This window comes from Magnolia sinica, chromosome 7 (genome assembly GCF_029962835.1).
Source record: "Magnolia sinica isolate HGM2019 chromosome 7, MsV1, whole genome shotgun sequence".
Taxonomy (NCBI): Eukaryota; Viridiplantae; Streptophyta; class Magnoliopsida; order Magnoliales; family Magnoliaceae; genus Magnolia; species Magnolia sinica.
The window spans coordinates 46,042,339-46,103,286 of NC_080579.1; the positions used below are offsets into that span (position 1 = coordinate 46,042,339).

Below are 60,948 nucleotides of genomic sequence, written 5' to 3' on the forward strand. Positions count from 1 at the left end.
ATGTGAGTAGGAGTCGTTGGCACTGCGGGAGGTTGTCATGCGTACTGTAAGATGAAGACGCTGAGGGAGTGCAGGCGAGGGCATGCATCATTTCTTCATACATCCTTCCATTAACAAGAGTAATTAGGATGTGTTTGATTGTATTGCCTTATCATTACTGCTTGATTGATTTTATATCATGTTAACTCTTACTGTATAGTTCCACTAAGTTGATCACTCACTCCCACATTTTGGGACGGTGTTTCAACACCAACCAGACCTTGTCTTACATGCAGATGATGACGCGACCCCTGAGGCAGAGCAGGAGTACGAGGATGATGAGGACGCGTATTCTTTTATGCAGTTCTCGGGCGGGTTCATGTGAGCCGTGTCCTGATCTACGAGGATTCTAGGTTTTCTTTTGTAATGGATAATGTTATTTTGATATATATATTTCTTTTTTTAATTTTATTTTTGTTTAGACATCCAGCGTCCAGAGAGTCTGGACGTTGGGTAGGGGGCCGTTGGGAGGTGGTTGCACTAATGTGGGCCCATCTCCACACGTGCAACACGTGTGGAGTGGTCCCACTCCCTGCTGCCACATAAAATAGACGTACATCATGGTGGGGTCCACACGTGTGGCCCACATCAACTCCAAATCAAGCTATTACTTGTGCTTTCCCTTCATTCGGGCCCGTCCAAACGGACTATCATGTGGGCCACTCGGTGGACGGCATGGATAAAATACATACTCCGTGGTGGGCCACACACACACACACCGACATCCATAAGAGAGAGGGAGAAACGAGTAGGTTAGGGACCCCACCACTATTGGGCCCTCCCTAATACAATGCACACATCAAGTGGGTTCCACAATAAGTGGGCCCTAGAAAATCAAAATCAACGGTGGATCACCCACCTATTGCACTCCTCCTTGATCCCTTAACCTCCTTAACTCCTTGTCTTCACTTTTGATGGAGGTTTATGGGTATTGGAAGGTCGAGATGGGAGATGAGAAGGTGGGCCACACTTACTATTTGGGAGAGAGCTTGGATGTTGGAGCTCTCATGAGATTTTGAGAAATTGCTAGAGAATGAGAGGGAGAGATAGAAATAATGGATGAAGGGATGGGTGGAGTGGTAGTTGTAAGAAAAGGAGATGGGGAAGCATGGGTGTGTTTGAAATTTTGTAAAAGAGGGATGGGTAGGGGAGAGAGAGAGTTGACTTGTGGAAAAAGGAGGGATGGAGCTTGTTCTTGAGGTATGGGGTGTATTGATTGATTGATTGCTAGGACATGTTGTAAAAATTCCATTGAAATTCGCAACGCATGGCATTTTCCTCAAAATGAACGCGGGCCCACATCTTCTAGCCTAGGATCGGATCGGTGCGAGAGTCACGGAGTTAGAACCGCGACGACTGCGCGGTCGCTAAGGTACAAGTTTCAGGTCGAGCCAACTTCGGCATGTAGGCCTCGACTTAGGATCGCGCGCAAACGTCGGATACAGGTCGAGGGTTGTCAAAATTCGACCGAGAGGACCGCGGAAGCCTACAGAATAGCACGGACTAGGATATGGGCCTTATAAAATAAGTTAGTTATTTCACCGCTTCCTCTATTCAAACTCCTAAAACAGATTAGGGTTAGGATTTGGATTCGATGGTGTAGCGACATGGGATTTCTTACCTAAAAATTCGTATACAATGAGAGAGGGGTGGGTTAAGGCCATTATATAAGCCCAGAACTGATGTCAATGGCCCCAGGGCCATGGTGTACTTAAGTTATAGCTAAAAGTTGTCTGTTTCGGGCCAACGGAGCCCATCTGGAGTTCCATACCTCGCATACGGTCTGGAGAAAGTTCTCTGACCATGGATCTATGCTAGGTTAAGGTTTCGATCCGATCGAATTTGAGGATCGACCGTGGAGGACCAGTTTCAGTTCAACAGCCATCGTCACTCAATCCGGGCCACAAGTACACTGACATGTGTTAGAAATTTCTCTAATCCAAGGGTGTAGTTGGGTCAGAATCTGACAGTTTAAAACCTTAGATTTGGCCTGCAAGCGAAAGGCCCAAATCACTTAGGTTTAAGTTTATTTTCTAAAGATATTCGTGTTCCTCACACACTTCACTCTGGGCTCAAGTTGTGCATTTCTGGATACTATTTGGACTTGATTCCTGAGATGGTTGTCAAACCCAGCAAGGCAGTCATAATCATATGGTTTCACAGTAATCAGACTATTGACGCGCGGTCTAGGTCTGATACGAAGTTTCAGTGTGCTCTCGAGAGCAACTGGGTTTTGAGATTTCTCCTAAGTTTTTAGGTAATGTAGATTTAGCGATTCTACTAGATTTGGGTCTTGCAGTTCGCATAGAAAGTGGTTCAAGCTAATCTACTAATTAATTTAGTTTAGTACTTAGCTAATTTTCATTTAATTTCTACATAATTTGATCCTTAGTGATTTCTGCCTGAGGTGATACTCGGTCCTTTGTATGGATTTTTCTGAGACATTACATCTGGTCCATCCAGCTCGGAGTTGAGATGATGAGAAGCACTTCCCCCGGTTCAAGTTGATCGATGCTGGGTCCGAGCAAGAACTCAATCGGAATCGATTTGGCGATGTTATCGTCGGCCGCAATTGCCAGCTTTGTCTGGGCATTTGCTCGAGCGTTTTGGGTCTGGGGGACCAAAGTGATTTCGCATTCGCTAAATTGGCTGATAAGTTCTTTTGCCTTCTGGAGATAGGCGATCATCTTCTCTCCCTTTGCTTGGTATTCATCAGCAACTTGGTTGACGATGAGCTGCGAATTGCTGTAAATTTTTAAAGTTTGAGCTCTTATGGCTTTCGCCAACCTAAGCCTGGTGAGGAGGGCCTCGTATTCTGCCACATTATTGGAAGTAGGGAATCTAAATCTTAAGGCATATTGGGTGCAGGTCTGGTCGAATGCCACAAGGATTATCCCTGCCCCATTGCCTTTGGAGTTTGAAGAGCCATCGACGTAAAGTGTTCATACGTGGGGGTCGGTCTCTTCCTTGGTTTCCTCGGGTTCTTGCGGGAGCTCAGTGTTGGTGACTTAGCAATGAAGTCAGCTACTACTTGGCCCTTGATAGTAGTTTGGGGGTCGATACTCAATGTTGAATTCGTTAAGATCAATCACCCACTTCGTCAGTCTCCCTGACACCTCTAGTTTCTAGAGTACTTGACAAAGGGGTTGATTGGTCGGGACCACGATGGTGTCAGCCTAGAAGTATGGGTGGAGGCGGCGTGAGGACACTATCAGAGCTAGCATGAGCTTTTCAATGTCGAGGTATCTAGTCTCCTCTTGGACTAGTGCCTTGCAATGTAGTAGACGGGAAGCTGCTTGCCTCATACCTCTTGTATCAATGTTGAGATGACTACTACGGCTGAGACGGCTAGGTAGAGCAACAGTGGCTCTCCTTGCTCAGGTTTGGAAAGTAGAGGGGACGACCCCAGGTACTACTTGAGCTGTTGGAAAGCTTGATCACAATCATCTATCCATGTCGACTTTTCTTTACCTTTCAGTTGTTAAAAGAACTAAAGATACTTGTCGTTAGCTTTGGAGACGAACCTATTGAGGGCAATAACTCTGCCTGTGAGACGCTGGATTTCCTTTGTAGTTTTGGTCGAGCTCATGTTAGCAATGCTTGTATCTTATCGAGATTTGCCTCGATCCCTCTCTAGTTGACCAGAAAATTGAGGAACTTTCCCGAGCTTACTCCGAAGGCACATTTGCTTAGGTTAAGCTTCATCTGGTACTTCCATAAGGTGGTAAATATTTTCTTGAGATCGGTTACATGGTCCGCATCCTTGATGCTCTTGACCAGCATGTTGTTGACATATACCTTCATGAAGTGTCTGATTTGCTAGGCGAACATTTTGTTGACAAGCCTCTGATGGTGAGGTTAATGTGATGCTCTGAGTTGTTACCGCTTATGCTCCTAAAATGCGCTCTACGAGCTCTATTTTAGTCCCCACCTCGAGCAAGTCCTCCGAATATAGTGTGGATCTCGATCCACTTCATTGTTCATATTGCTCTGTTTCTCATTTCTCTAGTTTGGTCGTTCTTCCCTTCTCTTGTAAACATACTCCCGCAAGTGTCTGTTGCAGATAAGGGACTGGATCTCTTCCTTGAGATCAAAGCAGTCGACAGTAGTATAGTCGTGGTCGCGGTGGAAGTGACAGTACTTCCATTTGTCGGCGTTGACCTTCATCCTGTTTGGCCATTTCAAGATCTTCTTATCGCGCAGTTCCATAAGGACTTGCTCGAGAGTGGCGTTCAGAGGAGTATAAGAATGAAATCTTCTTTCTAGTCACCTATTCGGGTGCTAACCTCTGTCTGAGTTATCTTCACTCCACTTTTGTTGTTAATAGAGGGAGGTTGTTCCTCTTTACATTTTCAGTCCTTAGCCAAACTCCCCGCACTCTGAGTGGCCTTCCGTGAGCTGAAGAGCTCTTCCACGTTGGAGTACTTTTGTGCTCTGCTAAGTAGGTTGGCCAACATGGTTGGAGGGTTCGACCCTCCTTGAGAGCGAATATCATGGCAGCCAAGGCTATTTGTTCTAAGTAGCCTTCCACCTGCACTATTTGAAGCAGACGATGTAATCTTTTAGAAGCTTATCTTCCTTCTGGGTAATGGTGAGGAGATGAGTTACTAGTTTTCTTTTATCTTTTCTGCCAATGAACTGGATGATAAAGGCTTTACTGAGTTGTGTGAAAGAACTGATAGATCTCGATTTCAGCTGTCTGTACCACTTTCATGCCACTCCTAACAGAGTAAAGGAGAATGCTCGGCACATCACCGAGCTATTCATAGCGTGCAACTCCATCCATGCTTTGAACGACTCTAGGTGCTCGGCTGGATCTCTAGTCCTAGAATAAGGAGTGATTTGTGGCATCCAAAATCTCGGCGAAAGTGGGGATGTCATGATATCATCAGTGAATGGCGGCTTTGCTCCTTCCAACATTGTTTCTACCGAGGTCGGGACTCGAGCTTCGCGCGCTTGTTGAATATCGCCGATCTAACCTTGTATCTCCCTGACCTTGACTTTCCAAGGAACCTCATCTTCAACCATCGCCTTAAGAGCTTTCCCGTGCCTTTTATTCTCCAATGTGTGGCATAGGTCGAAGTCAGCGAGCATGGTAGTTCCCGTGGTGTTGTCCAGGCTGTTGCCTGGCTCCGTGTAAATCATGAGGAACTTCTGAGGGTTGAGATTGTTTGATGGTTGCGGCTGCTTCTGCTCCATGGTTGGGCGGCAGATTCTACCTCTCCAATATCTACAAAATGCGCTTGATGTTGCCGGCTATAACCTCAACTTGGTTTTCTAGGGAGACGAGTCGTCCCCCCAATTGCGGGATCTATGCACAGGGCTTACAAGGGTAGAGTCAGTCTGGTCCTAGGAAGACAGAACTCCTTGGTCTACGGATTATTCTGCCAATGCAAGAACAATTGCAGGAATGGTGGCCAAAGCTCTCTTTCTTCCTTTTGCCATCTTAGAACTTTGGTAAGATGGAAACAACTTTGATGTCGTTCCTAAAGATGACGTTAATTGTTGATGCTAGTATCCCGACATCCTCCTCAAACCACTTACGAACCTACAGAAAGAAACAATAATGGAGACCCTAGTTAGAGCAAGAGACCCTCCGATGTCAAAGCCAGTGCAATCAAACTCGGTCTAGTAGAACGTAGGGTTTCTTAGTTATTTGTGTGTACCTTTCATCATAGGTGGGGTTCTTATTTATAGTTGCTTAGTACTAGTTGCGTAGATGATAATCTTCCTACTTGGTAGTTGCGTATTGTAAATGGGATCCACTCTAAGACTCAAGGTGTTATCCTCAGAGAAGATCTTGGGGAGTTGGTCCTTGTATATGAAGGGGATCTTTCAGTGGTCAGCTCCTGAGGAGACCATGGTCAATAGTCGATGCCGACCTCCAAGTCAAGGTGGTCGGCTTCCGATGAGCAAGTTGACCCCATAATCTAACTGGTGGAGGTCTTATGGACCGAGTAGAATATAAATCATGGTCGAGGCCTGGCTTTGAGGTCAGGTCGATACTCAAGACTTGCTCGCTGGCTATAGTAGTGAGACATCTGCGATCGAAGCCATCATCAGTGGTCGGGACTCAGGTCATTTGTGGAGGTTGAGCTCAATAGTGAAGTCTGAGCTCTCCTCCGCGTTCCATGTTCTTTCTCATGGAAGGAGTGAGCTGACGTTCTTACATTGGTCATCTAGGTGGAAAAGTCTAAACTCTCTACATCCTCTATACTCAGCATTCCTCCCATATTGGCTGTTGCACTTGGTCCATTTTTTTCCCATAACAATATCCTTGATGATGTCATCAAGAAGTTTGAGCAATTCTGATTAGGCTTCAAAGATAATCCCTTAAAAGGTGCATATTTTTATCACCCCGGCATTGTCTTAGAATAAAAACACACCTGTCAATAGCTAGTGTTGTTGCAAGAATCTGGACCCCCCTTCGGCGAGCCCTGCGTACTCGGGACGAACCCTAGTCTTACAAAGGAGACCCTGGCTCAAGCAGGGGACCCTCTGATGCCAAAGTCAGGCTAGGGAAACTGGGTCTAAGTTACGTAGAGTAGAGTGGGGGTGTAAGATCTTGTGTACCTGTTACAATGGGTTTCCCTGGTATTTATACCTGTGGATCGAGAGGGTCGATGCCGTTAAATTCGACATGATCTTCTCCATCAAGTGGGCATCGCGCATGCTGAGATATCGACTATTATCCTTTAGATCGTGTTCCGGATTATTCTCTCATATGCCTTATTGGGCTAAGCTCTGTACGTGATCTCTGGCCACGTTCTCATCCAAGTTGGTCCTGTAACTCGATCCCGAGCTCGTGGTGGGACCAACCTTGTTCGGACCTCCGACTCACCACATCCAAACCTATGGTTAGATATCATGGATCCCATGGTTGGAGTCTATGATCAGGGCCTGTGGTCGAAGTGTTCATCTTGGACTCGATCTCCAGCTTAAAGGTTGAAGATAGGGCTTGGGCTGGCTGATCCAAGGCCGTAGTTCTTCGGATGAGAGTTCCAGTCGGTCGATCTAGGGTCGTAGTTCTTTGGATGAGGGCTCCAGTCCTTCGAATGAGGGCTTAGGCCGCCTAGGGAGCCCAATCTGCCCCTCTTCTAGAACCCTAGTTGTGGAACCATAGTCTGAAAGCATAGTAAGCCCTGATGTAGCACTATCCTTCTGTGGTTTTACTCATTAGTTCAGTTTGCCCGAGTCAGCTTTCATCGGTTTGGCTCAAATTTCCCATAATAGAAGCCCCCTACTCTCTTGGTCCAAGCTCGGACCTAGAGAGTAAATGCCTTGGGAAATGAAGCACCACTTTTACTCATGATGACAGGTCAGGGTAATCAAAGCGCAATCGTCGTGATGATGACACTTCGGGATACGTACACGGTACGGCACCCGCAGCTTTTTATCTTCTGACCTCTAGATGGTGGGCACATGGCGGCGGTTACAGATATTAATTGACAGGGCAAGCGGGACGATGCCACGTGTCCATAAGGAGGCGAGAGACCAACTATGCCATAAATGTCATTCAATGCCAATGATACTCAACTCTGGGCACAAGGGCCTGATCGTATAGTCTCCTTCCACATGTCCCAATAGGCTCAGCACCGAGCTGCTCCAGCTTCGGAGACAGTTGTCTGCAATGATGGCGTTGAGCTAGTGAAGGTTATATAAACCTTTCCCCATCCCCATTTGGACTCTCCAGCATTTGCGCTCTTGCTTCTTCGCTCTCCATTTTCTCTTCTTTTCTCAAATCGCCTTCTACCGAAAAAAGGGTTTTTCTTGCCGAGAAGGGGGATTTTGCCAGTCAGAAAGGGCATCTTGCTCAGGGAAAGTAGTCAAAGAGGAGAGAATTTCTGCCGGAGTAAATTGCCCAAAATACTGTGAGTCCTCCACTATTTTAGCTTTTTCTTCAATTATGTCGAGTAATTCGGACGAAGTCCAAGAGGTCCGAGGAACGTATGTGGATCTGAGCCAAAGGCTATAGACTTGGAGCTTGGGGACTCCGAAGGTCCCTTGGAAGCTGTACCATTACGCCCACCGGTCAAGAAAACTCCAGGTCCAAGGGCTAAGAGTCGAGACGCGAGACCGAAGAAGGTGCCTCAAGACCCAGCGGGAAAGTCTAAGGCTAACCCTTCAGGAGCTAGATCTGAAGCTGTAGTTCCAGGGGGATCGATTCTAATCGAGTCTCAGATGGCCCAACTCCATGCTGACTACCAAATTTCGGACTCGGTGTATATCCAAGCTCCCTCTCCTCTGGATCAACTTGGTGCGCCCGCTAACCAGGACGTTGTGATATTTGTCTGCTTCCTTCAGTGCGGACTCCAGTTCCCCATCCGTCCGTCTGTGCACCTGGTGACTGCACACCTATAGTTGGCTCTGGGTCAGTTGGTTCTGAACGCCTGGCGATTCTTGGTTTCTACCTTCATCCTTTAGCACCGGGCACAGAACCAGCACCTGACGCCAGATGAGTTTTTGTATCTATACCTGGCCAATCATGATAAGCCCGATCTGGCCTAGTATTACTTCTCGACCAGACCCCCAGTGTACCCCTGGTTTGATTATCTGACTTCCCACCTCCAATAAGGACTAGAAGGGAAATTGGTTTTAGGCCTCAGGGGAATGGGAAGCACTCGCCGTTGAGCTCGATAACTTGTGGGTCCGAGTTCCCATAAGATTTTCTAATCCAAGTTGAGTGCCTTTTATTCTGTGTTATATCTCTTACATCTGATTTGTCAATCGTACTCTGACCCATTTTTTGTCTATATTTACATCCCAACTAAAAGGGCTTCTAGAGCTCTCTCCCTTCCACCGAACCTAAGTTACTAGAGCTCGAGTATTCCGAGAGGACCAACGAATCTGGCACGACCTCATCGGCATGGATAGCCTCCTGTCATTAGGTTTCTATAGGTTCAAACCTCACCCCTTTTGCTCTGGGTAAGTGTCATGCTACATTATTCAATGATTTCTTTGTGTTTATGCTCGAGCTTACTCTCTTTTAGGAAGGAATGGCTAAGGCAGCTAGCTCGAAGAAAAGGAGGCTAGCCATAGTGCGCCCTCCTATGAGTGTAGTCCTGGTCGTCAAGCTAAAGGTGAAGATAATGGCGAAGAAGAGGAAGACTCCCGCCACGGAGTCCACCCCAGTCAGAGTTGAGCCTCCGACCACTCCGACCTCCGCCCTTGAGACACAGCCCCCCGAGTCCATGGTTAGAGCTGAGCCTCCGACCGCTCCAACCTCTGCCCCCGAGACACATCCCCCTGATGCTCCACTCGCAACTCCTTCCTACCCTCCTGGGATTGGGAGGGAGGTCGTCGGAGAGACTGCTGACGTCAAACTCTTCCAGCATGGGGAAACTTCCGTGGTCCCTGCCCATGTCATCATCCACCTTACTGCCGCCGAGGTTGATTTCTTGGTTAGTAGGACAGATACTTTGGTCAGGGATGCTGCTGCGCCCGAGGTTGAGCACCAGGCTTCTAAAGCCAGTGGTGTGAGGAGAGCAGCTGACCCAACTCCCTTAGAGACTTTTCCCCCTGGCTATCACATGTCGCTTCTGAACGATTGGGCGGCTAAGCATGCGCCTGAGATGTCCATTGGCAACACCCTCTCCTGAGCCTACGATTCATTCATGAACGATTATGCCTCAGTTTGTTATACGATAAGTTTTTTAGGCTGACTTGTTAACTTCATTTATCACTTGTAGTTTCTAACTCTCTTCGTTATTCTAGTCGTTGCTGATGTTTGTTGCAGTCTGAGACAGGCTGAGGGAGATAGGTCGGTTGAGGCCGAAAAGGCTAAGCGTGAAAGGCTCTTAAAGGCCTTGACTAGTGAGTAGGAAGAATTGAAAGGGCTCATAGAGGAAGGCTGGTCGAGGGAGTTAGCTCTTCAAGGTGAGGTTAACCAGCTTCAAGCCCACTTAGACGCAACAGAGCCCAAGCTCGTACGCTTAAAGGCTGTTGTTGAGCGCACGAAGGCTGACGTCGAGCGCGTGGAAGCAGACAATGCGGGTCTTTCACTTGAAGTCAGAATGGTGAGGCGTGAGGCTGCCAAAGAGATGTTTAAGCAGCGGGCTGAGCTGGAGGCCTTGGCAGCTGAGGGGCTGGCCAATCAACAGGTTGAGCTTGAAGCCTCGGCTGCGTCGCAGGCTGTTACGGCAATTGAGGAATATAAAGCGTCCTCAGAGAGATCTATGGAGCTGGATAGGCTATATTACTATGCCTATAACACTGCTTACAACACCTGCCTCACCGATGTTCGGGATCTCCATCCTAACATTGACTCAATTCCCTGGCCACAGACGATGCTGAGGAAGCTCTTATCAAGGAAGCCTGTCAGGCCCGTATCCTAGACCGTTCTATTCCATAGACTTTCACGATCCTCCCTGTCAAATTTTGACAACCCATGACCTATAATAGGCATTTACGTGCGACCCTAAGTTGCATCCCGTATATCTGAGTTAACTCGACTCGAGACTTGTACCCTTGTGACCGTGCCGTCGCTGCGGTTCCAATGTCGCGTCTCGCGTGCCGATGCGATACCCAGGCCAGGAGTTATGGGCCCGCATATATTTCGAGGAAACATCATGCATTACAAATTTTAAGAGAATCTCTACCCAAACATAACATCAATTAATCAAGTACAAGTAAGTACAACACCCATCTCTCTCTTACCAACAAGGCATGGCAACCCATACCTCTCTCATCCAAAGTCAACTCTCTCTCTCTCCACCCATCCCTTCCTTACACCCATCACCATCCCTCTCTCCCATCCATCACACTCTCTCTCTCTCTCATTTCTCTCTTCACTCCCAAGCAACTTAAATGTGTGGACGTCCAAGCTAAGGAGGGAAAAGAGAGGAGCCCAGTGTGGCCCACTTCCTACCACTCAATCTCCTATCCTAGCCATCCAACCTTCATCAACTTCCATCAAAGGGAAAGCTAAGGAGTTTAGGAGTCCAAGGAGCTAAGAATGAGCGAAATCGGTGGGTGTTCATAGCGTTAGATCTTAATTTTGATGTAAGGCCCACTTATGATGGGACCCATTTTGATGTATGTGTTGTAGATCCTAGAGGGACCCAAGTGGCAGGGTCCCCTCACTACGCCAACTCTCTCTCTCTCTCTCTCTCTCTCTCTCTCTCTCTCTCTCTCTCTCTCTCTCTCTCTCTCCCTCTCCCTCTCTTTCATTTTTTTATGGTGATGATGTGTGTGGTCCACCTAATGTTTCTTGTATAGGAAATCCATACCGTCTAGGCCATGGGGTCGCGTGGTTTATGTGTTTTATCCATGCTGGTCATCAGTTGTGGGGCCCGCCTTGATGGCATGTGGTATATATGCATGTGGACCCACCTAATTTGCACTGTCCATCTGTGCTGCCCAGCAGCATTTAGCTACTGCTATTGTCGTCAGCAAGCTCTGAAGGGTTGTTTGATGTATGTACTTTACCCATGCCGGTTAGCGGCAGTGGGGCCCACATGCCATCTGCATGAAATCTAGACCATCCATCTGTTGTGGATCCCACGCAGCTTGCGACTGTTGCTACATTCACGTTAGCAACTATGGACCCCACACATGGGACCACTAAGATGCATGTGTTAAATGCCCTCACCGTCCAGCACCTGGACGATGAAACCCACCCTAATATATGGGTCCTATCCTCACCGTCCAGCTATATGGACGGTGGGATGCACCATGATATATGTGTCTTATATCCACTCTCCAGTGGTATGGACGGTGGAAAGCATCGTGATGTAAGTGTTTTATCTGCACCGCCTGTCTATGGACCCCACCTGACTTGTGTTGTGTCCAGCACATGCACGTGGACCCCACCAAATGTATGTGTTATATCTGCACACCATCCATCCACGGTGGGACCCACCTTAGATGCATGTATTGTTGCCACACCATCCATCTATTTCATCCATGCCGTCCATTAGTAGGGCCCACCCTACATGTGTGTTGTATCCAGCACGTGGCCCCCATCCTAACGCATGTGTTGTATCCATATTGTCCAGATCATGTGGGACCCACCAGATGATGGACGTAGATTAGCTACTGGCAGGGTGACTGCAGTGACGTCACAAAGTTCAGTGGGGCCTGCCATGATTTATAATCCACACCGTCCACTGGTTGGAAGGTGGAAATCCACCAAATGAATGCATTTTATTCTCACCATCTGTCCATCTTCTGGGATGTGGACCCCATATAATGTACACGTCCACACCGTCCAGGCATTGGGACGATGTTGCTGCATCGTGATGCATGTGTTGTATCAATGCCGTCCAGCAGATGGGACCCACATCATGATGTATTGAGGCCTTTGATGAGGCCCAATGTGATATATTTACAGCCCATTTGGTGAGGCCCATTGCGATGTTCTTGTGGCCCATTTGTTGAGGCCCATTGTGATATGTTTGTGGCCTTTGATGAGGCCCAATGTGATGTATATATATGGCCCTTATGATGAGGCCCATTATGATGTATGAAAGGCCCATTTGGTGAGGCACATTATGATGTATTTGAGGCTTATGGATGTAACCCATTGTGATGTATTTGTAGCCCAGGTGGTGTGGCCCATCGTGATGTATTTGAGGCCCATGGATGTGGCCCATCGAGATGTATTCGAGGCCTATTGATGTGGCCCATTGTGATGCATTTGAGGCCCATGGATGTAGCCCATTGTAATGTATATGAGGCCCTCATATTAAGGCCCAATGTGATGTATATATGGCCCATACGTTGAGGCCCATTATGATGTATGAGAGGCCATTGTGTGAGGCCCATTATGTTGTATGTGAGGCCTTGTGTGAGGCCATGGGCCCCACTACATGTTAGGCTCTATGTGAGCCACTCCTTGGGAGGAATGTTGGTTAAATGTCCATATTGATGGGCAATAATGGTTAAATGTCCACATTGTGACCTTCCCTTAGGCCTTATTAGGCCCATTCTCATCATTCTCTAAGTGGGTTAACCTAAATCATTAGGCCCCATTGATGTTGCATGGTCCATCATCGCCGTAGATGGATGGCTCCGTGCTATTGGATTTGGTATATCCACGGCCGAGGGTCAATCTTTATATTATGGTTTAGATCGGTTGTTCATCTATGGACCCAGCCTTGCCTATAGGCTAATTATCGATGCTGGTTATCAATACTGATTTTGAGTATGTGATAGCATAACATCATGATACATGCCCATACTCATCATCTGCATGCTTGATATGAGACGTGGTTAACCATCGCATATACCAAAACGGCAAGTAGACTCGAGTCGTACACAGTTGATCCGAGTCACACATAGTAGATCCAAGTACATAACTTTCCCCCTCAGGGGTAATAGATCTTCAAGTGCTCGGTATTCTAGGGGTGGGGTAGCGGACGTCCCTGCAAGTGTTCCAACCGATACAACCCCGGTTTTGCTGAACCGACTACCCAGTAAGGTCCTTCCCAGTTCGGGCCCAGGGACCCCACCTTAAGTTCCATGATATTCTAAAAGACACGGCAAAGGATGAGATCTCCTTGTCTGAATCACCTTGTTCGGACTCTGGAATTGTAGAATTGGGCGACTCGCAGATGCCGAGTTGCGACTCGGAGTTTGGCGACATCTCTCACTTCTTCAAGCAGGTTGAGGTTTGCCAAGAGCTGCTCGCCATTTTGGTCTTCCTGATAACTCCTTACTCACGTGGTGGGGAGGCCGATCTCGACTAGGACGATCACTCCGAGCCATAAGATAGGAAAAAAGGGATTTCCCCTATGGAAGTGTAACGCCCTGAAAATCGGGGGTTGAGCAAAGCTCAACTCTCGAGATCCAACGCATCACTTATACAACATAGATAATGATGTTTAAATGTTGTTCATATTAGTACATTAAACATGAGTGGGATTACACCAAAATGGCATATCATACTCCAGGGGTACTTTAATTAAGCAAGCGGAAGACTGTAACATACATATTTGAACAAGTAAGCGATTTACAACCTCCAGAGTATAAGTATGTAACTGGGTTGAATGTTTACATGTATTGTTTCCAAAATTTATGAAATGGCAACACATAAAGTGTCCAACTATTCCATAACCCTGTAATCCCGATGACGTAGCTCTAGGTCTACACAGACCTGCCTGAGAGCTGCACGTAGGAGAACTCCTCGTCTATGAAATCTGGCTCCGTCGCATAAGCCTCATCGTCATCTGTAACTAAAACAGAGTCTGGTTAGTATTTTAAAACACTGTCCCAGAGTGGGAGTGAGTGATCAACTTAATGGTACTATAAGGCAAAGGTTAACATGTTATCAATTCAATCAAGCAGTAATAATAAAGCAATATGCAATCACTTCCTAATTACTCTTGTTAATGTAGTAATAATGCATGCCCTCACCTGCACTCCCTCAGCAACTTCATCTAACGATCACGCATGGCAAACTCCCTAAATGTACACTTCCTCGCCAAAGCACATGTAATGTGGTGCATAGTCATGTTAACCAAGTACTTAATTAGGCTTATTCATACAGTAGGTTTGGGAAGCTAAGGTACCTCCCTTTATATCATTAACCCAAGCGGGGATCCATCTAGGGTCGTCAATCCTAGTTAATCACATACGATAGGCAAGTTGTAGGGCATCACCCCTAATGAGAACAGTGAATATGTAAATTCAAGTGTTTATACTCGAGGTCACTTCGGGAGGCTCGTCACCTGAACGTAGGCCGACAGCTCGAATATGGTGTCCCATACACCACCATATTCGGCTCATAAATTTAGGTTGCTCACTGGTCACTATAGGAAGGCTCATCACCCCAGCATAGGCCGACAGCTCGACTACGGTGTCCCATACCACCATGCCCGGCTCATGAGTCTTAGCGAATCGTGGTACCATAGTTGAAACGGGTTTTACACTGGTAAGTGGTACCTTAGATTCAAGCAGTAGTATTCATACATGGTAAACACACAATAGGCCAATCAGGTTATTTGACAAGTTCAATTGGTATGAGCACATGCTGAATTAATCGACATGGAGTGCATAAGCACTCCACATGGCCTAACCACTATCGACAATCACCGTATAGCTCAGATTCATTGAACGTATCCAATGTGGCGAAACTAGTTCAGCCACTCAATTAGGAACCGTTACCAATTGCCTAGACTACGTAGTAGTCCCAATCATACTCAAATGCAATAGGTATTCACATATATTAATCATAATAGCATTTTACAAACAATTCAAACATAATTCTCATTTAAGCATTTTATCAAACACATTGAACATGTTGTTATACATATGCATTTCATCCATAAATCACATAGTAGCAATTTACATTACATAAAGAAAACTATAGATATGGATAAGGTAGTTGAGAATCCTATCTCAACACCCCTATTAAAAGCGATTCATCAAACAATTTCTCATTCAGACATTTTATCAAGCACTTAGGCTACACATTACTACATACATAAGTTAAATTGGTTATAACATATATTATGGCAAATCCTTCCATAAAGGAGTTGTCATACATATAACAAACATGTATTTCTAGATTAATAGTCATGGCAAGCACAAATCATAATTACAATTTCATTCAAATATTTTAACAAACACATGGAATGCATTATATATTCACATAATTCACACACATGTATAATTTACTGAATATATTATAACTAAGATCATATGGCAGCAATTAAGTCAAACATAAATCATTGCTGACATTGAAAGCCTTGAAAACCATAACCTAAACGTTTATAATCCGCACCTTTCATCAGAATACTTGATTCGGACGCGGTTTGAATCCTACGTTACCGTAAACTGAACATCAAGTACCTAAATCATGAAATAGGTTAGGTATTTCACTGATTACTCTATCTGGATTTCTAAAATAAGATTAGGGTTAGGATTCCTTACCCAAATCGTAGTTAAAAAGGTTCGTGTAGTGATGGTGGGGAGGTAAAACGGTGTGTAGAGTCGTGGGAAAAGATCCCAACAACGATCCCCAAGAATCTCCCTTCTCTCCTTACTCTTTGTTCTCTTCTCTCTCCTAGGGTTAGAGAAATTCATATGGAATGAGAGGGAGGTGGTTTAAGGTCCTTATATAGGTCCAGAAGCGATGTCAATGGCCCCAGGGCCACGGTATACTTAGGTTATAGCCAAAGGGTGCCTGTTTTTGACAAACAGGACCCTCAAGAAGGTCCATTTCTTACCCACGTCATGGAACAAGTTCCCTGACAATTGATCTATATCAAGACTGTGTTTATGGTGCGATCTGACAAACTAATCGGTCGTGAAGGACCTGTATCAGATCAACGGTCATCGTCCCTCGATCAGGGCCACAAGTATACCTATAGGTGTAGGGAAATTTTCTTGATCCATGGGTGTAGTTGGGTCAGAAACTGATGATCTGAAGTCTTCAATTTTGCCCAAAAGTGAATGGTCCAATTCACTTAAGTTTTAGTTCATTTTCTAAAGATATTCGTGTTTCTCACACACTTCACTCAAGGCTCAAGTTGTGCGTTTCTGGATGCTATTTGGGCTCGATTCCCATGATGGTTGTCAAGCCCAATAAGACTATCGTAACCTTATAGTTTCGCGGTCATCGAACTTTCGACGCGTGGTCCAAGTCTGATACGGGTTTCAATGTGCTCCCAAGAGCAACTAGGTTTTGGGATTTTTCAGAGGTTTTCAAGTATTGTTGAGTTAGAGATTTTAATGATTTTAGTCTTACAGTTTGTATAGATAGTGGTTCAAGCTAATCCACCGATTAATTTACTTTAGTACTTAATTAATTTTCATCTAATTTCCATAGTATACGGTCGTTAGGGATTTGTGCCTGAGGTGGTACTCGGGTCTTTGTACGGATTTTTCCGAGATGTTACAGGAAGACTGAGTCGTAGTCTTGTAGGCTTAGAGAACGAACGAGAGCTCGTCAGCCCAGTTGCCTTTGGCTTTTTGTAGCTTCGTCTTGAGGTGGTGTTTGATGACCTTATTCACGGCTTCCACTTGCCCATTGGACTGAGGGTGTCGAGGCAAGGAGTAAGCGTTGGCAATGCCGAGCCCCCAGTACATGCCTCGGAATCTGTCATTATCAAACTACATACCATTATTAGTCATAATAGTGTGCAGGATTCTAAACCGACAGTGATGTTCTTCTACATGAAATATGTCACCTTCTGCTCAGTAATTTTCGCCACTGGCTCTGCCTCGGCCCACTTAGTGAAGTAGTCGACTGCCACAATTGCGAACTTGGTCTACCCCTTCCCGGGAGGCAGAGGCTTAATAATGTCAATCCCCCATTGGGTGAACGACCATGGTCGGCTCATGGGGGTCAGCTCCTCTGCAGGCTGCCTCAACATGGCAACGAACCTTTGGCACTTGTCGCAGCTCTAGACGAAGCTTTTGAAATCTTCTCTGATTTTTTGCCAGAAGTACCCTTGACAAAGAATCTTCTGGGCCAAGGCACGGCTCTCAGAATGGTTTCCACAGATCCCTTCATGGACCTCTCGGATCACATAATCTGCTTCGTCAGGTTGGAGACACCTGAGGTATGGCTCAGAATAGCCCTTCTTATACAGCGTGTCATCCAGAATCATGTACCGTGCCGCTCTAACCTTCAGACGTCAAGCCTCCAACCTGTCTTGAGGAACTTCACCAGCGGTGAGATACTTTATGATTGGATCCATCCAGCTCGGAGTCACTTGCACTGGATTGACCATCTCCTGGTCAGCTCGGTCGATGCTCGGGCCATCCAAGAATTCCACAGGGACAATCCTTGGGATCTTCCCCTGAGTAGCTGAGGCCAACTTTACGAGGCCGTCGGCTCAAGAGTTTTCGGCTCTTGGGATCTGGTTGATGACACAATCTCTGAACTTCCCAGTCAGCTTTCTGGCCTCAGCCAAGTAAGCTATCATCATTGCCTCCTTGGCCTCATACTCTGTCAATATGTGGTTCACGACGAGCTAAGAGTCACAACATACGTCGAAGGGCTGGGCTCCAAGACTAGCAGCTAGTCTGAGTCCTACCAATAGAGCTTCATACTCAACTTTGCTATTGGAGGCTTTGAAACCGAGCCTAATCACATACTGGATGGTGGTCAATTCGGGTGTGACTAGGACGATCCCCACCCCGGCTCATTTCGAGTTAGACAATCCATCCACGAAAAGGTCCATCTACAATCTCCCCCTCCTGACTTTGTACTCTTGAGAAGAGGGAGAGCTAGAGGAACTTCAGGGGCAGTCTCCAAGCTTGTATTCCTGATCTCGTCACTCAGAATGGTGAATTTGGCTATAAAGTCGACCATGGCTTGACCCTTAATCGCAGTCCTCAGTCGATATTGGATATCAAACTCTCTGAGTTTTATCGCCCATTTAGTGAGTTGCACGGACACCTCGGGCTGCTGGAGGACCTGTCAAAGGGGAGAATCTGTGAGGATGATGATGGAATGCCCCTGAAAGTATGAAGTAGCCTCCGAGCAGAGACGACTAAGTTAAGGGCTAACTTCTCCATGTTCGGGTACCTGGTCTCGGCTGGGACCATTACTTTTCTTGTGTAGTAGACAGGGCACTGCTTGCCTTCTACTTCTCGGATGAGCGTTGAGCTAATGGCCGAGCTTGAGACCGCTAAGTACAAAAATAAGGGCTCGCCCTCTTCGGGCTTGGACAGCAGAGGTGGTGACCCCAGGTACTGCTTCAGCTGTTGAAAAGCCTTCTCATAGTCCGAGGTCTATTCCGCTTTCTTGTGACCCTTCAACTACTGGAAAAAGGGGAGACACTTATCAAGGCTTTGGATATGAACTGTCCGTGTGTGGCTACTCATTTCATGAGGCATTGAATTTCTTTCATCGTTCGCGAGAAGCTCATATCGAGCAACGCCTTGATCTTGTTGGGATTCGCCTCGATACCTCTCTAACTGACTTGAAACCCGAGGAACTTGCCCAAGCCTACACTGAAGGCACACTTGGCAAGGTTCAATTTCATATGATACTCTTAGAGGACAGAGAAGGTTTCTCCGAAGTCCGTGATGTGGTCGAATGCCCTTATACTTTTGACAAGCATGTCGTCAACATAGACCTCCATGGTCCGACCAATCTGTCGAGCAAACATCTGGTTCACTAGCCTTTGATATGTCACCCTAGCATTCTTTAGGCTGAATGGCATGACCTGGTAATAGTAGAGTCCTTTGTCCGTGAAGAAGGTCGTCTTCTACCTATCTGGAGGGTACATCGCGATTTGATTATGCTCGGAGTAAGTGTCCAGAAGGAGATCCGCTCGTGGCTAGTTGTACTATCAACCAGCTGATCGATCCGAGGTAATGGGAAGTTGTCCTTAGGGCATGCTTTATTCAGATCAGAGTAATCTACACAAACATGCCACTTTCCATTAGCCTTCTTAACGAGGACCACATTCGCGATCTAGTCCGGGTAGTGGATTTCTTTAATGAAGTCGACGCTGAGGAGTTTTGATAGTTCGTCAGCTATAGCTGCATATCTCTCAGGCTTGAACGCTCTCCTCTTCTACTTCACTGGTTTGTGCTCGGGATCCACGTTCAACCTGTGAACCATTAATTCCGGAGGGATGCCCGGCATGTCTTCATATGACCATGCGAAGACATCCTTATGTTCTCGTAGGAAGACTAGCATTTGAGCTCGTTGCTCGGCATTCAGCGATGACCCGAGCTGAACAGTTTTGCTTGGATCGGCCTCCTCGAGCTGGATGGGCACTAGATCCTCTGTGAAGGAGTCTTCCGCAGGGTCTCTAAAGTCGAGTACATTTTATGGTGAGAGGTTGCTTTGTTCAACCCTTCCTTACTGTCATCGAGTAACACCTCCATGCCTCTCGCTAGTCTCCTCGGACGTACCCGACCCCTCCTTCCGTGAGGAATTTCATTATCAGATGATAAGTAGGTACAACCACCCTCATTGCATTAAGGGATGACCGACCCAATATGATGTTGTGGACTGATGGCACATTCACTATCAGGAAGTCCACTAGCAGAGTCACCTGGTTCTACCCTTCTCGCGCAGTGGCTGGGATGGAAATACCACCCTCGGAGATAACCTTATCTCCAGCAAATTCGTGCAGTGAGATCTTCATGGGTCGGAGGCACCACCTATCGATCCCCATCTTGTCGAATACTTCAGAGTGGATTATATCGACCGAGCTTCCTGTGTCGACTAGGATACGGTGGACTTTGTGGTTGGCTATTGTCATAGTCACCACTAGGGCGTCATCATGAGGATGTTGGATTCCGCGTGCGTCGTCCTCTATGAATGTAAGGCTGCAAGGGCTTACTTGGAGCTCTTTCCTCAGCCTTTCTGCCAAGTGGACGTAATGCTCAGGGTCAGAACTCTGGGAATAGGCTTTACGGGCCCTATTCGAGTCGCCACCTCCAGAGGGACCGCCATAGATCGTCCAAATTTTTACAGCCTCTTCTGCGACCCTACTCGGCTGATCATCCTTCTGTGCTGATTTCTCTTCCTTTAGGTATTGACGCAAGTGACCCTTGTGGATGAGGGTCTCTATTTCTTCTTTCAGATCAACACAGTCGCTGGTGTTGTTCCCATGATCGCGATGAAAGCGACAGTACTTGCACTTATCTCGCAGGCCAACGTCTGTCTTCATGCAACTCGGCTAATGCAATAGCCTCTGATCTCAAATGTTCAATAAGATCTGTTCAGGAGATGTGTTGAGAGGAGTATATGAGCTGAACTTGCTCTCGGGCTTCCTGCTCGGCCTTCGGTCTCGAGAGGTTCTGTCATCTGATCTCTTGTTAGTCGACTATGGCTCATCATCCCTCGGCCTCTTCCCTTTAGTCGAATGCTCTGTGGCTTGGACATTTTTACGTGAGCTGAAGAATTCTTCAGCGTTTGTGTACTTCTGAGCTCAGTTGATGAGCTTGGTCAGGGTAATTGGTGGATTCTTCCCTATGGAAAAGAGGAACTTTCCTTCCTTAAGTCCGCTAATCATGGCGGACAATGCCATTTTATCGTCATAGTCGTCCACCTGGAGAGCTTCCTTGTTGAAGTGAGAGATAAAGTCCTTCAGCGACTCTTTGCTCCCCTGCTTTAGTGTCAGTAGGTGAGTCGACGACTTCCGACTCTTCTTACCCACGATGAACTGGGTTAGGAATAGTCCGCTGAGCTCGGCGAAGGTGCTGATCGACCTCAGCTTCAGCTATCGATACCAATTCCTTACAGCCCTGATTAGAGTTATCGAGAAGGCTCGACACATCATTGCTTCCGAGGCTAACTAGATCTGCATCCATGATCGGTAGGACTTAACATGCTCTTTAGGGTCCCCAGATCCTAAGTACTGAATGGTGGGAGGCATCACCTCGTTCATAATGTCCGAGATGAACGAAGGCTCGGTCTCTTCCATCATTGCTTGCACCACAACCGTGGTCGGGGTCAGCTGGTTCCGCTACAGAGTCTTAATCTGACTCCTAAGTTCCTCGAGTTGGGTTTCCCAAGGGTTCTGGTTCTCAGCAACAGTCTCTCAAGGGGCTTCGACCTCGGGCGTCTTGCCCCTTCTTCTCCTCTCTATCTCGTGGTGAAGGACGATCGGAGCCAGTGCCGAGGTCACCGATATGTAGGTTAGGGCCCGAGTCGTCGCATTTTGTGCGGGGTTAGCTCTATCAGACAAGTTCCGAGATGCTCCAGCTTGCGACCTGATCTACACTGGTTCTTCTGAAGCTGCCGAGGTAACTTCTTCTCAGATCGTGGGCAGTCGTTGTGCCTGTTGTTGCCTCAAAGTGTTAATTTCATCCCTCAATGCTTAAATCTCGTTCTGCATGGCCTTCTACTTGCCTCCTCGGCTCCGAGACCTCTGAGATGGCCCTGTTGGAGCTGACTCAGCATGTTGTAGGGACGACAAATGTGGTTGCATGTTCGGCTCGGGCTTCATACTCGCCATAGGCAGTGCTTTCTTCTTTCCTTTCACCATTGCTGGTAAGCTTTCTAGTCTTTTTATTTTGATTCCCACAGACGGCCCCAAAATGTTGTTGTAAGAATCTGGACCCTCCTCCGGCGAGCCCTGCGTGCTCGGGACAAACCCTGGTCTTACACAGAATAATAAACAAAGGAGACCCTGGCTCAAGCAGGGGACCCTCTAATGGCTAAGTCAAGCTAGGGAAACTGAGTCTAAGTTGCGTAGAGTAGAGTGGGGGTGTAAGGTCTTGCATACCTGTTGCAATGGGTTTCCCTGGTATTCATACCTGTGGATTGAGAGGGTTGATGTCGTTTAATTCGACACGATCTTCTCCATCAAGCGGGCATCACGCGCGCTGAGATATCGGCCATTATCCTTTAGATCGTGTTCTAGATTATTCTCTCATATGCCTTATTAGGCTGAGCTCTATACGTGATCTCCGACCACGTTCTCATCCAAGTTGGTCCTATAACTCAATCCCAAGCTCGTGGTGGGACTAACCTTGTTCGGACCTCCGACTCACCACATCCGAACCTATGGTTGGATCTCATGGATCCCGTGGTCGGAGTCTGTGATCAGGGCCTGTGGTTGGAGTGTTCATCTTGGACTCGATCACTAGCATAAAGGTCAAAGATAGGGCTCGGGCCGGCCGATCCAGGGCTGTAGTTCTTCGGATGAGAGTTCTAGTCGGCCGATTCAAGGCCGTAGTTCTTCGGATGAGGGCTCGGGCCACCTGCGGAGCCCAATCTACCCCTCTTCCAAAACTGTAGTTGTGGAACCGTAGTATGGAAGCATAGCCGGCCCTGATGTAGCACTGTCCTTCCATGGTTTTACTCATCGGTTCGGTTTGCTGGAGTCGGCTTTCATCGGTTCAGCTCATATTTCCCATAACAGCTAGTATATAGGGAGAACCATCATGGCTGGCCCACTTGGCAAGATTACACTGATGGAATGTTAATGGCTTCCAGTCAATGCACTTTACCCATTGAACGTGGGCCTGGTTTGACACAATTTACCTCATGGATCACGCATTTGGCTTTGTAGGGTCCATAGTAATTAAAAAGAATTTTTTAAAAAAAAAAAAAAAAAAAAAGGAAAAAAAGAAAATGCGAACCATGTTTTTAGTTTTTTACTGTCCACGGTGACAGCTAATTGATCATATGTATGATGTACCATCAATAGGGTTTGGTTTTTCCAACACCCGAAATTTTCATTCTATGCCTGTTTATGGTGCTGCCTCAAGGGGTCGGGATCTTAAGAGGATCCGTACGCAGAAGGTTTTGCTAGTTCTCGGTCCGTTTAAGCTTGGGTCTTGATTTTAAGGACCCGACCCCAGATCCCATTGGGTTCAGGTTTGTTCGGGTCGTTTGGGTCAAAACAGTATACACATGGTTGAGCTCAAACTGTTGGATGGATTAGATTGCATGAACGTGCACCACACCATTTTAATACATTCATAGTGTGTAAATAAAGGTGGCAATGGGTCAGGTTCGGGTCAGGTCTGGTTGGGGTCAGTGCAGGGCTGACCCATTTACTAAAACGTGCTAAGAATCCCAACCTGAACCTGACCCACAACCCCATTACCTTGGCTTCATGCTCTTAAAATTCATCAAGCCCAAGCCTCTCAACCTGATCCAAGCCGTTTAATCCTAATCGAGTCAGGGTCTACTGACCTGACTCAAAACCAACATGACCACACTTGGTCTTAAGACAGGAATATGGGGCTAAATGTGTGCCTAACCCAGTTCAAAACCATTGCCACCTCAAAACCTTCTGTCCCATCTCAGAGAACCTCTGTTAAAAAGATGCAGAATCACATACCTGAGCTGAATCAAAAGATTCACTTCAAGAGGTTGCAATTCAAATATGTGTTTTCTGACATGTCGATTGCTGGTGGAGCTTGTATTTTCAGATATGGACGAGTTTTTATCAAATTTAAGGTTTTGGATGAATCCATTGTCATTTGGATTTGGATACTGTGGTGGGTTTTGCTTTCATTTGGATGAATATCTTTGGTTGAACTCCAATGTTTTTGGATACAACTATGGTTTTGATCAAATTGTAAGAACATTGCTCATGCATTTTATGAAGCCTTATATTACATCTTTTCAGGTAAAAACTGGATTAAGTCATTAGTCCTCACGACAACCCTTTTTCCCATTGATGTGCTTTGGAATTGGGTTCATACTAAACACAATTCCCATTGTGAAGCTCAAGGTTTGTGTTTCTCTATTCCCTTTGGAATGTTTAAAGTTCATTTTGTTTTTTTTACATGCAATGGTTCATTGCAATTGCATTATGGAGATCCTGATCAGTATCCTGTAGCATATTCTGCAAATGGAATGATTTCTTTCTCTCTGATGTCAAGTTCCATGGAGCAGGCCAGGTCAAGAATCAGTTTTGGTCTACTTGGATCGGATTTTCATATCAGTTGAGCTTGCAACATAGGTTGAAGGATGTAGTGAGGAGACCGTCTAGGAAGCAAAAAAGACTAGAATAAGGGTAGGGCGTTGAGATGCTATAAACGAGCCACATCTTTTCCTGATATTTGATATTGCAAATCAGTGATTATGTTATTGTTATGTCTTACAACATGAAATGGAAATGAAGTTGTTGGAGAGTAGGCAACAACTGAAATCTGAAAGTGGTTTGTGTTCACCCTTCAATTCTTGTTCGATTTTGACTGTGTAACTAATCTCATAATATTATTTTTATCTGTGGTGTCATTTGTATTGGTGTCGATGGATGAAATGATGAGTAGACAAAGTGGTTGGAAACATTTAGTTATATTGGGTCCTTACTCTTACTCGGGTGGTACTCCCAGGAGTTTCAACACCGGGTCAAGGGTTCAAGTACCCACCAGTGGTGAAATCCCACGGCGTGCGTGTGTGGGATGTGTGTGCATACGTGTGTAAAAATAAAAAAAAAATAAAAAAAATAAAAAGATATTTAGTTGTATTGGGCAAGATAAGAGTGGGCCCATAGAGGATTTTTTATTTTATTTCATGTATTCAAATTATTTTTAACTTATTGTTGCAAATAGTATATATTTTTTATTGTAAAGTCGTACGATTTTTGTTTAATATTCATTTTAAATTATATTGCAACATTCTTTGGATTTTAAATATTACTATATATATATATATATATATATATATATATATATATATATATATATATATATATATATATATATATATATATATATAGATATATATATATATATATATAGATATATATATATATATATATATATATATATATATATATATATATATTACTATATATATATATATATATTAATGACTTTTGCAAGTTGTTACACGACTTTTACCGGCGCTTTCTAAATAAGGAATTGTTCAAAAACATTCCTAAAGGAGGAAAAATATCATTCCTAAAATATTGTTCCCAAAATTAGGAATGGTTTAGAACCATTCCTAATAGTTGTTAATAAAATTTGTCACGGTCTTAGAATGGTCTTCGACTGTTCCCAATTTCTAGCAACACCCTATTTAGGAACAGTTTTTAACCATTCGTAAAAGGTTCCAGAATGCTTTTCAATCATTCTTAAATAACAATTTTTGTGTAGTGGTTATAGGAAAGAGTTCAGCTCATGTCCAGTTTAGCCTAGCCCAACTACAACCACTTGATGATATTTGTGTCTGCTTTATTCAAACAACCGTGAAGGCAAAACACAAATATCATCATACACCATTTGCCTACGAGAACTGATCATTAACCTTCATGAGTAGTAAAATCATGTGAAGTAGAAATCGTACAAAAGTATGGGCAAAGTAGGTGCTTAACACATTCCCACTTTGTGACCGCGATCCCTTACTCAAAATATCTGATAATGGACTACCAAAATCATATTAGGGTTGAGAATCTCCAGATCCTCTATACTAACATTTTTATAGGGTCTAGTCGACTATATAAACAAACTATTGGCTAGTGATGACTCTGGTCAAACTTACATTCTCTTAATCATAGCCCAAGCCCCAAAAGCCTTCAAGAGAGGCACTTGCGGAAAGTAAGTCTATTCCGCACCCTGGGATCCAACATCCAAAGTTGGATGACAAAGAAACATTTAGGTGGAATCCATGAAGTTTTTAATGGTGGGGATTCAATCACAACTATTTCAGTGTGTCCCACCTAAGATTTGGCGCATCTTCATTTTTGGGATCATGTCCTAAAATGAGCTAAGAAAATGGCTGGACGATATTGATTTAAGGCACATACATCATATTTAAGGCATATATATCATATTTAAGGCTAACAAAGAAGTGGAACAGACAGTGACTGTACTAACAAGCTAACAAAAAAAAAAAGGCATATACATTATTGTGAGCCCCACAATCAGGGGTCCCACCTATGATGGATTTGGAGATCCACCAGAGCTGCACCCTCATTTTAGGGCATGGTCCTAACAATGAAGCAAATCCAAATCTCAAGTGGACCACACGGTAGGGAGTGAATGCCCACCGTTAAAAGTGATTGGAGGTCATAAAAGTATTTGATCAAGCTGATATGTGTTTAAGTATTGGATCAAGAAAATATTTGTGTTTTGCCTTCATCGCCGTTTGAAAGAACTTACCAACAGGTTGGATGGCAAATAAACATTAAAATAGCCTAGGAAGTTTTTAATAATGGGCGGTCAATGGTCACCGTTTCCTATGATGCTGTGCACTTGAGATGGGGATCTGCTTCATATTTGGGATAATGCCCTAAAATGAGCTGGACGGTGTGGATATACAACACATACATCAAAGTGGGTCCCACGGGCAGTGCAACACCAACTAATGTGTTAGCCTGGTAACACCTAAATTCGCCCCCGCCTCAAACCAAGGGCTCAAAACGATGGGATACGGGCACTCCTGGTGGCCCGCCTTTCTTGGGGACAACACAACTTGCTGCGGAAGCAGCGGCGAGGGAATTTCCAAATCCGCCAGCCCATGCAATGGCCGGCCCTCCTTCATTCTCTCTGGCTCTCGTCACCAACACCTCTGCGAAAACCAGAAAAAGAAAGAAGGGCAAACGTCATAACTCCATCGAACCCCATGGGATTCTCTTCCAATTTTCAAATCCATGGGTGAAGAAGAAGGGTCGTTGGAGGACGCTGGGACGCCCCTGTCCTCGGTTGCCAATGCTTTCGAAGACCTCGCCGCCACCATCGCCTCCAACTCTTCAAAAGCCGATTGTGACCTCAGCCTCTCCCAATTCACTCATGCCTGCTCCCTCGTCTCCGTCCTCTTTGGATCCCTTGGCTTCGCTTTCAAATTCGCCGAGATGGAGTATGTGGCCAAGGTCAGTAACTAGAAAAAAAAAAACTCTCAACTCTTGCCCCTTCTAACCTCTCATTTCTGTAGGCGATTTAATTGATACTCCGGCTGCGTATAACGCTTGATACACTTGGCATGTATTAACTCAAATTAAACTGGCTAAATTGTGGAACCCACTGTCGTTAGACAATCGGAACCTCTAATTACTAGACACTTGTTTTTTTTTTTTTTTGTTTCCTTTAAATAAGACCATTGATTATTTTTGGTTTCCAAAACTGTCAATAAATGTCCAGAAATCTAATATTTTGATAACCAAATAAGGGTAGTTTTTTGTTAATGACCATGATTTAGGTGAAAGTGACAATATTTCTTCTTGTCCCTCTTTTTCGGGTCAACTCTCATCTTGTTCGGCGACCTCAGGATTTTTTTGTCTCTAACGTCCATGAGTACTTGTTCTACTGTGGTATTCAACGGGGTATATCCGCTGAACCAGCTTTTTGGAGGCCAGTTGGATGGGGGCACTATTCTGGTCGTCATCCTTCCTTCTCTTATAGATCGTGCCGGGTGCCTCCTTCGCTTCTTTTCTTTTCCCTTCTCTTACCAAGCTGCTTTCGCATTGAGTGGCCTGCGTGCACCGAATAACTCCTCTGTCTTAGAATTTTTTTTAGCTCGGTTGAGAAGGTCGGCAAGAGTCGTCGGGGTTCTTTCCAATCGAAAAAAGGAACTTTCCCTGTTTGAGATCAGCCATCATGGTTGTGAGGGCGACTTGGTCAAAATAGTCGTCCACCTGGACAACCTCAACATTGAACCTTACAATGTAATCTTTCAAGAATTTTATCTGTGTTATTATGATGAGGTGAGTCGAGGGTTTCCTTATGTCCTTTCCCCCAATGAATTGGGTGGCAAATGCTCTGTTGAGCTGAGCGAACGAGCTGATGGATTTTGGCTTTAAGTGCTTGTACCACTTTCGAGCAGCTCCAGTAAGCGTTAGGGAGAACGCTTTGCACATCACAGGTCCGGAAGCACCATGGAGCTCCATCCAGGCCCTGAAAGATTCTAGATGTTTTGTTGGATCTCCCAAACCTGAATAAGGAGTTATCTAGGGCACCCGGAACTTAGATGGTCGTAAATGGTGGTTCTGTCTGCTCGAGTAGGGCGTCGACGGAAGCCAGGGCCTTTGCTCAGCAGGCTTTTTGAATATCCCCGAGCTGATCTCTGATTTCCTTCAATTCCACCCCCCAATGGACCTCATTCTTTGCTGTGACCTCCGGAGCTTTTCCTCAAGTTCGCCTCCTTTTCTCCAGTATATGCCGCAAGTCCGACTTAACGAGCTCGGTGGTTCTCAAGGTTTGTGCTAGGACGGGCACACTTCTCGCTGGTTGAGCTTTCACAGCGTGCAGTTCGGGCCGCGCATAAGCTAGGCGAGTTTGCTCAGTTGCTGCTTCTAACTCCGTGTGTTGATTGGCAGGGAGTACGTGTTGCCTTTCCAACAACCTCATGATGCAGTCGATATTGCCAGTCAAAGCTCCTACCTGGTTTTCGAGGGAGACGAGCTAGCTTTTCCTATTTCGAGATCTTTGCGCGTTTACTAGTGATGGCGGCTGAGACCAGGTAGTCGACTACGAAGCCTGGGGATTCTTAGGATCAAATGCGGCCAGTACCCTTCCTTTCTTCTTAGCCATTGAGGTAGGACAGGGGAAGGAATGGCGGGCCGTGTTGATGTTTAGGGGAACCTTAATGGCTTTGTTGTTGTTCCCATATACAGTGCCAAATTGTTGTTGCTCGAATTTGGATGGGCAGGGGTCACACCTGTAGGCGTGTGGATACCTACACCAGGAGTACGTAAAGGACAACGGGGGCGCTGGTTATGGCCGAAGACCCTTTGATGCCTAAGTCAAGCGAATGGACTTATAATAAAAACGAAACTTGAGTTAGGGTTCTTATTTTTTTCACTTACCTCCTTCAATGGCAGTGAGTGTATTTATAAGGTGCTTAGACGGCTATTGAGATTGCGTATCGTGCTAAAATATGCTTGATTCTCGTATCTTGGTAGGATACACTAGATATGCTAGAGGGTTCATTTTCGAATGGGGATCCACTTCTGAAAGTATCGCTGAGCCCACCTCAATCGGCCTGATCTTCAGCTATGATCTCGCAGAATCTCTCCTTTCTTGGCATGAGGTGGGATTCTCTCCATGTATCCTGCTTCTCAGGTCGAGGTCAATCAGATCAGTTCAGTAGCTAAGTCATGTTGTTGAGCTCTGCCCTTGGGTTCTAGCTCGGCGTTGATCCTCCGAGGTCGGCTCATCTCCTAGCTAATACATTGATAGTTTAGGGAGTTCATTCAAGTAATTCTTAGTTGGTATAGCTACAAGATACCCCTTCTATGATTGGTTGCACGTTTTATATAACAGTTCGGTTCGGTTTTCCCCATAACAGTGCCCATAATTTGGAAGGTTTAGTTTGAATTATTTATGAGTAATTTCTAACTGCTTGCATATCATCCAATACCCTCAGCCAAAGTATCAAAGTATTTCTGTTTTCTGTATGAGGCAAGAATTATGTGATCCTCCGATTCCTCTTCACCTTGACAATTAAGATGTCATTCATATTGCAAATAGTTCGATCTTTCACGAAAGAAGCAAATACATTGAAGTAGATTGTCACTTTGTTCGAGTGAAAGTGATGAATTTTCTCACTATGCCATTCATTCACTTTGACAGTCAATTGGGTGACATTTTCACAAAGACTACCAATCACCACCAAATCAGGAAGATCTTATTCAAAATATTCATGTGTGATACATGTGCTTCAGCTTGAGGGGGAGTGTTAGAAATGTCACACTGTGTACAATCTTTGGTATTATAGAGCATCATAAGCATATTTGTATTGGTAGTCACTATTCATCTCAATGTAACTATTCTTATCCCTCCATTCTCATCTCCATGTACTTGTTCTTATCGCACCATTGTTGTAAATAAGAGACTAGGGACCCGTTTGGATCGTAATACTTTACATAAGCTACTTATACCTCAAGTAGCTTATCCAGTGTTTTAAATAACGTGTAGCATGTAGCATATGGTGTAGCATTTGGCCTTCTATAGGGCATCTGTAAGCTACATGATATTTAATATTTTTGAATTAAAATAATAGAAAATTATGATAAAATTTACAAAATACATAGTTCCTATGAGTTCTTGATTGCGAATCTGGATCATCAACCACATATTTCCATGCAAAATCTCTCTATCTCTTTGCCTTCAGACATCTTTAAGTGTGACCTCTTTTTTTTGTTTGTTGAAACATTAGAAATTCACGATGTGAACCACAATTTAGATGGTCCGGATTGATCTAATGTAGTGTCGTGTGTGATGGAAATGAGTTACCACCATTTTAAAATTGGTGTTGAACTAACATAGAAGAAACACTTCAACAAAAAATAAGATTTCAGGTAGCATATGCTACCTATGCTATACGCTACATGTAGCATACACTACATGCCCCCATAGCTTACGCTATGTAGCATTTTAGCTACACTACGAGCGCTAACAAAAACACTAGTTTCTACTTTTTTAGAAAATAAGTGTGTTTGGTAAACAACATATTTATTAGCCAAAAAGTATAAATGTATGTTTGGTTTTCAACATCACAGAAGTACTTCGTCCACCCTTAATATCACCATCCATCATGTGAAGCCAACCTTTGATGTGGACTGCTCATTGTGTTGCACCCACCTTGCCCCTATCTTCAATCTGAACCATCCATCATGTGGGGCCTACCTTTAATGTGGACAATCCACCTTGCAAGACCCACCTTCAATGTGGGCTATCCATCATATGGGGCCCACCTTAGATGTGGACTATCTATCATGCGGGGCCCACCTTTAATGTGGACCATCCATCATGTAGGGCCCGGCTTCGAAGTGGGTCGTCTATTATGCGGGGCCCACCTTTAATGTGGACCATCTATCATGTAGGGCCCAACTTCGAAGTGGGTCATCCATTATGCGGGGCCTGCTTGGATGTGGGTTATTCATCATTAGGGGCCAACCTTCGATGTGAACTGTTCTCATGTGGGGCCCACCTTGATATGGGTCATCCACATGGTGTGCCGTAGAGGCCGTTACGTAAAGGTAACGGTGGCAACCGTTACACGTTACGGGGTCGTAACGGCCATAATAACCGTTATGGAAAAAAATGACCCATAATTGCCGTTAACAGCACATTACATTCCCTATAAAGGCCATAATAGCCCCGTAATGGTCTATTATGGGATATATATATATAAGTTTTTCATACTTTTTAATCAACATTACGAGGCAGATACAGGTTTTTTGGGAGTTTTTTCAATAAATAAAAAAATAAAAAAGAGAGACCGTAATGGCCGTTTCGGGGCCATAACGACCGTTATGCCCTGTATCGTAAAGGTAACGGTGGTGGCCGTTATGGCCACCGTTACTATTACAGAACACTCATGTGGGGCCCACCATTAATGTTATTGTCCATAATGTAAGGCCTACCTTCAATATCCACCACCCATCATGCGGAGCCCACCTTTGATTTGGACCATCCATTGCATGGGCCCCACTTTGATGTGGGTCATCCATCATGTGGGGCCCGCCTTGGATGTCGGTCATTCATCATTAGGGGCACACCTTTGATGTGGGGCCCACTGATGCAGGACATAAAATTTAAGTATGAGATGCAAGAATTCAGGCTTAGATCATTCCAATTCAGAAATAGTTACACAAATTCCACATCCCACATGACAGTCCAAATCATTCAATTAAAAGGGGAATCTATACGAGTCCAGGCCGACACAGGCTAGGACTGGACTAATAAAAATTATAAACCAAACGATGTCAAAGGGAAATAGAAATCAACTACACATGCATAAAAATCAGTCCTTAATCCAAGGGATTCCCCAATTTCAATTCAAGGAACACTAGGGTGATGAAAGCGGCAAACAAATTAGGAAAAACGCAATCTAGGTTTGGGGTTTATGAAGAAAACATGTATGAGGAGGCAAATAGGAATAAAACCTGAACCAAAGACGATTCCCACGTGTGACAGCGGGCCTGGGGCGCTCGCACATGCGCAGGTGCCTAGCCGCACGTGCTAGGGGGCGTCGGTTTCAAGAAAGCCCTCCTTAGCACTGGTCGGCTGGGGGTAGGTTCCAAAACTCCGAAGTTTCAAGTTGATCCGAGCGGCAGCTTGTGCGTGGTACTCCGTCGAAGTTTCTGACCTCTTACAGGGCCGAAATCAGGAAATCTGCTGTAATGAAGAAACTGATGCAACAAAGGACGAATTCGAAGCACGGATGGTGGTAGAAGATGGGAAAAAAAAATGATAGAAGATAGGATGAATCAGGATCGATATGGCTTTGCACCACGATAGTTTGCCCTTCGAAAAGGGAGGGCTTCGTACCTACTTTTGAATTCTTCCACAACTCACAGAGAGCAGAAAAAAATAAAGTAGAAATTTTTATTAAACTTAAATGAATCAAAAGAACTACAAGGGGTGCCTATTTATAGGGAAAATCCTATACCCCTAAACTCGCACCATGTGCGCAACCTATTACTTGGCGATGAAGTAAACTAAAATAAAAACCAAACAAAGAAATCCAAAGCGTTCATGATGTTCTAAATAATAACAATAAGCAAAACCTAAAATGCGAAATCAATCCGACTGGTGGGCCACGATCATGAGATCCCATGATGGGCTTTTCTTGACTAACGGGCCCACTCTTTTGAATCAAACTTCGTCTTCTAGCTAGGAGGCCCTCCCTGGACGTCGTTATCGATCCAAATCGACGATGGGGCCCTCCTTCTTCTAGCGTACAAGCGTGGAGGGATGGTGTGCGTGCACGTGTGGACGGCATGCGCGGGATGTCCCCATCACCCACCTTCAATGTCTGCTGTCTACAAGGTATTCTATAACGGTAATAGTGGCCGTAACAGCCACCATTGTTACCTTTATGATACGGGCCGTTACAGCTATTACGGTCTCTCTCTCTCTCTCTCTCTCTCTCTCTCTCTCTCTCTCTCTCTCTCTTCTATTGAAATAAAAAAACCCGAAAAGCCTATATTTGCCCCATAACGGGCCGTTATGGGGCCATTACAGCCTTTACGGGGGGCGTAACGAGCCGTTACAGGGTATGTAACGGCGTTTACCGGTCATTTTATCTGTAACAGCTATCACGACCTTTACAACCCTGTAACGTGTAATGGTTGCCACCGTTACCTTTACGTAACGGCCTTTACGACACACCATGGTTGCCTATCTTATGAAGCCCACCTTTGATGTGGACTATCCATCTTGTAGGCCCCACCTTAAATGTGGGTCGTCCATCATGCAGGCTTGCCTTGGATGTAGGCCATTTATCACTAGGGATAGACATTCAATGTTGACAATCCATCGTGTGGGCCTCACCTCATATGTGGCCGTCCATCATGCGGGCCCACCTTTGACATGGAACTATCCATTATGTGGGGAGAGAGATTGGTTTGTCACTCTTGTTTGACTTACAATTAATCATTTACAAAACCTACTTATCTAACACAAGTAGCTTATCTACTGCTATAAGTAGAAAAAGCAACTTATGCAGTTGTATCCAAACAAGTCCTAAGTGAGAGAGCATCTTAGGGCTCAAGCCCTCTCATTCACTTCTCGTTATTCCTTTCTCATTTTCGTCTCATTTCTTCTCTAATACCACAAACGTAACATTCTCTAGTTAATCTAAATGATCACAATTCAATTCAGTTGTGCATTAAAACATGCCTTATGTGGAGTTGAAGACTTTATTGACTAAAAATAAGAAAAGAATCCCATCGTCCTTGGCATTTGTTTCCAGGCCAGGGCAATAGGTTTCAAACATTACTTTCGATTTGTTCAATAGAGTTTTACTGCAATTTGAGTGTCACTTCTTTTGATTGTCAGGAAACATCAATAAATTCATTCATTTCTTTCTAATTAATCTAAATTATCACCGTTCAATTTAGTTGTGCATCCAGAGATGCCTGATGTGTGGAATTGAAGACTGAAAGTAGGAAAAGAGTTTCATTATTTTTTTTATTTTTTATTTTAAATCAAAGTTTTTTTTCTTTTTTCCTTTATTTATTTATTTCTTTCTTCTTCTTGGTTCTTTTTTTTTCTTTTTTTCTTTTTTTTTTTTTTAATTACTAAAACTTAGTTGTTTTGGAAACTACCAGAACCTACCATTTTTGGACTTTGATGCTGGAAAACTATCAGAATCTGGTATTTGGTAATTGGAAAATAGGTATCGAACATTACTTGACCTGAAAATACATGTAGTTGACTTCCTCCATGTTGGCTTACTGGCACGGCTTCAGGTTGGGCAAGATCAAATCTACGGTGTGGAAAATGGCGATTATGGCTATCTGGTGGGCGATGTGGAAAGAAAGGAATGACAGAGTTTTTAACAACTCTCACCCCCCCCTCACGTTAGTGGGTTCAAGGGCTAAAAGTCTTATCATGGAATGGGCAGCCAATGTATCTCATCTTAGGGACTTTAATTTTCTCTTCCTAGGCCTGTAATTTCTGCTTCTGCTATCTCAGCAGCTGCCCTTTGTTTGTTTTCCTCTCTTCGTTTTTAACATATTCTCTCGTTACTTTTAAATATAAAAAAAATACATGCAGTTTTCTTGGGTTTAAGTTGGGGCAGGTGGGGCCTTTGGTTCAGTTATCGAAACTGGTGATATTATGGGCCCAAGTGCTCGGGCATATTTTGACATGGAATGGTTGTTCGATATGGGTGTATAGTGCAGGCAGTTTTCATTGACCTTCCCAAAATACTTGAGATGATTCGATTAAGAGACAACTTGAGAAGGTTTACTATGTCTTGATTTTATTTCTTTATTGGTTAGTTGGGATACCGAAACCCATTTGCTTGGGTAAATTGCATACGCAAATGACGAACTTGATTTAAAAGAAAGGTTGCCGTAACCTGTCAGCTGTGCCATGTTCAACAGAAGTCACATTTAGAATGTATATTGATGTGAGACAAATTAGTGAATCAAGTGTATTTGCTCTGTCATCAATTCTACCGCATTGCCTTTATTGTTTACCATACCTTTCTTCAGGATTTCGTGATTTATAGCCCACATATTATTTCATTGGTGCTGTTTGGGATAATTCGTGCAGCTGTATCTGCAGTCCTGGAATTTACAAAACCCATTACAAGAAGCTCGTTGAATCTCATTGAACTTTTCTTCTAGATATGAATATGATCCTTATATGATTTGAGAAATGTTGTATCTCAGTTTTTTCACTGGCAACTTATAAACTGATGCACTCTTTCCAAAAAAAAAAAGAGGAAGAAAAGAAAACAAAAAGAAAAAAACACCTAGAAACTGCTGATTGTAGTTTCAAAATGAAATATCGTGAATTGAAATGGAATCTAATACTGTGGCAAAATGATTCAGGTACGTGACCTCTCAGAGGCGTCAAAGACATACAGCACTCTAAATGATATACTTGACTATGATGTAAATCGGAATACTGTGAGGCAACCAGGAAGCCTTTCGCGCAACTTGCGTAGAGTTAGGCAGGGTCTTGACCTCATCAGAGCATTATGTGAACAATTTCTTTCATCAGAGTATGTTTCAAACCATATCATCATGTTGTTTCTTCAAATATTGTAATATAGTTGCCAAACTTACTTTTTTCGAAAGTACTAGTTATTAAAATTAGGCTAAGTTACTCATTGGAATCTGCAAGTGTATAACTGCTCTTACTGATATCAGCCGTTCCGTAAGTTGTTTCTGCTGAGGACTGTGTTAGGACACCAATACAATATGCTATTTAAGTATTTTGGCTACTTGAAATCTCATTTTGTGCTGCCTCTTTTATGAGGTATCTAGGTTAGCCAAAATTTGAAACTTCAAGTTTTGTTTTGCATGTCGTAGTTTCTACCATTGCCTTTATTCTTGATATCAAAAGGCCCACGTTTTTTTTATTGATTATTATTTTTTCTTTTCCGTAGAAAAATACATATGTGCCATGCCCTTAGGTTTCTAAAACTCATCTTGCTTGCTTCACTTTTATCCATATGTTACATAATTTCTTCTAAGCAAGAGAAGCATCACATATCTGAAGAATCTGACACCAACATGCCTATGCAACACGCTAGGATTCTTCTCAAAGACGAATGTAACTGATTAAACAAGAGCAGAGAACCCTCCTACTAGACACTTCTTAATGGGATTAATTGTATTAAAGACAAATAAATATTCTATTTTGAATTTAAAACATAAAACAATTATACCTTCTACAGAATTACTCTTAGGAAAGTAAAATTATGAGTGTTTGCAATGGGTAGTTATAGAACCCAGGTAAAAGAGGCAAGTTGATTTCTGATGGGCAGCCAGTGGTAAACTTTTGCAAATCTACATTTAGAAGCCGACCCTAGACTGGTGGGAGAAGGTTAACATGATGATAATTTTTATGAAAGTAAAACTGTTTGTATAAAAGATAAAAATGTCTTGGTTTCTCACTCTTGCCCTCTCTTTCTCAGATATAATAAACAAGGTATTTTGTAACGGTAATGGTGGCTATAACAGCCACCTTTGAAACTGTTACCGTTATGGTCCCGTAGCGGTTGAAGTTTTTATTAAGAAAAACATTAAAAAAATATATATGGGAAAAATTCAAAATATTGATAGGATTCCAAATATGTATTCTTTTATGGTTTTGAACATGTTTATGTTGGTGCAACAGTCCATTCTTTGGTAATAATGTTTTTTTTTTTGGCCTGTCTAATGATTTTATTAACCTAATAGGCTTAGATTAACTGCAAAACTCATACAAATTACTTTGGGGGTCTCGTGGAAGCAAACTTGAACTCAATCAAACAAGACGAAATCAAACGTAAACCAAACACGCAAAGAACACGAATTTTACCTGGAAAATCCTTCACAGGAAAAAACCAAAGCACAAAGCGACAAACAATCCACTATGAAAACAATATTACAAGAGATGGATGGACTTACCGATCTGAACGGCCCCAAAAACCTCTTTGAAACCCTAACAATGTTCTTAAACCCTTAGGAACACTTACGCAAAACTGCGCACGCCTTCGATGGCATCAACACCCATTGAGGACCAGTCGATGACATCAAAGATCCTTAGATGCCATCGAGTAGCAACTTCCAAAACTATTCAGTGACCAACTATGATTTTTCTGAATTTTCTCGATGGGATCGAGTGTCTGTCAACATCATCGACATCTACTCGATGGCATTGAGCGGTCTGTCAATGGCATCGACAAACCCCGTTACAGATAGATTTAAGACATCAGACAACAATCTCCACCATGTCTTCAATCTTCACACCCCATTGCTCCTTGCCACCACCATTTCTAATCGCCTTCCATCATAACTTCATCGTCGCTTCTCGTGCACATGTTCACTCCCCAAGTATAGGGTTGTGATGTAGTAATAAACTCGGTAAGACCGAGGTCGAATCCACAGGGACTGAAACTTGTACGTGATCTGAAACTAACTAGATATGGAACTAGAAAAAAGATGTAATCTAAATCCAATAGAATTTAAGGAATAATTATCTAAAACTTAAGGAATTCAGAGGAAGGAAACTAGGGTTTCAGAGGATCCACTTGTAGAGATCAGGGAGATCTTATGCCTACTTCAAAAATCATGGAAATCAACTAGACTTCCTTTGATATAGTTTTCAAGAGATGAAAGGTATATGAATTAGAATGGATTCCATCACCAAACCATGCCCAGGAGACAAAGTAAACAACAGAATTAAACTAATTACCAACCAACCAACAATGTATGAAGATCAGGAAGGATACTGTCATCCTACCATGCCCATGGGACAATGATGAACAACAGGGCTTCCTGACTTCATAAACATAAAAAGGGGAAAGAAATACTCAAAGCCATTGCAAACCCATTGTAATTTCAGTCACAACAGACCATTAAAGACTAAGAAAAATATTCCTTTAATAATCAACTAAATCAAATTCAATTTATGAATTAAAGGCACAAAGTATAATCTCCCATCTCGCTACAGGCTTCACCTCTTAGCCCTAGCTAAGAGGTTTAGCCTAAGATAGACATAATTAGGCTGATTCTTTAAAATAAATAAAAATAAAAGAAAACAAACTCTTCACTACTCTGTCTCTGACTGCTCCACATCTAGCCGAGCCACCTTCCTTCAATCCTTTTTTCCCTGTCTTCTCTGTTTCTCTTTCCCCCCTTCACGTTTCAGTCAAGCTCCTTTTTAAAGAAAAAAAGCTCTTCCCGGAACTGCTGTGGAGTCCTAAAAGAATTAGGCTGCGGAAGCTGGAGAAGGTCGATCGTGAGGTTCCGCACTCCATGCGGAAGGTTTACGCAGCAGGGAAAAAAACAATGCATCTGATCTACATTGGGCCCAGTTTTTGTAAAAAGAAATCGTCCCTATGGACAGTTTTTATGTAGCTTTCAGATGAACAGTCTGGATTACTGGTCCGAAGCTTATCAGAATCACACAATCAGCCAACAGCAGCCGTTTTTTTCTCGGGCGCGCGCAGGCTACAAACAGGGCTCTTGCGCTGATGCTTGGTGGAGCACCTGATCGGCATCAGAGAATAAATCCATACCGTCCATCAGCTCTTTCGCTTCATTCCAGTCAGACATGGAGTATTTTTGATTTCTGATGATGCGTCCCACTAAATCTGGGCTTCAGCCATCCGACTGCGTTTGAGGCTTCATATACGCGTGTACGTTTGGATGGGTCCAGAAGCTCATCATGGGTAGAGTCCTCCCTACCTCAGGGTCATAATGGACGGTCCTGATCTCTGATCCGATCACGTTCGGGGTCACACAACTCTACGGAAGATCCGGATTTTCGGATTCGCGATCGTGGCTCCAACCTCCGCTGACGTGTTCGGTGGGGCCCACTTCGCTTTTGTTTCGAAAATCCACACCGTCTAGTAGATTCGTCTCGAAAAACCGTTTTAATATGGTTGGTCTTTGAGTGCTTCTGACGTGGCCCACTTTCTTTTCCATTTTGCCATCCAACCTTCGTTTGAAAGGGTGAAAACGGATATCTGTTGTTATCTGGAATTCCGACACCTAGGCATGAGTTATGGCCACCTCACGAGACGAATGGTCGGTCCAGATCATTGATCTTGATGATGAATGGGCCTCACAACTGCAAAAACGGACGGACAGCGAAGGACGCTGTCCGTTCTTGCGCGAGGAGTCGGGTCAGTTGGCTTTAACTAGGACTGTGGGTCTGTTGCGGCTCACGTGTGTACATGTCATGTACACGCACGTTGTACGTGGGGCCCACCGTGATCTTCTTGTGAGACATCTGCTCCATCCATCCGTTTTTCCATCTCATTTTAACCGTGGGGACCAAATTTGAAGCGTATTCTGATAGCAGGTGGGCCCCATGTCACTGTTTTGGTGGCTGATCTGTCAGTTGGGCCACTTTCACAGAGATCCAGGAGCTGCAATTTTACATGTACGGTTAATTTATGGCCCTTAGGCCATGCATGCAGTTTTGAGCCAATCAGATAGTGGAAACTATGTGACCTTGCATTCTTCATCAATTTTGGGCCTCTTTAACGTGAATGACTTGATTTTCTCGGATCCCTGGCATGTAAATTCTTCAGTCTTGGTTCTCTGGAGTGTGTCCCTTGCTCTGGTGTCTTCAGAACGTTAATTCCATGCTTTTAGCATCCCGATCCAGTCCCAGCTCGCAATTCCGCCTTGCAACTGAAACATGATTAAAATGGGCTATTAAATGGTACCATGTTCATAAATCTAGGCAACGACTGGGTCTAATATGCAATATTTGACCCTCAACAGCACACTCCGTCGTCGAGCCTTCGCCAAGCCCAGAGAAGCTGCACATAACTTGAACTTCTCTATCGTAAGCATGTCAGCCGGATTCACACTTGTGTTGATATTCTCTAGAGTCATACCTCCTTCCTCAAGCACCCATCGGAGAAAATGATGACGCACATCAATATGTTTAGTACATGAGTGATAAACAGAATTCTTCACCAACTTAATTGCGCTTTCGCTGTCACTGTTAACTAGCATATCCTCCTGCTGAAGCGCCAACTGATTTATCATTCCCCTCAACTAAACACCTTTGAACGTTTATGCCACCGCCATATACTCGGATTCAGTTGTAGAAAGTGCCACCACAGACTGGAGATTTGACATCCAACTGATCACTCCACCCACTAACACAAAATGAGTAACCAGAAGTCAACCTTCAATTATCCAGACTGCCTGCATAGTGTGAATCAACATAGCATATCAACTTGTCCTCTAACTTTTCAAACGTGAAGACGTAGTCCAATGTACCTCGAATGTACTAAAGTAACCATTTTACTGCCTCCTAGTGTTGCTTGCCGGGTTTAGCCCTGTATCGGCTAACAACACCCACTGCATTTGAAATATCTAGTCTCGTAGAGACCATGACATATAGCAAACTGTCAATGACGCTCGAATATGGTACACAAGACATCACTTGCTTTTCTTCATTTGTAGTAAGACATTGTTCAGAAGAAAGCTTAAGGTGAGTAGCATGGAGTGTGCTAACCGGTTTCGCCTTGTCTATACCGAACTTAACCAATACCTTCTCAATGTATTCTGTCTGTGATAACCATAGTCCGCTCCTCTGTCTGTCTCTATGAATATCTCTACCCAGATTCTTCTTTGCAGCGCACATATCTTTCACTTCAAATGTCCCTGACAACTAAGCTTTCAACGTATCGATGTTAGACGTGCTATGGCTGGCGATAATCATGTCATATATGTACAATACTAGTATAATGAACTGTCTATCATGCAGTGTCTTGAAATAGCCACAGTTATCACTCCTGGTAAACCTCTAACTCATCATGAAAGTATCAAATCTTTTGTACCATTGCCTAGGGGACTGTTTCAGGGCGTATAACCTGCAAACTTTATTCTCAGCCCCTTTTACTTCGAACCCTTCTGATTGTTTCATGTAAATCTGCTCCTCCAACTCCCCATGTAGAAAAGCAGTCTTTATATCCATTTGTTCCAATTCTAAGTTGTATTCAGCAACCAACGCCAACTTGCTTGACCACCTGCGTGTAGATCTTACTGAAGCCGACACCCTACGACCACTCTTGTTTTGTATCTATCCTGCTTATTCTTGAAGATCCACTTGCAATCGATCACTTTTCGCCTTATTGGAAGCCCCACCAGCTCCAATGTCTCATTCTTATGCAGAGTCCATCTCGTCATGCATGGTCGCTATCCAATTCTCAGCATCAGAACCATCTAATGCTTCCCGGAAGGAGGACCGATTCTCCTAATCTATAATGAGGGCGAATGCAACATTTAAGCCATCCCTGTATCTGACTGTCAATCTGCAATCTCTCAGTGAATTTCTTATGAGAGATGGCTGTTCTACCTGCTCTTGTACCTCTGTCTGCAGCTCAGCTTCAAACTTTGTTTCACCTATTTCAATTTCAACATCAATCATTGCTGATTTTTCTGGTTCCTTGCCTTTGTCCTTGTGGAACAAGGAGTCCTTATCGAATCTGACGTGACGACTCAAAGTGATTTTCCAAGTGACCTGGTTGTACAGTCTGTACCCTTTCACGCACTCACCATAGCCCGCAAAAGTAAGTTTCTTCACTCTTTGTTCTAGCTTATCTCTCTCAACTGATGGTACATGAGAGTAAGCGTCGCAACCAAATACACGCAATCTTGAGTAATCAACATCAAGACCGTTCCACACTTCTTTGGGAATTTTACATTCCATCAGCTTAGACGGGGACCTAATTATCAGATAACAGGCCGTATTCACGACTTCAGTCCAGAGCTCCTTGCCCAATCCAGCATTACTCAACATGCTTCGGGCTCTCTCCAAGAGAGTCCAATTCATATGTTCCACTACACCATTATGTTCAGGTGTGTGCCTCATTGTATTGTGCCTTATAATCGCATCATCTTTACAAAACTAATTAAATTCCTTAGAAGTAAATTCACCTCCATTGTTTGTCCTTAGAACCTTCAATTTATGTCATGCTTGCTTCTCAACCATTGCCCTTCATACCTTGAATGTGGCGAATACATCGGATTTATTTTTTAGGAAATAAACCCACTCCTTCCTCGAGTAGTCATCTATAAATGAGACGAAAAATGATGACCCTCCAGTGGAAACAACGGACGACAGGCCCCATACATCTGAATGCACACACTCAAACACTCTTTTACATGCTTTCTAGTCTTAAAAGTTAGCGGAGATTGTTTACCACATATACAATGCTCTCATATATGAAAATCAACGCTTTTAAAAAAAGGAATAAAGCAACGATCGGAAAGTACATTCATGCTGTGCTCGCTCATGTGACCTAGATGAGCATGCCACAAACATGCCAGCATGGCAAATAGGTGTGAGATCCAATCCATCCATCAGGTTGGTCTGACCTTGCACATGCTTTACCAAAAAATAAATCCGGTCCATGCAGCATGTGGGCCCCAATATTGGAAATAGGTGGATGGGTTAGAAAACTTTGATTTTTCAGAGCTGTACATTTGTTTTTCTAACTGTGGCCCACCTGATCAGTGGATCAACCTGATTCCTTCGCTAGGGTATCAATACAGTGGTGCTGTTCTGATGTGTGGATTGGATATCAGACCTATCATGCCATGCTGGCACATGTGTAGTGTGTATATGATCTTTATTGCACTCATGCGTGGGCCTAGTAAAGCTACATTCCAACGTGGTTTAGTATGGTGTGTTCTGTACATTACTGTCTGTCTTTCTTTCAGTCGATGCTCTCTAAAAGCAGCAGCTACAACAGCTTATGAACAAGTTTGTGCTCCATATCACACATGGACAATCAGGAAAGCAGTCGGTGCTGGAATGTATGCTCTTCCAACAAGGGAACAACTTCTTTTGAGGCTAAATGAAACTGGTGAGCTAGCATTGCCTTCTTTTAAAACAGAATAGAGAACTGATCGCATACAAAAAAGTTACGACAACTTATGGTACTGTACCATCTTTCCGGCCAACTTGTCGCTAGCATAGGGCATCAGCACCATGAAGATGGTGGGCCCCACTATGAAGATAATTTGGTATGGAAAACAGGCCGTTCTGCTTGTCAGGTGGCCACTGTTGAAATCAATGGACAAGCTACACTCTGACTCAAGATACAGGTGTGACCCACCTAGTGAGCATATTGGTCTGATATTTGAGAAGGGAGATTGTCATAGTGGGGCCTAGCATTTTTTGTGGAATTGATGTACATGGGTGGCATGTTATCAAAAAAGATGGTATGGTGTGTTATAGTTATATATATATATATATATGATTTAGATAGTTTGCTTGATGACAGCAATCTTATAAATTCTTTTCAGTGAGGACTTATGTGAATGTTGTAATGAAATGGAAATGTTGTAATTTGACTTTGGATACACAGACAAACAGTTATCTGGGATCGACCATATTAATCTTGTTTCGCCAGTCATTCCTATTTAAGGCCCTATCCTCCATGAGTGAACAAACATTTGCAACCCTTCTTACCACCTCAATCCAAGTTCTTTTTGGTCTTCCTCTCATCCATTTTTCAAACCCTGGAACCCTAATTGAGATTCCGCTCTGTACCAAAGCTGCATCCGTTCTTCATTTCACAGTTCTAAACCATATAGTATGCACAAACACTATCATAATACAAAGACAAAACTACTATTTGGGGTATATTTGTAAAAAGATGTTCTAGTTTCGATGTAAAAGAATGGGTAACAACACCTTCAATTGTGGCAGTATATTTGTAGGCTACATTCATATTGCCTAATGAAAGAAAAATGTGTCTTGGTGACTTGCACGTCTCTTGAAAATATGACTTTTTCACATTTCAAATATAATTTCGTATTAGTGGTTGGGACAGAGACAAGAATTGAGGATATCAAAATTAGATTGGCTTCATGCATGGGAGATCAACAATTGGAGCTATTTTACTACCTGGAAAAATGATTGAAAATTATAGGGATAAGATGAAGAATCTATACCTGATTTTTTTAGATCTAGTGAGAGCTTACGTCAAAGTACCGAAGAAGTTATGTGGTGTGTGATGAGGATATATTGTCATCACTGAAGACATGTATGAGGCTGTTGTTACAAGAGTGAGAACAGTGTGCAGATCAATGAGATTCCAGTAGTAGTAGCTCTTCATCAGGGGATGGCATCAAGCCCTTACGTTTTTACATTTGTTTAAAGATGAATTTACCGATTGTGTCCAAGGTGATGTCCCTTGGGTTATATCTTTTATGGATAGTGTGTTGTTGGTCAACAAGAAGGGACAAATACCCAATTGCAGGTTTGGAGGAAGGCTCTAGAGGCTTAAAATTTAACAAAACCAACATGGAGTGTTTGCAATGCAACTTTAGTAGGAACATTAATGAAGACAAGGCTTTAGTTAAAATCACACAGAAAGGTACCAAATTTTTTTAAGAAAGAGAAAAAACAATGATACAGGGCTGATGATGAGAAATGAGAAATCATCAGATTAATACAATGAGTCCCTCATGAATTTTCAAACATTTGTACTAAATAATTAACCAAAGTTGGAGAGGATTGAGTATGGCCAATAACAAGCCTATTGGCCTAGAGAATGACCTCGGTCGGTGAGCAGGATATGTTTGGAAAGATCTGTTATTCTGTTTGTACCAAATGGACCAAAGGCTAGCTATGAGAGTAAGCTATCAAACAAGCTTTTGGTATAATGACATATCGGTCGATACATAATCGTATTATGGTTGTAGGGGGGAGCGGTAACTGGGCAGACCTATAAATAAAAAGAGAAAAAAAGAAAGGAGCATAATGGGCCTGTATCATCCATAGCAGCCGATATGGGCCCACATTGTTCGGTCCAAAACGAGACTCGTATGTAAGGGCCTTGTCATCTTGTTGTTTTGCAATTTTCTTCTTTTTTCCTCCTTTTGACATTTGGTGCTTTGGGATTTTAAAACCCATTTTTTACTAGATCTACAGCTATTTGCAAGCTCAAAACCAACAATCTGAGCTTGAATTGACAAATCAAGGCTCCAGTTCCAATTTTGGAAAAAAAAAAAAAAAAATCCATTTTTCTGTTTATTCTTGCTATGTGTCAGTTCAACATGACATGACCAAATTGACCAAATCTTGCTTGTTTTGTATTCAATTCGGGCATAGTTGCGTTATTATTATTGTTATTATTTCGTTTAACTTTTTCTGAATGTCACTTTTTTTTTTCCAAATATTTTCTTCTTCTTTTTTTTCAAATATTTCTTATAATGATGCATGAATAACCTGTTTGTACTATAGATCTATAGATTCATGCATTAAATCAGTGGTTTTTCGCTATTCTTTGCCATTTGTGGGCCATTGTTTGGATGAATAGTAACCTGCTTACTGTTTATCTCAGAATCATCAAATCTTTCGTCAAATTTCTTGAGAGGAATAACGTCTAATGATTAGGGATATGCATCAGTGGGATGAATACTACAGATGCATAAATTTTGGGCTGTTATTGGGCTGTTCAAGTGTACCCAAAATGGGCTGACAATATTAAATATGAGAAATTTAGAGTTAGTATAATACTTAGTACTCAACTTTAAACAAGCAGCTTGAAAGACAACATTCTTACCAAATAATGGCCCATTAGACCATCAAATACATGTTAAAAGAAGAATATATATTTGGGATTCACTTTTTTTTTCTTAATTTCCGATATATATATATATATATATATTGTTTTTTTTTCCCCAAAAAAAACAAATCAGTTGTTATAGTATTGGCCCATAGTGTATCAGTGCGACGGTGGCTGACACCTTTTTTTTTTTTTTTTTGAAGATCAAAATTTTTATTAAAGGGAAAAAGCAAACCAAAAAGAAAATCAAAGCAAAACAAATGAAAGCAACCTATACAATGAGAACATGGGCAACAACCCTCATTATGCTACCACTTGGAGTGAACACTTCTAATGTGTTCAACGTTGCTTCTCACACCATGTAGTGCAGCAGATAATGAATCATACTCGAGGTCGAGTCCTTCCCAACCCGGGGAGGATAATGAGGACATGGATGATTAAATGCTGATGGATCAAGCTGATATACTTGATGAGTATTGGGATGGATTAGAGCGTGGAAATGGGCCAAATATCTTCCATAGTGGGCCAAACCATAGATCCATCAATGAACCACACATTGTGACACCTGTGGTACACTTTTGAGTCCACAAAAGGGTCTTTTGTGGCATGTACCTTTTATTACGAATTATATCATATTTGTTTAATGAATTTTGGTTTATTTTGTTTTGCTTATGCCTCGCTTAAGTAAACAGGGGTATTTTCTTCCTTTTCCTTTAAATCAAAATTATAAGGCCGAGATTATAATATCTAGCCCATAGTTTATGCTTGATGTACAACTCGGATTAGTTTCCATTTGTTTTCCTCCACAAAAACTCAATAAAGAAAATGTGCAACAACTTTTGGGGCGTGTTTCCTCTTTTCAAGCCTTGGCTGTCAACCCTTCTCTAGGGTTTGTGCAATTACATGTTTTCCACAAGTGGGGCGTGTGATTTAGGCCATCAAACTCATGAGTGCTTTGCTTATTCATAGGTTATTGCATTAATTTTCCTTTCTTTTGAAGTGTAAGAATCTCTATTCTTTAATTAGGTGTGTTTGGCTATGATTTGGTGCTAGGGTTTGATATGACTGTGCGGTTGATGAATCTTATTCGTTGGCTACACCTTCTACTTTGCCAACCACTTATCAGATGGTTAGAGTTGTCTGAAAAATGACTTGAGAGGGCTTGGCAATTGTAGCGGGCCCCACATGAGGCATGGTCTATGTCAAATATCACACCTTCTTTAGCGTAATCAATATGAATTGTCCATTATTCGTTAAAAAAAATTTTAAAAAAAAAAAATGAATTGGCCATTTCATGTCCAATGATTGGATTGTTAGGAGCATTTTATGAAAGTGATTTTAGAGGGATGGGCAATCAAGGGTGGCCTTACATGATGGATGTACAAACAGATTCACTTTATGGACACATACTTCAAACACAGATTTTCACACTTCAGTTAAAATTCCTCAAAACAGTCCATTTCATTACCTTGGCTCAATTATCCAAAGGGAGGGGGGAAATGATGAAGATGTTTCTCATCACCACGTGCCATGGAACATCTTATTAAACAATTATTTGACCATACCAACTGTATGGGGTAGTATTGCATAGCAAGAAGGCAACATGAATATGGATTTAGCGTTGCAAAGACGTGGATGTTGAGATGGATGTGAGAGAAGAATCAAAAGGATATAACTAGGAACGGTTTCATTGTTAGGTAACCAAGGAATAGTCCCAGCAAGAGACTAAATGATAGAGAGTAGATTGATATGGTTTAGTCGTGTGCAACAAGAACTAGAGACGGCTCAAGGAAACGGACATTGATTAAGGTTAAACGGTTTAAAAAGAGGCTGAGAGGAAGACCTAAGGATTTGGATGGAGCTGGTGAGAAGGGATACAAAGGCATGTTCACGTACGAAGGATAGGACCTTAGATAGGAATAGGATTGATTGGCAAAATAAGATTTGTAAAGCCAACCCCTACTAACTAGGACAAATGATGTGGATGGTGATGATGATGTTTGCATATCGCCATCTGCTTACTCCTTTTTTTCTTGAGACAATTATATTAAAAACTGGTTTTCAATCCCTAATTTTTTCAGCGATCCTTTTCTTTTTAACAAATTCTTTACTGTTTTAAGAACCAAACCAGATTGACCCTTAAAACTTTCTTGCATCATTGTGTTTTCCATATGGTGATTTGTTATGGTCAAGAGTAGACGAAAACTGCTAAGATGACTTTTACAAGGAGTGACTGATGGGATGAATGTGGCACATGTGCCGACATGGTACCCGCATGACACCTAAGCCGGTAATCCAGTGAGACCCACCATGTTTATGTCCTGGTTAAAAGGTCAGGATGGTGCTGGTCTGTTCTTTTCTTCTTCTTCTTTTTTCCCTTTTTATTTGTAGTAATTGATTTCTCTCATACACGTTTAGCCTGCTTAGTCAGCTGATGTGCATGGTTTTTGGGCCATGGGTCCCAACTGGTGACTAGCCAGGATTTTGCATGCGCGCCATAAATTGCCTCTTCAATTTCTGATCCAAATTGCCTTTACCCTTTCTCATATTGGCTAGGGAACAAAAATCAGTTCTACTTTAGTAAACAGTTTATTATTGACACAGTTGACAAGCTTGATTTCATGTACATATGGATGTATTGGTCATCCCCTCTTAAACATTTGAAAGCTAATCTTTTCTCGTCTGGTGGGCTCACTGACTTGCATGATTTGTGCAGACCACTCAGTACAAAAGGAAATGGCTAGGTATATCGCTGCATGTAATCCAGTTATAGAGTACATTGACAAGCTTTACATATCTAGAGACATCAGCTTGGACTGGTGATGTGATCAATAATGGTGGGTGGGCCAGCAGTGTAAATATACTTGGCAGTAATTGGATGGATTCGTCCTGCGTGCCTCTCTCTCTCTCTCTCTCTCTCTCTCTCTCTCTCTCTCTCTCTCTCCAGTTGAGCATGTTATGAAATTATGTATGTAAATCAGTTTCTGATTTCGGTGTCATGGAGTACTTGGGTTTTAGGAGTCTTGCTTCTGTTCCTCTAGATATCCAGTGATGCCAGGCATTGTTTGTGATATAGTTAAACAATTTCATTGATTGTATTTGAAGATTATAAGGTAGCTAATGGTAGTAACAAAGGCATTGTGTTTTCTTTCCTTTTTTTTCTTCTTGATAAACATGAACAGATCAATCTTACTACCATTATCTTTTGAATTGGAGCCAGACTCCAGTCTGTTGCTAAATGAACTAGTTTTGGTTCATTGCTGCTCATCTGTACATGTTGTATGGTTGGTCGATCAAGACTGTCTATGTGCTGATGTTTATTATGGGCGCATGCTACAAAAATTACTTCAAACTTGCAATCTTAGCTGTTCGATCTATGGTCATCAAATCATCGTTAGTCCTATCATAGCTATGTGCATTCGGCTTTATGAAAAAATTCACCAATTTAAGATTCCAGAAATGAATTATCATGACTACTTGGAAATTTTTATATGATGGGCCACCTACCTGATGTCAGCCGCCTTCTTTACCTAGGCTTGAGACTTGTTGCTGCATCACTTCAAGTTGGAATGATTTCAAATGCATCATTGAGAGTTAGTGGCCTGGTTAGTGGTCCAATTTGAGAAGGCAGAAGTCTATGAGATGGCTGCATTTCATTAGTCATTGTGATTTTCATACAGTTGGCCATCCTCAAAAGGGCCCAACAAGCTGCTGGTCTGGATCCACCGACTGTAAAATGCATGCACTGGATAGTGATGGACCAAGATTGGTTGATTCTGCAGTGAACCTGGAAGCTCCTTTTTATGGTATTAACGGCCAGCATGTGGTGGATAAAGATACGCTCGGGAACTTTTGAACCCATAGCGAGTGAAATGAACATGAAATAAATGCTTTGTGAAGATCCAGTTTTACGGTGCCCCCTGAGAGCACTTTTTTTTTAGTCATTTAGGGCCCGTTTGGATACCACCAAATAAACTACATTTTCTACTTATAGCAGTGGATAAGTCGCTTATTTCAGATAAGTAAGTTTGGTTTATGATTAGTAATAAGTAACTTTTTCACTTAAACGAAAATAGTTACCTCAGTTAAATTTTTTAGCTTTTCTACTTTTCATAAGCTGCTGAAGAGAGGCATCCGGAGAGACGAAAGAGAGGAGAAGCTGATAAGTATACTGTTTGCAATACATACTTATATTCTTAATAAGTGGAAACTAAGGTTACTTGTGTAATAAGTAGCTTATCCTAAGCAACTTAAGATCCAAATGCCCCCTTAGGGCCTGTTTGGATACCACCATATAAGTAGCTTTTTTTACCTAAGTTAATAAGTTATTTTTTCTTAATTTATTATGGTTAATCAACTTAAATAAGTAGCTTATTAAATAAAGTAACTTATCTTCTTCAGTTACTTTTTATTGCTTTTTAACTTGTAAGAAAAGTTACTTAACCACCCTCTGGGTGAAGAGTGTGCTCTAATGGTGATGAATGGATGGCCATGTGGGAAATCCACCCGCAATGTTTTTGAGAAATCTACTCTGTCAACTGTTCTACTCATCTCATTGTAGGAGGTGGGTATGATGTAGATCCAATACTCAAGTGGGTCACATGACTTACAACAATGGTATTGAATATGCACCGTTGAAACCACACCTATTGTTGTGTGGCCCACCATGATGTTTTTGAGAATCTAATCTGTCTACCCAATTTTTTTAGCTGATTTCAATCAGTGGTCCCAAATATAATGAAGATCCAAAACTCAAGTATGCTAGACAGCTTGAAACAATGCTATTGAACCCCCCACAAAGGAGCTAAAAACAATGGGGTGTCCTACTATGATGTTTTTGATAAATCCACCCTGCCCACCATTTTTGTCAACTCATTTTAGGCTGTGGGCCTAAATATGAGATAGGTCCAACACTTGAGTGCGCCACACTGCTTGAAACAGTGGTATTGAACCTCTGCTATTGAAATAGTCATGAAGCCTACATTGATTTTTTGAATAATCCACTTGTCCACCTGTTTCTTTATATGGTCTTATGGGTGTGGGAATGACCTTATGACTAGTTTGGATGGCATATAATCAGCATGGTACACCCCAGGAAGATTTCAATGGTGACCGTTCAACCTCCATTATTTCCTTCAATATGGCCCACTTAAGCTTTGGATGTGCCTCATTTCTTGGCCCACCTCCTAACATGATCGGGTAAAATGGATGGACTTGGTGAATTTCTAAGAAACATCATGGTGGACCTAGGCACTTGGAGTTGAGTTAACCCACCAATCCACCTGAGATCAAAACATATTAGGGATTAGTCTGACTAACCAACGTCTTCAAAGAGGCCATTACTATGGACCCACCTTGATGTATGTGTTGTATATCCACTTTGCTAGCTCATTTTAGGGTATGAGCTCAAAAATGAAGCAGATCCAAATCTTAGGTGGACCACACCTTAAGAAACACGGTGAATGAATGCCCACCATTAAAAACTTTTGGGCCACAAAAGTTTTTGATCAAGCTAGTATTTGTCTTTCCCTTCATCCTTGTCGATATGGCCGTATCAATAGGTTCGATGACAAATAAACATTACGGTGGGCCCCTAGAGGGTTTTTAATGACAAGCGTGTAATCACCACAGTTTCCATGGTGTCCACCTGAGATTTGGATCTAGTTCGTTATTGGGCCAATACTCTTAAATGAGTTTGCAAAATAGATGGATGGAGTGAATATATGTGAATGCTCTGGGAAACTTTTCCTCAAGTTGCCCACTAAGCATCCTAGCCGACCGTCTGATGGTTGCCTGAGTCGAACGATGGACATATAGTGGTGATAGATATATAACTAGAATTTACTCAAATTTCAGACGTGACGGGATTCGGATACCCGACAAGTTATAGAGCATACATCTTTAGTAAACCAAAAATATTGTATGCTCAGTTGATACAAGTAAAAGCATGTGAAGGCTCAGATCCGAAGTCTAGGTCCAGTGAAACCCATAGCTAAGACCTCTATACTCAAACCTCGCAGAGGGGTTGAGAAGAGAGGTTAATGATTTAAGGTGCTTGGTTGATACGGGTAGTAGCGTATGATGGCTCAAATCCGAAGTCTATCCAAATTTAGTAGAGCCCATAGCTAAGACCTCCATACCCAAACGTTGTGGAGAGATTGAAAAGAGAAGCGAATAATTATACTTATACCGTTTGTAACCCCTCATGCAACATGCTCGTATCCTCGGACGCTGAGCCTCCCCTCGGTGTGTACTCGGTTTACAATAACCTGGTATGATTTTAGGTTGTACACCACCTTTCACAAGATCGATAGAATGGCTCAATTGAGCACTATTTTGGAGTTGCCACTAGCCAAAATAAAGGCTCCAGAATCCATAGTAGGCTAGAATAAGTGGAATTGCCTTGAGATCGGGAAAATTGAAGAATTTTTTACTTGAGTGACTCTTTGTAACACCCCGTACTTTTCAGTACACGGGCATTACCATGAAAACCTAATTTATTGAACGCAAACTCAATCTACGTGAACATTCACACACTGTAGCTTAAATCTGACCGTTGGGAGTGATCTGCACTCATGGAATAATGCATTCGTCCGTCAATTTTCGAGATGGACTGTCAGACCACCAGATGGACCTACATTTGGGGTTTTAGTCCCCTTAATAAGAAAATCAAACCATCTATTGTCAACGTTGAACTCCAGATCATAAGATCCACTGTTCATTATATCTTTGACAGTCTAATGATCAAACTACACCTAGACCGTGCAAGCTAACTAATCAGCACTAACCAACCATTAAGTCCCTTTAAAGCTGACTAGGAATCCATAAGAAGTATGGATATTAGATCTAGAGGCGATCTGACTATCCAATCGACATAAATCCGTAACAAAGTCCGAAAAGGGCAAATAATGTTGTGGCTCATACATGTAAGATGACACCAATATAAATGGGTAGTGGACCTGATTGACTCACCAGTTGGATGAATGGCTCTCATGGTGGGATTGGACCGCAAATCATCATTGGATTGTCAGTAATTGGCACTCAAAGGCCATCTGTCATCTGATATGGCCCACCTGAGTATAGAATCTGCCTCATTCTTTAGATGCGCCCTATTTTGGGCTGATAAAACCGATGAACGGAGCGGATTGGATCAAAAACCATTGTGGACCCCACTTTTGTGTGGTGTGTGTACACCATGTGCGTACACCCGCCAAGCACCAGACCGAGAACTCGGTCAAACCAGGCGCTGACCGAGCCCGCTCGAAAAAGAGAAAACTCTCTCTCTATTTCGAAATTTTGTCGCTCGCGAGCGGCTTACAAACAACGTCCGTTTTTGTCACGAGATGGCCCACCATTGGCCATTGATCAAATGATCTGGACCGTCCATATTAGATAAATAGAGATTAAGACCAAATCTGCAGAGTTTCACACGTGGTATCGCATGTACAGATGCACAATCCCGGGCGTAAGCAGGCTGAGTGCAACCAATCTCTTTCCAAAAGCAGAAAGTTTCTGTTTTTCTTACCTCTACACGTTGGCGATCTGCGTGAAACCTCTTCATGCGATCCCAGCCCTCCACCTCAGAAAATCCCAGCTCTTCAAAGTAGGGCTTCCTCAACCATTGCTTAAGCTTTAACCCGCCACCGTTGTTGAAGCTAGATCATTGAAATATGTTAATAGTCGTCCATTTTGTGGGTCCCAAAAGTCCTTAGGGACCAATCCAGTCCTTCCAAAGATTCCAGATCGGGCAATGAGCCGTCCAATGAAAAACTGCCATGGACGAACCCATCATCTTCTCCGTTGACTGGGAAAACCCGCCAGCATGATATGGGCCCGATTGATCAATCACAGACATTCATTAGGTGGGCCAGGGTCCCAGAAATTAATCCCTGAGGTCTGATTGAAGCCATGCAAGGGTTTAGTGGTGATCGACATCCAACGGACATAACATCGCTAAGTTTGCACGTGGATTAGAACTCGTGCTGTAGCTAATCCAGAGGTTAGTATGAGCCGTTTTAGGACCGAGAAAGGGCTATAAGTAGCCTCCCCTTAGGGCATTCCTTGCTGAAAGAAGAAAGCCATAAAGAGAGAGAGAGAGAGAGAGAGAGAGAGAGAGAAGCGACGTTTTCTTGCAACCGACTTGCTACCACGCCGGGTTTCATGGTGAATCGCTAGGTGCGAGTTTTCTGGCGAGGTAGAGAGGGAAGGGTGAAGAAGAAGGAAGGAGAAGGGAAGAAAGAAAATGAGAGTCAAAAGGGAGAGTGAGGACGCTGTCCTCCTTACTGCTGCTGGCGCACCAGCTCAAGTCGGCTTGAGTGGGTCCAGACGCTGCTGGAAGCAGCAGAGGGAGACGAGAGAAGAAAGAAGGAAGAGGAAGGAGAAGGGACATTGATCCCTTCCTCGGGTTGCTTTCAGGTGAGGCAGACTCGATCCATCGAGTTGTGAAGCCGAGTTTAGGCTTGGGTCTAATCTCTCTTGGCCTGCTGTTGGGTGTGGTTGCTGAGTTCGAGTTGGGTTTAGACTTGGTCCAAGATTTTTGCTAGAGTTATAGCAGGAAAGGAAGAAGAAAGAGAAGTAGAAGAAAGAATATAGAGAGAGAGTTTGGGTTTTTGGTGGTTGCCGAGTTGACTCGGTTGAAACTGAGTCCAACTAAGTCTGACTAGGTCAAGTTGGGTCTGGTCCAGTTGCGTTTCCAGCAAGAGAGAGAGAGTAAGGAAGAGGAGAGAAGGAGAAGAAGAGAGAAAGAGAGGGAGTTGGGTTTGGGGGCTGTCGAGTCGACCCGGCTGAAACCAAGTCCGGCCGAGTCAAGTTGGGCTTAGGGCTAGTCTAGGCCTTGTTGGACATTCCAGCATGGGATGAGAGAGAGGAAGGATGGGTGGTTGTTGCACGTGTCGAGTTGACTCAGGTGAGTTATCAGGCTGATTTTGAGTTACGTCAATAGACCGCACCTCATGGTGAGTTAAAACCTTTTATATTAGCCTCTTACAATAGTTATTAAATCCTTGTTTTACAATAATCATCTATTTTCCTTTTTATCCTCATTTAGTTTCTCAGTCACATTGGATTCATCCTAGTGGAGGTGATTCGAGTTAAACTCATTTCAATCAAATTTAGAGGTGAGGACTCACCCTTTGAGCTTCCCACTTAAATTCATCAATATGAATATAAATGATGTTTTAATTCCATGCATTTAGTGGCTTTAAGTTATTTTATAGTTTACTTATCTCATTATATGAATATTCCAACATGTTACGTGATTGACTCATGTAACTTATAATTGCTATGTCTCTTTAATGTTAGCAAACATAAATGATTTGGTTGTCACATGTTATCTAAAGTTACAGAGTTTGCTAATTAATTAGATGTTGTCGTTTATGATTATTTTATGAACTAAATGGAACATGTTGAGGACTTACCATCTTGCGGTCTCTATCTGACTTACACAGTCTTGATCGCGCATTGCTTTACATTACTTGGATCGCTTATTTGCCCTTTGTGGCCTTGATGGGACATTGGTGCCCTTTTGTGGCTTGTTGATTCTCTCTTCATCTTGGGGTGTTTAATCGTATGGTGATTTTCGGGTGGAGCTGAAGTTCGCTTGTTAATTTTCAAGCTATCTTGCAGTGTTCACGTATGATATGATTTCCAGGTGAAGTAGAGTTTTGTATGTTGGTTTCTAGCTATCTTGAGATGTTCAGTCGTACTGTGATTTCTGGGTGGAGCGAAAATTCGCGTATCGATTTTCTAACCATCTTGCAGTGTTCACGTACGATATAATTTCTAGGTGGTCTAGAGTTTATATATTGGTTCCCTCTTCATCTTGCGGTGTTAGTCGTACTATGATTTTTAGGTGGAGCTGGAGTTCGTTTATCGATTTTCTAGCCATATTGCGGTGTTCACGTACGATATGATTTCCGAATGAAGTAGGTGTTTGTATGTTAATTCTCTCTTCGTCTTGCGGTGTTCAGTCGTACTATAATTTTCAGGTGGAGTGGGAGTTCGCTTATCGATTTTCTAACCATCTTGCAATGTTCACGTACAATATGATTTTCGGGTGAAGTAGAGGTTTAAAACTTGATTTTCTAGCCATTTTACGGAGTTTGTACGATTGATTATTTGACTATTTGGACACGTCCACTTGCATTACGATTTCTATTATATTTCCTTAATGCTGAAATTATGTTGACTAGCTTATTTCAGAATATATGATCATGATTTTAAGTTGCATTGTTTAATATGTCTCTTCTTATATATTGTGATTTATGTTAGATTATGAATGATGAGTGTACAATCTTAAAGGGTACTCCTCACTGCGATAGCCTTTGACGCTATCAAACCATATCAGTTGATGCAGGTGTAGAGTGAGCTGATGTTGTTCATTGGATCGCTAGTGCAAATCGGGTAGCTGAGGAGCTAGGCGGGGTCCCTGCAGCCCATATTGAGCTCCACCATTAGATGATAGATTCATGTTTACGTTTAATTAACTTGTTATTTGGGATTGTATAAGTCCTGTATGGGCACAATATTTGAAATTTTGTGATGATGAGAATGTTTTCATACAATGCATGGTTTACTCTAGATACGTTTGCTACTAACTTTGATTAACGATAAGCGGTTCAAATGTGCACTAAATTTTAAAGGCTAAGAATCGGGTTTTTGGAGAACGAGTCATATACTAGGGTTTTAAAAACTGGGGCATTACACTCTTGGTTTGATATGTGCCATGGATTCTGGGTAAGGGCCTTGGTTATGAAAAAAGAAGAGGTTAGACACCTTTTTACCGCCAATGTGAAACACAGTCTCTACTTTGTCAGGTTGTACGCTTTCAAAGGAGATTCAAGGAACTTCTAGTAAAAATATTAAACCTCAAATGTTTAACTACAAAAGATAAACAAAAAATGAAATAGAAATGGTAGAAGAAAAGGCTTTCAGATAGAAGTGTGAAAAAGAAAAGGAACATAGAGTTTTCAGTTAATCCTTTAAGTGACATGTTCTGATACAGAAGATCCTCAAAAGGCAACTATAGAGCATACTTTACGTGATGTCAGAGCATACTTTACCTTGTTCAAAGAAGTGTGGTTGGAATATATGATTGGAAAAGGATATATTGAGAATACAATGTTGGTTTTGAAGTTGAAATAGAACAAAAGAGATTGAAATAATAGAAGAGATTGAAGAATGAAAGCCTCTATCTCAAACTCTCTCCCTTTCAGACACTATATGAGTCTGATTGCCCTTTTTCTCCTCCTAGCTCTCTGTTGTGAGTAGTTGTGAGGGTGAGACCATCTTTTATAGGCATGTGAGGCAAGGACACATAAGGATGAATGGATAAGATTGAGCAGGTTTGGTTCTCCCAAGCCTTGGGCTTTGGCATCAATGCCAGGTTCGAGCAAACTAAACCACTACTGAAGAGATAAGAGCAACCAAGTCTAAGACGAAGCCTGCTGAAGAGATAAGAGCAACTAAGCCTAAGATGGAGTGCCTAGCATATGAAATAGTACTGAAATCTGCAAAAAGCTCGCAGTCAGTGTTGGTAACACAGGCTTTTTACAAAAGTCGACACTTAGCCTCCTGTGCTGAGCCAATTCTGGCTCAACTGGGATCATTGGTTGTCCTCTTATGGTGATTTTAGCCGTGTATACTCACCCAGATCGAGGGCCACTGAAGTTACAAAGCCACATGGTCATATTTTGATTAGTGGAGTGTCTACAATATCTAACACATACATTAAAGTGGGCCCCACATTACAATATTATCGGACTGGGTGTTTCAACACGGCAACGTGAGACTTTTTAGTGAGGTATTTTAAAAACATACTTACTAAACATGGTTATTTGTTAGTTAAGTAGAAACCATGATAAGATGCATGAGGCAAAAGTAACTTACCATCCAAATGGACTCTTAGGGCTTGTTTGGATACTACCAAAAAGTAGTTTTTTTAACTTATAAAGTAAATAAGTTAATATTATTATTATTTTTAAATTTAGTTTGGTAATTTTATTATTTCAGAAAATTAACTTATTCAGATCAGTAATTTCTTTTTACTTTTTTACTGATGAAAAAATTACTAACAATGGGAGTTAGGCAATCGATCTTAGTTAGATAGAGTATCCTCATGTTATGTATGAAGGGATGCAAAGCCAGAGTCACTAAACATTCCAACGTTGTGCGTGTAAGATCTACTTTCCTTAAGATGTCAGCCCTACCATCCCGATTCCTTGGATAAAAATAGAACTGTTTGTTAATCTGATAGGTTTAAACCATATTTGCTGAGTGTCAAACATTTTCTACCATTAATTTTCTTTGTACACATGTGGCCCTCCTAATGATTGAAGCAAATTGACTTTTGAGCTAGGGTATTAATATGGTGGGCCCCACATGATGGGCGGCCCACACAATGGACAGTCCATATCAAAGATGGGCTCTACATGACATGCAGTAGATATTATAGGCGGCCCCACATGACGTACAATGATATTGATGGTGGGCCCCACATGATGGATGACCCATATCAAGTTGGGCCCCATGTAATGGACTGTCCGCATCAAAGATCGGTCTAATGATGGGTGGCCCATATCCAAGGTGGGTCTCGCATGATGGACGGTCCACATCGGAGGTGAGCCCACATGATGGACGGTCCACATCAAATGTGGGCTCCGTATGATGGGCAATGGATATTGAAGATGAGCTCCACATGATAGACAATAACATTGATGGTGGGCCCTCAAGATGGATGACTAACATCAAAGGTGGGCCCTACTGAATTAACTGTGCACATTAAAAGTCATCCCTTAATGATGAATGACCCACAACCAAGGTGGGCCCTACATGATGGATGACCCACATCAAAGGTGGGCCCCACACAATGAACAATTCACATCAAAATTTGGCCCCACATAATGGATGGTGGATGCGAGGAGGACTAATCAGACTTTCAGAATAATTGCTTGTGATGTTGGAAACCAAATATGCTTTTCTACTTTTTAGATAATAAGTATATTGTTTACCAAGCATACTTATCCACTAGTTAAGTAGAAACCAAGATAAGCTACTTATGGCATAAGTAGCTTATCTAAAGTAACTTACAGGGTGTTTGGATTTAAGTTACTGAAGATATTTATGCCTTATGTAGCTTATCTTGATTTGTACTTATTAAATTGAAGTGGTTAAGTAACTTTAAATAAAAAAGCTAGCTATAATTGATCATAAACCAAACTTATCTTAAATAATCTACTTATCTATTGTTATAAGTAGAAAAAGTAACTTACTTGGTGGTATCTAAATGGGCCCTTAAGGGCCAGAACAACATTGTCTATGTGCCTTCTTATTACCAATGCTGGCAATAATGAAGTGCACCAATGTTGTTGGTGATCTTATCCACATTTGATTGAGTTGGCTAGTGCTAAGAAGCGGGCCTTGGTCAAATATACCCCTGCCTATTAAAATTCAAGGCAGCTAGCCCTCACATAAAATTGTTGGTCATGAGGAGACAATGTTAAATGTTTACACATCAAAGACGGGGTCAGTTTAGTGATCGTGATATTATCCTTCTCCTTGTCTTGTTGTATTAAGCATCAAATATTCAGTGTTTAAATACCAATTCTGAGTCTATGTGATAAGGATCCATTTGATTGTAACACCTATTAAATTATGTAGAAAGGCCCACTTATCACCATCCATCTGGTCATGATGAAAGGATATAAACGTTTCTTGAAGACCCTATTTTATTATGTAACTCTAGCTATGAGCTTATGAAACATCCAATGGCCACATTACTGGCACCCTCTACCCTCTCTATAATATCAGCATTGGTAGTTGTAACAGTTGTTGTATGGTATATGTTATCATCGGTGAATACATCGCCAATAGATGGGGAAAAGAAGTGAGCTCGGTCAATCATATCACCCATCTTACAATCACAAGGCAGGTGGAGCCATTTATTACAATTAGGTAAAGTTGGAATAGTAAGTTCGTTAATTGGTGAAGAATGAGTTGGCAATTGTTGTCCAAACACTATATCAGTTGTTGGTGTGGTTTTCTCCGACCACATGTGTTCTTGTCTTGTTGTGCTCAGGCGTGTTAGGATTGATGTGGGTCCAATCTAAACCATGATCACCGTCGACCCCTGGCGTAGAGATAAAGTGGTATTGGGTTAATTGACTATCATCTATTCAGCCAACAATCTTGCCCTTATTTTTAACCAGGCGATTTACGAAAGATGGGGATCCCCCTTCAATGAGTTTGTTTTGCCTTATCAATTAAAGACTTAAGAAGGTGCAACAATTGTATGATTGAATGGGCGGAGGTAGATAGAAATGGATGCGGATTCCAAACGTGATTGGTTACAATCTCTTACCACTAAGGTCAGATCGTCTACCTTAACTAAGAGCAGCAGCAACACTATTCTGGTGAGTAGAGCAATGATGATATCAAGGATTACAATAGCTAACATCGGCCCAGAATATGAGCGTAAGCGGACGGGTCCTAGAGCTAATATTCTTCCTTCAAATCCAGCACGCAAGCACAAATGGAAGGAAATTATAACTACAGGATTAAAACTATGAGACGGTCCAACCTAGTCGCATGGACAGACTGATGTTACTCATAATCTAATGGTCCATGGCTAACAAGCAGTGGATGATCTAAGCTAAATGCTACACTAAGATAATCATCAGCATTGTGCTAATAAAGGGCTTCTGTATTTGGATTGAGGATTGGATCTTGATTGAGGACAATTTTCATGTTCGCTCCTGCTATTTATAGCTTCTCCTGCTTGAGGTTGAAGACAACTGATGGCCTATGTAACGCCTCTGCGTATAACCAACTAGGAAAGAGTGGTTATCCTTATCTTGATCGTGGCTTCCCTCGATTGAATGTGCATCAACATTGACACATCCATAACGGTTATTCATCCTTATTCAGAGATTGTCCGGTTAATGTGGAATCCAGATATTCTATATACTTTTTATATACTTAGCGTACAAGTTGGACATGTTGTACATGCCACGTGGCATAATTTGTGCTATTGATATAATCTGCTAGATTTTGGTATAAACACCCCCCCTCCCAAGTTTCTTGTCATTCGACAAAGA

At 42.7% G+C, this 60,948-nt stretch overlaps 1 protein-coding gene and 1 long non-coding RNA gene across 5 annotated transcripts; both read left to right on the plus strand.

Annotated features, from left to right (window-relative positions):
* The first annotated feature begins 26,744 nt into the window (after positions 1-26,744).
* On the plus strand, positions 26,745-49,770 carry LOC131251318 (ACD11 homolog protein). Of its 4 annotated transcripts, none has more exons than XM_058251969.1 (4): positions 26,745-27,230; positions 35,649-35,821; positions 43,074-43,144; positions 49,391-49,770. In XM_058251969.1, the coding sequence occupies exons 1-4, from the start codon at positions 27,012-27,014 to the stop codon at positions 49,477-49,479; spliced, it is 552 nt and encodes a 183-aa protein (XP_058107952.1). In that variant the 5' UTR covers positions 26,745-27,011; the 3' UTR covers positions 49,480-49,770. The 4 variants fall into 4 exon arrangements, with proteins under 4 accessions (XP_058107952.1, XP_058107951.1, XP_058107950.1 ...); XM_058251968.1 differs by lacking the exon at positions 49,391-49,770 and adding an exon at positions 48,573-49,008 and having other exon boundaries at positions 26,746-27,230; XM_058251967.1 differs by having other exon boundaries at positions 26,748-27,230; positions 42,999-43,144; positions 49,391-49,760.
* Positions 49,771-54,561: 4,791 nt separating this feature from the next.
* Positions 54,562-56,397, plus strand: LOC131252057 (uncharacterized). The gene is made up of 3 exons (XR_009174130.1): positions 54,562-54,810; positions 54,903-54,972; positions 56,202-56,397. It is a non-coding gene; the product is annotated as an uncharacterized LOC131252057 (long non-coding RNA).
* The last annotated feature ends 4,551 nt before the right edge of the window (positions 56,398-60,948 follow it).

Coding starts and splice junctions, on each gene's coding strand:
- LOC131251318 (XM_058251966.1), top strand. CDS start 27,012: ATGGGTGAAGAAGAAGGGTCGTTGGAGGACGCTGGGACGCCCCTGTCC. Junction 27,231..35,648: donor AGATGGAGTATGTGGCCAAG/GTCAGTAACTAG, acceptor AAAATGATTCAG/GTACGTGACCTCTCAGAGGC. Junction 43,145..48,572: donor TTTGAGGCTAAATGAAACTG/GTGAGCTAGCAT, acceptor TGATTTGTGCAG/ACCACTCAGTACAAAAGGAA.